This window comes from Equus quagga, chromosome 6 (genome assembly GCF_021613505.1).
Source record: "Equus quagga isolate Etosha38 chromosome 6, UCLA_HA_Equagga_1.0, whole genome shotgun sequence".
In the NCBI taxonomy this organism is placed as follows: domain Eukaryota; kingdom Metazoa; phylum Chordata; class Mammalia; order Perissodactyla; family Equidae; genus Equus; species Equus quagga.
In genome coordinates, this window is record NC_060272.1 from 107,600,986 (window position 1) to 107,654,519 (window position 53,534).

Consider the following 53,534-nt stretch of genomic DNA (forward strand, 5'->3'; position numbering starts at 1 on the left):
ACCATAGAAACTTGATTTACTTGTAATTTTAGTTCCTGTAATTTTAGCCTCAAGTTATTTCATTTAAATATGAATTTGAAACATTCACAATGCTTAGATCCTGCGATGTCATAACTGCATTTCTACTATTAGAATACTATTTTACTCTTACAAAATGATTTCCAAGAAGGGTTGTTGTGCTGCAGAGAATTTCTGGGCCCATATTTATTTCCTTCCAACCACAACTTAACCTCCACATAACCTAAGAGAGTCTTTGCATTGTTTTGGTTGGGCCAGCAGTGTCTTGGGAGAGATGGACAGCCACTTGGAGTGTGGATGAGGTTCCCCCCCTACATTGTTTCTAATCACTGACAAACACACTGAGTGAGGTTACCACTATTTTAATCTCTAAATCTTTGTTCATAATCAGACTTAGTTTCTTATCCTTTTCTTAATACACTTTCTTACAATGATTTCCTTGTTCTTCTTGTTATATCACAAAAATCTGTGGTTATAAGCCAACTGAACAAACACCATGTCAGGTCCAGTATTTGGAAATGTCAGATGTCTCGTTGGTAATCAGGGCTTAATAATAATAAATATAATAATAATTAATGCAAGTATTAATTAACGCAAATGGCCAAGAACTAGCTCAAAAAGTGTCAGAGCAGAAATGTTTGTCCTTTCAATTATAAGGTACTGTAATAATAAATAAAAGGAAAAGCTTTGGATAATCAGTAATACCAAAGAGAATTGGGATATATTTTAATACAGTTGAGTTGCAAAGCCATTATTTAAGAGCTCTGCTTTGATTTTTTGCCTCAGAATTGGGTACAAACAAAAATGTGAGCGTGTGTGTGTTTAGCAGAGGCTCTATTGAGTAACAATTATTAATGAACTCAGAGCCAACGCCAGGCCGAGAAGCCAATACAGCTGAATGGCCTGGTGATCCAGAGGGACCTCAGAGCCTGCTATGTTGCATAGCAAGACACATCCCACATAAGGTCTTTAGCCAGTCAACTCTTGCAGGGGGCTCAAACCCATTCTTGGTAAGCTCTGGCTAGACTATGTCAGGAAGGTTTGGACAGCCTGATTGAATTTAAGGGGAAAGAAAGACTTAGAATTCCAGTTTCTGGATGGTCTATGAGTCAGTGCTAGATCTTAGGCATCCACTAGACCCCAGTGTGCTTCCCAATCACTTCTTTCCCATGTTTTGCAAGGACTCCAGAAAATCCATGCGGATTACATGAAGGGAAATCACCTTCTCCTCCCTCCATTAACCTCAAACTGGTTTCCCAGTCTTGCTCTTCTTTCTTTTCATTTTCCTGAATCCATCCCCAAGGCCAGAGCCTTAGTTCAGGCCCTGATCAATACTCAGGTGGACCCCTGCAGTTCTTCATTGACTGGGGTCTGGGATCTTCGCCCTCTAAGGGAGTAATCCCTGTAAAATCCCAGTGCAGATTGTTTCACACTCATCACCCTCAGGATAGAATGCAAACTCCTTGGTGTTACACCCACTGCCCTCCAGGAGTAGAGCTGTCCCTCCAGGATAATTTCTTAACAAGTCTCCCAGGAGAGGAACTCCTTGCCCCAGGCAAACTGAATGACCAGCAGCAAATCCCCTGGACTGGGCACGCATGGTCTGGCATTTAATCAATCTCCTTCTTCTGCTCAGGATGCCTTTCCTCTTCACCTCCTCGTCTTCATGGAGAACTTCAGTGCATCCTTCAAGACGTGGCCCAAGTTTCTCTACAACTATAATTGTATCAAAACCATTTGTTGATATGTCCTCAGCTACTTGAGGGTAGCAGCCAAGGTATACATGTTTATTTCCCCTCTTCAGATTTCATCTCCTAATCCTCTATCTGGTCTTCTTTCTGTTCTCCAGCTATGTGAAGTCTCCGAGCTTTTCCTCTGGCTACTCCCTTTGCCTGGAAATCCCTTCCCTGTCCCCATACTTACTGTTCTCAGAAGTGGCTCATTCATCATTCAGGTCTCAGCTCAAATGTCACCTCTGCAGAGAGGCAGTCTCTACTGTCCCAGATCTAAAGTAGTCCCCCTCCCAACAACCTTCCAAACATTCTCTTATTATCCTGTTTCATTTCTACTGAAGTATTTGTCACCATCAGAAATGATCTTGTTTATCTCTGTGTTTATTTGTTCCTCTCCCCTGTTCTCTCATTCCTCACTAGAACATATTCCTCTGCCCGGCATGCAGTGTCCTTGTCTACATTCATTCATGTAGTCCTAGTGCTTACAACAGTTCTTGACACGTAGTAGGTATCAATCAATGTCTTTGGGATTAGTGTATTATATGTAGGATTTGTAATTCTAAGAATGGGTATAAATAGGATTATTTTATGAGTATAGGTCTCCTGACGAGTGGAGATAAAAAGGTGAGCATGCTAATCAACCTCCCCCTCCTTCCCATCTCTTTAGCAACTATGCCCTGAGTCATTATTTGAATATTTTTACGTTTTGTCTTTCACAGCTGTCTTTATTTGTCAAGAATGTGTTAAGGCCTAACTTTCTCAAGGCCTTTTAGACCATAGACACTGGAGCCAAACTATCTAGGTTCAAGTCCCAGTTCTGTCCATATGTGACCTTAGGCAAGTAATTCAACCTCTCTGTGCCTCAGTTTCCACATTCCTAAATTGGTGCCTGCCTCATGGGATTGTTGGGATGATTACAAGAATATATGCAAAACACTCAGAACAGTGCCTGGCCAAAGTAAGTGCAATATATATGTTAGTCATTAATATTAGTTGTTTTCTATCATGTGGAGACAGGACACAATCGACAAAGCAAAAATAGAAGGAGTAACTGTGGAAGATGAATGTAATGGGGAAAGCATGTTTGACAGAGAAATGAGAGCAGCAGGACATTTGCTTCCAGGAATTCAAAACAATACAGTTTATTAATTTTACATTTAGATATTTGTAACACACACATGTAGGATATCTGAGAGTTATTTAGAGTACCTCCATGATTTTGTGTTGAATCTTATAAATTTTATTTTAAAATAGTTTAACAAAACTCATCTTGCATTTTAATTTTTTAAAATAAAACCCATTATATCAAAGTCTTGAGCATTTAAAAAATTGTAAAAGCCATGATTCAAGTCAACAATTCTTTGTTTTGATATTTCGTGGGTAAACATGATTTCATTTGTCTATGAAGAATTTACTCTGTTCTCTTCTGGCTTTTTCAAGGCTTTCAAAAGTGATCATTCCTTTTGGCAGCTGCAACTTACTCTTTTCTGTTTCCAGTATGTTCTCAGCTTCACCTTAAATAAAGTACAGAAATATGCAAGGTGAAAAAGGGGTCTTTGGTGTTTTGTGAGAAGGCCTAATTACAGGGATAGGCTGTAACACTGTGTGGAGGCATGTCCCTAAATCTCACAGTAAAATATTTCACTCCTTGTCCTCAAGGTCATTCTTTCCTTTGCGAGGAAAGGAATTCTGAATATTCAAAGAGGGATACATCAGATGCCATAGATTTTATTTGAAGAAGACAGCATTTTAAAATGTAGAAGAGAAAGAATACCAAGTAATACTTTTTTCCCTGAAGGAAAGTCAGGATGATAAATATTAGTTGTGTTTGGAGGGGTTTGGTGTGGAGAAACCACATATAGTCCTTCCTATTGCCCCTTAATATGTCACAAATGACACGAGAGAAAATAAAGTTTATAAAAATTCTAATTTTTCAGGAAAGCGAATCTTTGACCTGAAACCACTTATAAATACCCAAAATAATATTAAATGTTCTTTAGTCTGTATACATACACATACATACATATACACATTTTTATAAACAATTCCTCTTTCAATTCAGTTAGTAATTTTATGGCCCAGTGACATTTGCCAACTTTTATTGTTAAAGACTGATTAATAGACTTTTTAAAAATTATAATACACATTGTTAACATTCCATAAGACTTCCTTGGGAATGAAGGCAAAAGTTTTCCTTAAGTACTGCTCTTTTGGCACATAATTAATTTGTACTCCAAACGCAACAGGACAGGCTACAATTTTCAAATTATAAGAACATTTCAACCATCTGCAAATGTCTTTTTTTGGCCTCAGTCTTAAATAGTAATAAAAATCATTATAAATTGTATATAATTAGGCAGGCCTTTGATGACAGACCACATGTTTCAATGTGAGGATGCCTCGCACATGGCAAATTCTCTGTATGTGTTTACAGAATGCCTCATGATAAATTCAGTCAAACAAGGATTGTATTTTGGGGTTATCACTAGTTAACAGGGCTCAGTGTTATAACCTAAACTTTCTAATATGGCAAGTTTCCTGGTGTATTCTAAAGTTGTATTTTTTTTAACAGGAAATTCCCACAAGGTGCTTGAAAGTTTAAAATTTTATATTCTGTAAACTCTGATGGACCTGTAATAAAACTACTTCAGAAATATACAATCAAAATGCTCCTAGAAAATAAATTTGCTCTCCATTAGTAATATGTTCAAGTGAATGCTATATAATAGAGTTGAAATTTCTTAATACTACATATTAACTTCCATGGGGCGCACTGAATTCTAATGTCCAGATAAACAACGAGACATAGGTGAGCTAAGATTAATGAGTTCTTAAGCAGATGAGTAATGTGAAACTGAGCAGGTTATTGAAATGAGTTTTAACATTAGTAAATCAGTTGTGTACAGTTAGTTTACAGCTTAAAGTGAGATTGTACTCCAACAGTTAACTTGTAGAACAGGGTTTTTGAATTTAGAATGCACTTTCCCATAGTAATAATGCTATACATCAGTTTCTAGGCCATCAACAAAAAACTGTTTAGCCTGCAGTATAGCTGAACTATGATATCAATAATGCCTGACTCCAAAGGACATTTTAGCATAGTTTCTATGTGGAAAGTGTGTTTCCATTTTCAAACGAGAACTTTTAAGAATATATAACCCTTCATCTCCCTAGGCCTGGGAATGAGATGTTCTACTTCCTACTTCCCAATACCTGCAGAGGAGACTGCACCTCCTCCTTTCCCATAACAAACAGAGCTTTAGGGATAGTGATGGGCCCACTGCCCAGGAGAGATCAGGATGGCAAAAAAAAAAAAAGGCTTGGGAAAGTCCTGTTTGCAATATGCTCTGGGTTGAAGGCTTGAGAAGTAGGGACACAGGGATCCTCATGAGAGTGTAGCTCCCAGAGAAGTGGTGGGAATTTGGAGGACATGGGTATCCTAGACTAATGGAAAAATTTATCTTCCTGGGACAGGAATAGCTTGAGTGGCAGCTGTGCTATTTTCTAGGGCAATAAGAGCCAGAGTTCTATGAGAGCAGCATGGTGCTGATAAATATTTAACAACTAGCTCTTCGGAAACAAAAAAGTACGTAAGTTTATTATAAATTTTACTTATATAAAATATATGTACACACAATTTATAAATATACTTTATCATAAATTCCATATAGCAAATTGATTCTCACAGAATGTTTTCATTGATTTTTGCTGAACTCTTGTCCAGAGCCAATCTATAGCGGCAGCTGATGAGAGAATAGAATTCCAACATGAATGATGGTTGGTGTTTTCATTTACATTAGTGAGTAGGACAAAAGTGAAACAATGACATATGTTGGAACTTTAACTTGTTTGAGAATGGTGTGAATAACTTTGCTGAATCAGATAATTTTTAAATGTTGGAAGAATATTTCCTCATTTTTTTATGTTATTCACAATGTAATGGCTACAGACACAACAAACTTTTAAGCATAATTTGCATTATTAACATTTTCTTTAGCACGTCCTTAAGTCTAGACTATGCGTTGGCAAATTTTCTTAAAGGGCCAGACAGTAAATATTTTAAGCTTGTGGGGTCTTATGTCTCTGTTGCAATGACTTGGCTCTGTCATGGTAATGGGAAAATAGACAATTCATAAATGAATGGGCATGTCTGTGTTCCAATAAAAATTTATTTCCAAAAACATATGGCCAATCCACAGGGCTTAGTTTGCCAAACCATGGTCTAGACAATGAACAAAATAGTAAGTCAAGCCTTGATTTGGCATTTGGGGATTCCACAGGTGTAAATACTCCCACCATGACCAACATCAAGCTACCAATGGGATGTGACTGAAGTCAAAGTTGTATCTGTATTTTATTGTGTCTGTATATTATACCCACATTTCTACCCTACAAATACAATAGATATACTTAAGAATATAAAGATAGATAACTTAAGCATATAGATAATAGTAAAATAATTAGAAACTAATAAGTTCTGAGTATTTATTACAAGTTTTTTAAAATATAATTTAATGTTATTTATTTTTTGTAATTTATTTAATTGTAAGTTTATATAATTTAATTTTTAACAAGGACTGCATTTAACAGCCAGCTTACAAAATTCCTGAAAATTTGACAATCAGTTGTTGTGAGCTGGTATGAGCTGGCTCAAACATACCACTGTGTGAGAGGGAGCAGAAATGTCGGTCATTGGAGGCTCAGGGAGAAGGTCTTGTCAGAATCTTCATAAGTCAAGGGGTCATACGGAAGGGATCCTTAAACCAGAAAATGAATCAGAAATAGAGACTCTGGTTTATCAAAGATTTACCTTTCATTCTTTGTAGAAGAGTTCCATAGCCCAAATCATACTGGTAGGTAAGGACAAAGCCTAATGGAACAATAGGGAAGAGAAAGGCTGGCTTCTTCCTTTTTAGTGCTCTGGTTCAAGAACAAAAAAGAATGAATATCAAGAATAACCTATAAATACAAATCTCCACACTTGATGAAAAAAAATTTACTTCCTTTTTGGAAGAATGTCCTCCATTTCAGAAGTTACATAATTCATTTGAGTTTTATCTGGAAATAGAATCTCCTTAGCCATAACCCCTCACCAGATTCTGCAATTTTCAAGGGCATGATCTTTGACTTGCTCATGTTTATTTGATGTTGAGGCTCAGATTACTCATTTTAAAAATGGTTAAGTATTGATATCTACCCCTTAGGGATTGTGGAGATAAATTTGTAGAGGCTTCCTTCTATCTTGTCAAGTCAGTCCTCTCAACTTATAAAAATGGAGAAAAGGACAGAAGAAATCTAAGAAACTAAAGGCAGAATTAACCATATGATTTCACTTATATGTGGTGGGTAAAAAATAAAACGAACAAACAAAATAAAACAGAAACAGACTCATAGATACAGAGAACAATCTGGTGTTTGCCAGAGGGGAGGGGTGTAGGGGGTGAGCTAAATAGGTGAAGGGGATTAAGAGGTACAAAATGCCAGTTATAAAATAAATAAGTCACAGAGATGTAATGTACAGCATAGAGAATATAGTAACAATATTGTAATAACTTTGTGTGGTGACAGATAGTAACCAGACATATCATGATGGTCATCTTTAACGTATAAACATACCGAATCACTGTACACCTGAAACAAATATAATACTGCATGTCAATTATACTTCAGTTTTTTAAAGATGGAGAGCAAATATCAAAACAGGAAAAAAAGGGCAGAATTAACTACTACTACCTTGGTTCTACGGAGTTACCTCCAAGGACTAAGCTATGAGGTTACTTTGTTTACATATACTCTAGTTGGATGAAGTCCTATCTTGATCAACTTAATGTGATAATGGCAAAGACAGAAAGAAATAAATTATTTGAGAAAATTTCAAAGTAAATAGCAAACATACCCAGCTGTTAAAGAGATGGCTGCAATGCCAAAAAATGTTCCAAAATATTTGAGAAATTCCCGGGACCAAGCAATCTGCATGGCCATTTGTCTTTCCCTCATTTCATTCTGCATTGTTAGCTGCCTTTCCAGCTGAGGACAAAACAAATGAAAAGTGTGGTTACTCACCTGTGCATCTGAGCACAGCTGATATTCTGCTTTTCCAGTGGATTTTCATCTTCAATCACTTTGATTCATCTTTTTTTTTTTTTTTTAATTTCAACAGACTTTGACTAAAGTCTCTCTGGACAGCTATCCCCAACTGCCACTTTGGCGGTGAAATTTTCCTAGAATATGTACAGAATACATGCAATATTCTTTTTCTGCATCCTGAGTTCTTGAATGCACCTGGTTTGGAGCTTTTATCCAAACCTAAATTATATGTCCAGTCTATTATATCATATATGACGCAAGACCTATGTGCCTTTAAATGCAGGTACATGTTATTGGCCTTTTTCACAACTTGTATTCTAATCATTTTTCCCTCCAAATCCATTCAACTCCAAGTTGAAATTAATTTGGAGTATCAGGTCCATATCATACCATGATATGATGGTAGAGGGGTATTATTTTGAAACATTAATAGAGATTTTTTTTTTCCCTACAATTTTCTTGTTGGCTCAAGTCCTTCACCACTTTAGTTAGTGCCTTTCACTGCTTTGGAGCAGAAAGCAGATACAGCCCAGAACAAAGAAGGAGACTGGATGTTTGAATGGATTTTTAGAAAACACACAACAGAAGCAATAGTCTGAAAGCCCAAGCCCATTATTTTGAGAAAGTCAGATTCTTGAGAAAGAAAAGTTGTTGTTTTTTAAATTCTAAAATCTTGGCACTGTGTATCATTAGCAAAGCATAGAGGATAGCAAGTATAGAATGAATGATGCAAACCATAGGATGTGGAAGAATGAGTAAAAGTGTGACTCAGTTTTCTCTACATGCCTTCTTTCTGCTGTGGGAAGGAACTGGGAGAGGAATGTGAGATTTTAGATATAAATATGGGGTTTGGCTCCTTGGTCCCTCTTGGGGGTTGAAGCCCCAGGGGATGTGGTGGTCTTGGGATTTAGAGATCCCCAGACAGAAAGCACTTCTAGGAGAGGCAGCTAAAGTAGAGCACAAATGGTTGCAGGGCAGATCCAGGCTTAGAGCAGGCTTGAGAGAGGCCAACCCAGTCTCTCTCAGCTGCCAAGGGGTGTGGAGAAAGTCTGCAAGGTTCCCATGTCAACCTGGAGAGGGGCAAAGAAGGTAGCTGAGAATTTAAAGCAGGTGGCTTACCAGAGAGTCACCAAAGCCTAGGGCCTGGTGTCCTCATAACAGACACTTGGGTAGAGACTATCAGCCAAGGGCTGGGTGAGGAAGGTGGCTAGATCTCAGAGGATCAGCAGCACCCCAGAGCACAGAAGTAATGGTCAAGCCAGCCTGAAACATTGTCAAAGGCCCTCAGAGCAAATCACCTGACATTATCCAGGGTGATGAAACAGAAAACAATGGCAGAAAAACCTCCTCCAACCAGATACTCCTCGATGCCTATGCCATCTGAGATCACCTGGACCCAAACCTAGACTGGTCCAGGAAAAAATGGACAGAGAAAGGGAGGAAGTCAAGCTGAATTTAACTCTATCCACAAAGAAGTAAGTTTTAAACTAGAAGTAATTGAGTCACTTTGACTTGTCAAAATTAAATTTGCCCTCAGCAGTAGCAATTAAAATTCATTTTGAGTTCAGTTAGAGAATAAAAAATAGTGTTTTTGCATACATGATCATTTAGCATATGAAATTCATCCTTGCCATATTACTTACTCAAAAAACTTACATGACAGTTCATAGTATCCCCCCAAAGTAATGTAGATGCATCAATTAATTATGTGTGTTGTTATCAAAAGCCATCTAATCCAATCATGACACAGATGAACCCAAGATCAGTAGTTCTGAAACTTAGCAGAACATTATGAGCATCTGGGGAGTTTTTCAAAGTCCCAATGCCCAGGCCTATACCTTAGACTAATTGAACCAGGAGGAATGATGGAACCAAGATCTGGAGGTGGGACCAGTCATCAGTATTTTTTAAAGGTTGCCAGGTAATTCTGGTGTGCGGCTAGGATTGAGAACCACTGCCTGAGATGAAAGAACTCACCACCTAGGTTCTTTCCCAACAAGGACCAAGCTGAAATATAAGTCTGAAAATTGATCTTCTGGGAACTCTCAAAAGATTGTGAACAGGAGGTTTTTTAAGGGTGGTAGAACTAATCTGTTGGTACTATCGTGGTGGGTACATGACATTCTGCATTTGTATAAACCTTTAAAACTTTACAGCACAAAAAGTGAACCTTACTGTACGCAAATTTTACAAATCAGCCAGAAGGTCAGGGGATCCATAGGATGGAATGTGGACTGTGACAAAATAATCTATAAATGTATGACATAACTTCACTGAAGGAAGTGGAGGAAAAGGAACTGATCTAACTTTGGAAAATGATATTTTGACTGGAAACTATAAAACTAAAGACAAAAGGATTGGTAAAGTTATTTCTAACGGGGTACACGTTAACAATTCTGAAACTGATTTACATGTAAACTGGAGATGAACAAACAAATAAATAGATGGCAGATGGTTGGAGTCAGGCTTCTTACTATTAGAGAGGGAGATTACAAAAAAGCAAGGGGAAAAGACTAGAATGAACCATGTTATATTGGATTAGAGTCAGTGACATCAGTATGGAATTGTGTTTAGCTTATTACAGATACAGGTGGACAAAGATAAAATTATAGATATGGATGTATACATGGGTTAGTGTAAGTACCTATATTTCCTAGCTCTGTCCACTGAGAGGGCATAGAGGTGATGACACCCTTGTAGCAATGAGCACACTCAACACCCAGATTTTGGTTTCTACTTCTACTCTCCAATGAAAGGATTCAGAGTCCTTGGAGAAATGGCTGACCTAAGACTGAGACAGGAAATGAGCTAGAATATCTTGTAGTGCCAGAAAGAAATGCTCAAAAAAAAAAAAAAAATGATGGAGTATGTCAAAGGGACACAGGAGCCAACCCAAAAGAGCTCCCAATGGCCAAATTTGGGACAATTTGAGCAGCAAAATATACAATACAGTATTGGATTGCAACCCAAAGTGTAAAATAAATATCCATGAGTCCATAGTGATATAAATGGAGGAGACAAATATCCTGTAAAGAATTCAAAATCATTTGTGTAGATACTCCCCTGCCACCTTCAAGGAGGTAGGGTTTAATTCTCACCCCTTAATGGTGGGCTTTGCTTAGTTACTTGCTTCCAAGGAGTAGAGTATGAGAGGGTAAGGGGAGGGAGGGGGAAGGAACATTACAGTGGAGAAACCTGGCAAACACTACCTTGACTAAGTGAGCAAGGTTAACATCATTAGTGATGAGACATGTTGATAGCATGTACCCTTGATATAATGTGATGAGAAGGGAACTTCGCTGCTGTGTTCTTCCACCCCAAAACCCATAAACCCAATCTAACCAGGAGACAAACCCAAACTGAGGGACAATTTACAAAATACCTGACCAGTATTCCTCAAAACTCTCAAGGTCATCAAAAACATGGAACTTCTGAGAAACTGTCACATTCCATAGCAAGCAAAGGAGACAAGAAGACTAAATGTAATGTGGCATCCTAGATGGAATTCTGGGACAGAATAATTAGGGGAAAACTAATGAAATTTGAATATGAATTTTATTTAATAGTAATATACCAATGTTTGTTTCTTAGTTGTGGCAACTGTACTATGGTAATGTAAGATATTAACTGCAGAGTACGCTAAGCGTAGGGTATTCAGGAACTCTGTACTTGTTTTCCATAAATCTAAAACTATTCTAAAATTTAAGTTTATTTTAAGAAATGATTATGAACAAATCTTATATTCTGGCTCTCTACTCTCCTATTGATTAGAATAGAGGCAATCATCTCCATATATCACAGATAAATTGTAAAAATCAGCCAGATTGAGTATCTGCAATAAACTCTGAGTCTAGAGTTAAAAAAAAAAGATCTCTGCAGACTGTCTCGATGGCCAAAAACTCCTGACGAAGGACAGCATTGTGCTGTAATGTTAATTATCAATTAAAATTATTAATTACCCCATACTTCATAAAATTGTGTTTAAAGTCAGAGGTCTAGAGCCAAATACATTTTAAAGTTCAAATTAATTAATAAATTTTATTACCAAACTTTTTCAATAGCCATGAAGTGATAATTATATGAATATAATTATTAATTTGCCAATAATGGGCATTATTTAACTAAATGTACATTCAGTTTTACACTTCTTTCCCAAATATTGACACTAATAACAAATAAGAGCACAAGAGAACATGTACAGTTTCCTTAACAGTCTTTAACCCAAATCATAAATATAAAATTTTGTCCTATTTTAAAAGAACTTTAGACCTTTTTACAATAATAATTTTCCTATCTCTGTTACTTTTGATATTGCTTTACAGAACAATTTGAAATTAAAACGTTCCTGATTATGAGTTCAGACTCTGATGATCTTATAGGCGTATCTGATACTAGCTTAACAATTACAGAACCACAATTTATTTTGGAGAATATAATAAAAGGAAGCCAGCTTACTAAAAATAATTGTACATAGTAGGAGAAATCACATTCATAAAGCTGTTACATCTGCCCTTTCCTGTGTATTTTAATTCTTCAATTTCCTTGTTTAAAAAATATTAAGGGTAGCCACAAAATTACTGATCTCAGTAATTTGTCAATCTCTTGAGTTTCAGGGAGCACAATTTTGTAAAGGCCCACAGACCACTTAATACAAGTTTCCCCTTAATACAATAATAAAATGATTAAATTTCACTTGAACATATAAAATATTTTCAGAGAACAAAGAAGGCAATGTTTTTATTTGGAGACTTTCCTATTTTTGAGAAATAATTAGGCCAACTTTGAGAAAAAACCAGTTTACTTCTGTGTTTTTGGTTTCCAACAGTCTTTTAATTTATTCATAATATATTCACATGCAATAGAAAAGTTATCTTTTCATTTGCTTAATTGTGCAATGCCAAAAAGTTATTCTATGTGTCCTGCCACAAAAGAGTTTTGTTTTTATCAGAAATGAGAATATTTTATATTTGTCTATGGCTTTGTTAAATTAACAGAGATATTATTGATACCTTAAACTAAACACAAAATCAGAATTTCAGGTAAACAAAACATAAACTGAGATCGTTAAAATAAAGCAACCATAATGAAAGCCGTGACAAGTGGCATCTAACTTTAACTTGCTCTATAGGTATTTTAAGTGCTCAACATCCGTTAAGTAGTTTGGGAAGAATCTAGAAGGAGAAATGAGTAGTAAATTGAAGCTGGAAAAAAAGCCCATTTTTTTTAAATCAGTGACATGAAAATAATTTAATGTAAACAAAATTATAGTATTATTCAGAAGATTAAAAGCTTTGGTTATAGCATCTTTTTACATATCTTCCAATAAAGATTATAACACAATTAAATCCATTCTTACTCTCAGATGTATGTAAACAATAAGATCACGCTAAGGAAACAATAAGAATTCTGGTTTGGCAAAAACCCTTTATATTAAGTTATGGATTCCAAAATATATGGACTTTCCCCAAGAAGAGCAGAAGATGCCAACAAGATGAACAGAGCCTGGGAAAGAACAAAAGACCAATGACCTTCTCAACTATTATCTAAAATTCCTTAAAGACACAGCTTCTAACAGTGTCTGGTATATTATAAGCACTATTAACTGAAGTTGAAGACAATTTCAGAACTTTAATAGAAACAATAAGGGTATTTTCTTTTATCCTGGATTTCCTCATTTTAAAGAGTACTTATTTCTTAGTTTGATAGTTATATTCTACTATGTCAGTCTTAACTGTGCACAAAGCTAAGGCCGCTATTCTACAACACTTACACCCGAGAATCTTAGAACCAAGATATGCTTCAAAAAATAAAATCAGAAAATTCTTAAGAAATTGCAAGATGCTTGTTTCTCACTTTATTGTGGCAGCTGACACACTAATAATAGTAATAATGTGGCCCACCATGTTCTAAGTGCAGTACTATTTTACACATGTTGGCTTTCTCCCCAAATCCTATGAGGTTGGTCTATGAGTTGAAGACAATGGAAGCCACTCTGACTAGTAGTTTAAAGATTTTATTTTTCCTTTTTCTCCCCACCCCGCTGGTACGAAGCCCCCTGGTGTATATTTTTAGTTGTGGGTCCTTCTAGTTGTGGCCTGTGGCATGCCACCTCAGCGTGGCTTGATGAGCAGTGCCATGTCCACGCCCAGGATCCGAACTGGTGAAACCCAGGGCCACTGAAGCTGAGCACGCGAACTTAACCCCTTGGTCACGGGGCCGGCCCCCCAACTAAGTAGTTTAAACAGAAAAAGAATTATTGCAGGGTATTTGGCAGCTTAAGATTTTCTGGGAGAGCCATGAAAGTTAATTTGAATTCTACCCTATCAGGAGCAACATAGCTAAGAGAAATGCCCAGCCAGAACATGGGACTCTTTTAGGTGTACCCCACAGCCACTGCCTTCTACCACGGATGCTCAGGACCAAATACTGAAACTCCACCTCCACCACTCCTAAAATACCAGTCACTTTCACTACAGTGGTTACAAGAAGACCCAATGTCTTCTTGAAGCTTTACACTGCTCATGTTTACCTCTCAAGTCTCCTTCAAACATGCCTGGTTGGCAGAAGTAGGTCAGATGTGAAACCCAGCTGCAAGGGAATCTGGGAAATTTGCCTTTGGCTTTCCAGCCTCTGTTTACAGGCAAGCACACTATAAGGGATTGGAATGGAAGTTGAGCAATCCAGTAATAATACCTGCCACAGAAGGTTTTATCTCAGTTTACAGTTAAGTAAACTAAGGATCAGAATTTGAGCGATTTTTCCCTGTGGTCACAGTTATTAAATGGCAGATCTGGGATTCAGACCCAGGGTTGCCTGTTCCAAAACCCAAACTTGCAGTCTAAGAACACTTGCAGTAATCAAGTCAACATGGAAAGTAGGGATGAAGTGGACAGGGTATGTGATTACCATCTGAAAAGTCTTTACCTTTCTGTATAATTAATGCAAGAATCTTAGAATGACACTGCATAATGAACTCTAAATTGACCTGGGGTACAGACTGACCTGAATTATTCTGTTTAAATCTCTTTGAAAGAGCCTCTACACTCACTGTCTCCAATTTCTCACCAGCATTTCATGCCCCCATCCCTATAGCGATTTCAGTGACCACTGCTCTCTGATTGTGAGCTTCCCAAGGCCCCTGTGGCCTCTTCCTCATTGCCATATCTAATTCCTCAGAGAACTGGGAACAACCACCACATCCAAACAATGACCATGGCCTTCAGACAACTTTCTAAACATTTCTTGAGATGTGGACTCCCCTACCCTCTTGCACAAATGTGGGTTTGGGGCTCTAGGCCAATGGCCCTGGGAGAAAAGAGAGCTAGCCTATGGCTCTATAAGGAAACTAATATCTGTTCTCAAGGTGGGAGCAGAACAGAAAGCTAAGCAAGTTCTGAAAGGTCAAGACCTGCTCCCCTTCCACAATGAGAAACAAAGGGAAAAGGCAACTCCTAAGAACAGAAGAGCACTAGAGCCTGTTCCAGAGAAGGTCCTTCAAGTCCTATCTTTGTTTACTTTTCCCAGAATTTCCTTTTAAGCTATCTCCTCTTGGTCTTAGATCCTGGTGATATCATCACTTTCCAGGCTTCAACTACAACCTCTTGCTGATGACATCAGAGCTCTAAAGTTCCATCCTGGAGCTCTACTCAGTGGTAGATCATATTTCCAGCTGTATTCTAGGCATCTCCACTGGAAGAAGGATCGCCAAGTCTTACCAAAATATCCCTGCATATCTGTTGAATCCACTCTCCTTCCTGCTGTCCCTGCTCCAGCTCCAGCTCAGATCATCACTATCCATCAACAAAGGCACTGCATTACTGCCAATCTGTGTTCTCTCTTCCTAGTTTCTTCTCCTTCAATCCGTTTTTTACACTGCTCTCTTTATACTTAGATTCCTGTCTCAAAAGTGACCTCATGGTACTTTCCTGCTTAAAAACTTTCTTTGGTTCTTTAACTCCTAGACATGACATGGCCTTTAAAAATCCTATTCCAATTCACCTCTTAGGGTTCACGTCCTGCCAGTCTTCCCCTAGACCCCAGCCACCCCAGTCCTCAACCAGGCCAGGCATGTTCACCTTTCCACATCTTTTGGCTTTATGGAAAGAGACAGAGTTTGGAGTCACATAGGCTGGGTTCAAATTCCAATTCTGTCACTTACTTGCTATGTGATTGTGGGCAAATCCTCTAAATCTCTTGACTTCAATTTCTCTATCTCTAGGAGCAACATAGCTAGCCTACAGGGTTGTTCTGCTAAATAAGATGGCATATTTGCAAGGGACTGATGTACTGCAGGCATTGGTATGTATTATCCCCTTTGTCTTGCTTTTCCTTCTTGTCTCCTATCCCCAGTGGTTACCTAGACTTAGAGCCTTTTTCCTTCACTTTCTTCCCTCTCTCTTTCTTGGAGAGTTCACCTGTTTTCCTGACTTCAAAATTTCTCCTTGCTGAAGATCTCCACCTCTCTATCTAAAGCCCCATCTACTCACTGGAGCAATGCCAGCTGCAGAGAGCTGACTTGCATTCCTGGCACTACCCTGAATTCAACACGCCCTACACTGCGATCATTTCCTCTAACCAGCGCCCCGCCTATTCCTTGTATTCCTCAGAGGCTCCATGATTCTCCCAGAGGAATGAAAACTTTGGTTTCATCTTCAACTTACTCCTCTTCTTAATCCTCCAAGTACCTAGTTAGTTCAGAAATTCCACCAACTTTTCTTTCGAAATACACCCTTTTCTCTATTCTTGCTGCCTCCCCTGAAATCCAAGTCCTTATCACCTCAGACCTTGGCTACTGCAATAGTCCAATGCTAGCCTTATATATCTAGCCTGTGATATATGTCTATTAACAAAAGCATTATGGCCCAGAAGTTAATACTGTAGACACTGGGGCCAGACTGTCTGCATTTGAAGCCTGGTTCCACCACTCACAAGCTGTGTGGCTTTTGGCGAATTCTTGTATCTCTCTGTGCCTCAGTTTTCTTAGCAGTAAAATGAGGCAAATGACGGTACTCACCTTAAAGGATTTTTGTAAGGATTAAATGAACAAATACATGCAAAGGTCTTAGGGCAGAGCTTTAATAAAGGTTCAAAAAAAGTTAGTTACTATTATTTGCCTGGAAAATAGACATAAAACTGTAAGATTGGTTATTTTAAAATGTCAATCCTGCTCCTATTGCTCCCCTGCTCGAAAACATCCAATGCTTCTGTTTTCTGCCACACCAAGTATAAACGCTCTGCTCAGCTTTCCAGGCCCTCCGTATCAGCTCCATGCCCCAGGACAACCTCATTTTCTGTTGTGGCCCTTCCCAGCTTTGGTCAGCCTGGCCTCCTGCTGTTTTCCAGATGTGGCTCCATCTGTCTCTTCCCAGCCCTGTGACCTCAGACAAGTTACAGCATGTCTTATGTTTCCATTTTCCCATCTGTAAAATGGGGATAAGAACAGTACCTACATCATGGGTTTATATTTTTTACGAGACTAAAAAGAACTTATGTATATAGAGCATCTTCCTAACATGCCTGTGGTTGTTGGGGGAGAAGATGCTTATATGGGAAGAGTAGCAGCAGTTCTACATAGTGTCAATCAGAAATACATTTCTATAAATCTTGAAGCCTATAAAGGTAAAAATATGTTTCAAGAGAAAAAGACAAGATTTCTACAGACATTAATATAGTATTCCTAAAAGCTACCCTTACTGGTTATTGAGTCATTCGCTTCTTATAACAGTCTGTTTGGCAGGTATTACCTAATATCCCCATTTTTCCAGATGAGGAAACTGGTGGTAAGAATGGTTAGGTAACTTGCCACTGCCTGTAGTTCTAGTATGTACTGGGTATTTCCTTTACCTCTTAGATGAAGAAACTGTAGCCCAAAAAGGTTATGAGGTACATGCAAGTTTGTAGAATGAGTTGTTGGCAGGACTAGAACTGAATTTCCTTCTCTGGACTGCTAATCCAATGTTCTCTCAATAAAACCAATCTTCCTTAATATTTATTTTCAGATAAAAAGTCATGTTGTTTATTTAGTGATAGAAAAATATGTTTTATACAACATGTTTAGTTTATTACAAATGTAACTTATTCCAACAATAGTCAATAACTTCCTCACAGAATGTACTTTAAATGTTATAATACCTGGTTACAAATAGAGCTACAATCTACCAAAAATTAGTCTAGCACTTTAATTTTTGTCAGTTGATGAGAATAGGCCAAAAAATAAAAACAACAACTAAAAACCAGAAACACTACATTTTCAGCAATATTGAGGAATCAGCTGTTCATATTTAAGTGCATTTTCCAGAGAACTGAAATATACTCCTTTAAGCAAGAAAACTTACAAAAGAATTCTACTATTTTAATAGACACTTGTCTAAAAGCTATAATATACTGCTGCCTTCATAATTGAATATAGCAAATCGATATTGCTTGATTGCTTATTTATTTATGAATTTAGTTTGTTGTTATATATCCTTCTTTGGAGGAAACTTCTTTTCACAAAGACATAGAGTCATCATTAGCTCTCCTGTGCTGTAATGCAGCAGTGCTGTCAGAGTTCACCAGGTGGTCCCAGGCCTCTGTCCACTTTCTGTCTCCTCCTCTATCAAGCTGTTATGTTTCACTTTTAGCAGTAAATCCTCTTCTAAGCAACAAACTCCCCTGACTTCCCTTTCTTCTCACTCTCCCTCTCATTCTCTCTCGATGATCTAGTGCTTTTAATTGTCTAGTGGCAGTAAGAGAACAAAGTTTGTTAGAACCTTGTATAAAATAAAAACACATAAGTTCCTAATGAGGACCTGAAAGTCAGGGGCTTCCTATGAGTATGTTGCATGACTTTCAGAACACGGCCTTGTCATAATTACTTGATTCTTTTGTCTTTAAGTATTTCTTCTTGCTTCCTCATCATGTTCCAGATAAGAGGTTGTCATATATATCACTTTGGTCCAAAGAGCTGTCATTATAGTCAAAATAAAATATTGTTTATACCTCTTATAATAATAGCCAGAAAATGTGTAAAGTACTTATTTTCAGAATACAAGCTAAGGCAAAAGAGAAGTAAAACAAAAGAAAACAAAAAGACAAAACTAAACCCCACTGAATACAACTATGATCATGTAGAATGTTCTTTGATTAGTTTCCCTTCTGTCTTCTCAATGAGTTGTGCTTCTGATCCTACATTTCAATATCTTCATGGAATCCTGAAAAATAAACGTTTTTATCCAAAAAAGTACTTTTGTACTTTCATGTGGTTTTATTACATTCAGAAATGTTCTAAATATAAAATAATTCTCCAAAAATGCTTCAGAAGATAAAGGAATCAAGTAAGAGGGTTTAAAAGGCTATGTTGAGCAAAGGCCCTCCCACCTGGTTGAAGGAAATTTTTTAAAACTTTGCTTGACAAGCTGATTCTAAAATTTCCTTTGAGGAGAAAATATGCTTCAACATGGATGCACGTCAAAAATATTATGCTAAGTGAAAGAAGCTAGACACAAAAGACCACATATTGTATGATTCCATTTATGTAAAATGTCAAGAAAAGGCAAATCTATGGAGACAGAAAGTACATTAGTGATTTCCTGAGTATGAGGTGGGGATCAAAGATTTACTGTAAATGAGCACAAAGGAATTTTTGAGGATGATGGAAATGTTCTAAAACTGGATTATGGTGATGGTTGTATAACCCTATAAATGTACCAAAAATCATTGACTTGTACCCTTAAAATGGGTGGAATTTTATACTATGTAAATTGTACCTCAAGAAAGGTGTTTAGAAAAATAGAAGTGGAACAGGGTACCCTTTTGGCATCCTTAATGATAGGTAAGTAACAGCATGTGTTTATTTTAAATCATTATAAAAAGTAAGGAAGATTTGTGGTGACATATTTGTCTGGCCACACAGTTATTCCTGGGTCTTAACAAAGTCTTTGATGTTCCACTCTTAATAGTTGTTCAAAAACATCCAGACCACTTGCTAAGGAATAATTCTATTCAGACTTTATAAATAATTTTATAATAAAACATTCCATCTTTATATTGATCGAAGAGGGAAGGAAAGACTGTTTAGCATTACTGTATGTATTCCTTTTTATAAATAATTACTTTTAAGCTTCATAGTCCATACTTTTTCGATTCTCATACTAAAACACACCACCAAAATTTTTCTTGCAGGGGTAGGAGATGGGGAAGATATTGGATTTTTTTTCTGTAAATGTTTCTATTCTTCTCTTCAAGCTTTCTTATCCCTGATACTAATATCACTCTCCCTAGGTATTAGAGCTTACTTTCTCTAAAGAGATGAAATCTATACCACAGTGAATTTTTGGTCAAGAGAGTGGTTAAACTGATCTGTCTTCCTTTAAAACATTGCTCAAATGTCAGCCCATCACCAGTTTTTGCAAAGTATTTTGGGAGCTCAGGTTTGATGGTTGTTAATCTGGAGATTTTTTTATTTAGAAGAAAATACATTTCTACAGTAGCTAAAATCAGAATCGAGTCAAGACTATAAAGTTAATCTAGTCATATGATAATTGCTAATAGGAAGAATTCATGGGGTGGGTCATCTAATTCTAATTAATTTTAGGCAGGACTTTAAATTAGAAATTTCTTATTTAAAACTGATTTCAATATAAAAACAAAAGTAGATTCTGGAAAGAATTCATTATTTAGTTATCCATTTCTGGGAAATAATACTTCTGATATTCATGTTCACATGTAATTTCAAAAATAAAATATCATTTCACTATTATAAGAAAATAACCATTAATTCCTAAAAAGGACAAAAAATAGTTATTTTTACATTCTGTCCTGTTCTGATTTTTATGAGTCTAAGAGTGCTACAGAAAGGTGAGCCTGACCCAGCCATAACCAATAAATCTTAGATTTACTGCTGTTTAATCCCTGTAGGGACAACTCATTCCTTCTTCAATACAATAATGCTCAATAAAAACCCAAACTAGGCACAGAAAGGGATAGGTCAAAATAAGAAACATAAACATAAGTGCAATTAGAGTTTTATGTCATAAAATTTCCTTTTATAATCCTCCTGAATGTTTTTTCTTAGTAAGAAAGAGGTACATTTTTTTATTAAGGGCTGTTTATTTACACTGATTTTTTTTTTCCTTTTGCTGAAAACTAAAGCCTAATTTGATAGTACCGACAAGAAAGCCAAGATATGAAGCATTAAAAACAATAGTGGCTCAGTATTGACCTCGTGGGTGGTGGTGGGGAGCACAGAAAATATAGCATGGTGGAAAGGGAAAGACATGCTCTTTCATGAATGATACTGGCATCATTGACTCTCAGTCTGGAAGAAGACAGTTAGCATTCCCTACCTCAAATCAAACAGAAAATGAATTCCAGGTGAACCAAAGCTCTAAATATACCAAATGAAACGATAAATATATTATAAGTAAAATTTGGAGATGCCTTGTGTAACCTTAGGGAGGCAAAGATCTTTTCAAGGAAAACAGGAAACATGAAGGAAAAGATGAACAGATTTTATACATTAAAAATGAAAAATTTAGGGCCAGCCCGGTGCCACAGCAGTTAAGTTTATGCACTCCACTTCAGCAGCCTAGCATTCACCACTTTGGATCCCAGGTGGAGAGCTACCACCACTCATCAAGCCATGCTGTGGCAGCATCCCACATATAAAGTAGAGGAAGATGGGCATGGATGTTAGCTCAGGGTTAATCTTCCTTAAAAATAAATAAATAAATAAAACAGACTCAGGGGAGGATCTCTCTGCCTATAAGGATGCTGGAGAAGCTCTAAGCTTGGGGAAATAATTAAATAACTACCTCTGTAATTATAGTGGTACCCCTCCCCTCCAACACACAGAGAGAGGTGGCAGTGTTTGTCCCTAGTCAAATTTTCTCCCAAGAGGAAAATCTCTTGGAGGAAACTCCTTTGCTAGGGGATAGAATCAGAGAGAAGAGGTAATACTGAGGCAATTCTGGACTTCAATAACAGACAGACAAGGAGGAAAGAAAAAAGAGAAGGTAGGTTTACTTAGGTCTGAATATGACACCATGATTCACCCCAAAGTAAATCTGTGTCCTTTGGCAGTCTTAAGCCTGCTTCTTGCTCATCCACCCTAAAGCGAAGCTTTTCTGTTGGCACGTTGCCCATTCCAGAAAGCCCACAGACTGCAGAGGAAATCTATGCCAACTACTTAGATTAATCAACGTACTTCTTCATCACATGTATGAACAGGCACCCAAGGGCTACCAGACATTTGAGGACAATCAACAGAGAAGGATCAAGGTGCATAAAGAGAACACCTGGATGGGAGATAAAAGAGATAATATGGGACAGAAGAAAACAAAGTAGTCCACATGATTAGAACTCCTTTCTCTATTCATGGATGTGTCTCTGAAGAGAAACTGCCTCCATGGTTTCTCTAGCTGGCTTACTGTTTTAGATTCCATTGGGGTAGCTCTCAGAGAGGGTGATGACATTGCATACAACACCAATCAATCTCACAATTATAGTGTTGAGCAAAAGGAGCCAGATACAGAAGAGTACAAACCATAGGAGTCCAGTGATGTTAAGATCAAAATCAAACACAAAACTATTCTGCGCTGTTGGGAGTCAGGATAGTGACTATCCTCAAATGGGGGGAAGTGACAGCAAGGGGTTGGAATGTGGCTTAAGAGGTATGGTCAGTCTGTGAAAATTAATTGAGCTGTACACTTTAACATTGATAAAAGCTATATACAATGAATCAAGAAGCCATAACAGTTAAGAACCTTTTATACATTAGACAATATATCATTAGAATGTATAAACAAAAATATTGCAAAAACAAGAAAAATTTTACAAATTGTAAATAATAATGGTAGGATTTAACCACTTCTTTCAGAAATTGATAGCTCTAACAGGAGAAAATGTAGGAATATTGAAGATTTGAGCAATTAAATTAACAAGCTTAATTATGTGTATATGTATATACCCAATAAACATAGAAAAATATTATTTATATAAATATTCAGGGAACATTGTATTATACTACAATAAAATATCTCAATAAATTCCCCTAGGCAGAAATCACATAGACTATATATTTTTTTACTACGGTGCAGTAAAAGTAGAAATTAAAACATATGGATAATGATTGTCTATCTATAAGAATTCAGGAAAATAAATTGAAAAACTGCTAGAATCGACAAGATAATTTAGCAGGATGGCCAAATATAAGATCATATAAGATCAATATACAAAAATTTAAAATTTTCTATATGTCAGAAACCATTAAAAATTATTCACAGTATTATAAATACTATACAATACCTAGGAATAAATCCCAATCAGAATCCTATCAGGAATTACTTTAGTGAACTTGACAAATGCATTGTAAAATTTACTTAGAGGAAGCATATGCCAGAAAAGACAATTTTGAAAACTGTCTTACCTGCCAGACATCCAAAGTTACTACAGAGGTGTACTGTACATTATGATAGACTCTAGCAATATGTGCATATTTAAGTTGAAGTTAATTAAAATTAAATAAAATTAAAAATTCAGTGTCTCAGATGCACTAGTCACATTTTACGTGCTCAATACCCACATGTGGAGATATATATATCTGTGTGTGTATATGTATATAAATACCTACAAACACTTTCTCTCAGCCTATCACATACATATATATATATAAAGTCAGGAGAAGAAACTGCTGACCAGGTCCTGGCTACACAGCCTCTCAGTTGTGAGCATGTCTCGGATGTCTAAGGAACAGCAAAATGACTGGTGTGGCCAGAGTGGCATGAGGAGTGAGCAAGGGAGAAGGGGGTAGAAGACGAGGTCAGAGAGGTGATGGTGAAGGGACAGATCGCCAAGGACAGTGCTTCTCAAACTTTAATGTGCATGGGAATCACCTGGGGGATTTGTTAAAAGCAGGTTTTGATTCAATAGGACTGGGAGGACACATGATCCTGTATTTCAAAGAGCTCCAATGTCAGTGTTTTCAGAAAATGGACCACATTTGAGCACAAGAGTATAGGGTCTTGTAGGCCCTTGCTGGAACTTTAGCTTTTACTCTAAGGAAGATGGGAAACTGCTGGAGGATTTTGAGCAAGAGATTGTGTGATTTGACATTTCAACGAATCAGTCTGACTTTTAAGAATATCATGTACTCAAGAGAGATGAGCAATTTGTTTACCACTCATAGCAGTGTTATTCGTAATAGTCCCAAACTGGAACTAACCCAAATATCCACCAACACTAGAATGGATAAACAAATTATGGTATATTCATATAGAGTAATACAAAAAACCATGGAAAAAGAATGCTACAAGTAACAAAATACATAAATCTCACAGACATAATATTGAATGAAAAAAAAGACACAAAAGAGTACATGCTCATGATCCTTTATACATGAAGCCTTAAAATGGGCAAAACTAACTTACAAGGATATAAGTCTGGATGGTGGTTGCCTTTAGCAGTGGGAGAGGCAGGAGCAAGACTCCTGGGGACTGGAAACATTCTATATACTGATCTGGGTTGTAGTTATACAGGGAAAACATACATAGAAATTCAGAGAGCTATACATGGAAGATTTGTGCACCTCACTATGTCCATGATATACTTCAACATAAGAAGAAAAGAAAAAGTGTAGGGAGCAAGGGTGAAAACAGGGGGAGCAGTTAGGAGATTGTAGCACTAATCCAGGCAGAATATGGCAGTTTGGAGCAGAGTAATAGCAGTGGAAGTGGTAAGAAGTGGTTGGATTCTGAATATGTCTGGAATTTAGAGCTGAAAATGATTTTCTGATGGACTGTATAAAGGGGTAAGAGAAAAAGAAAAGAGTAAGAGGTGATCTCAGGTTTGTAGCCTGAGCACAACATGGTGGTGCCATTTACAGAGTTGGGGAAATCTGCAGGATGAGCAGATTTGATGGATGAGAATGGGATCAGATGGGATGAGAATGAGAAATGGTGATTTGGACATGTTAGTTTGAGATGTTTATGGACATCCAGGTGAATATGTTAAGTAGGCAGTTTGATATATCAGTCTATAGTTATGACTGTAGTCTGGGCTAGAAATATAAATTTGAAGTCATCAGTTATACAGGTGGTATTTGAAATTATGAGACTGGACAAGATCCTCTAGGATGGGTATGGATGGAGAAGAGAAGACAACTGTGATCTGAGCTAGGGCCACTCCAGGAATATGTAGGAGTCAGGGAGAAGAGGAGGCAAAGGAGACTGAGATGGTGTGGTCAGGCAAGTAGGAGGAGAACAAAGAAGTGTGGTTTCCCAGAAAGCAACTAAGGATTGTATTTCAAGAAGGGAGTGATCAGTGATCAACTAAGTTGAGAGTTGTTGAGAAGTTGAGTGAGATGAAGACCTTGATATTGATTAGACATTGATTAGTAAATATCTGAAACTGTGCCCGTCACAAAGTAAGCACTCAAATATCATAGGCTATATGAAGAATATCATGGAGAATATACATTAAAACCTATAGTAAATTCATTGTTCTTGGCAAGAGATCATATCTTTGCAGTGAAGCAAATAAAAGTTCTTCAGAAAGTAGCTCACTCTTCCACTCTTTCCCCCGACTTTTGAGGTTTGGGATTAAAATAAGCAGGTATAGAGAATCTTCTCCACATTTGGACAGCCCTAGGCAACTAGCCTAGCTTTCAGTCACTCCTGGCCCTAAAGATCAGAGAAATGAAGTGTTTTCTTGGCCTGTTCTATAGTTTATAAAGACTGCCCAAACTTGCGATGAACTGTTTCTTTCTGGGGAAATAGGACCGCCACTTATTCAACCTCCCTGTGCTTCAATTTCCTCATCTACAAAATGGGAATGATAATAGTGCCAATCCCATAGTATGTAATGAGGATTAAGCTGTTAATATATACAAAGAGCTTAGGATGGTACTTGGCACATGGTAAGTGCTAAATAAGCATAAGATGTTTGTTATTTTATCGTAGTGATATGAATGTGCTCCATCTAAAGACCACCAGGAGCACACCTATCATCAAAAAAGTAGGGTTTATTAATGTAGTGCAGCGAAGAAGACACACACCATGGGGAACCGTGGGGCATCTCAGTAATGGTATTAGAAACGACTTACAAGGTATGGACTTGTGCTAGGTGATTTAGGGGAAGATTTAAAGACCATCTGGACTCAGTGCTGTCAGGAAGTGGGAGTAATTCCATGATTGGATCTTTTAAGTCTTCTTATCTAGAAGGTAGAAGGAACCAAGCAGGTGTAAGTGGTATATAGTAAAGATGCTGCAGCACTCATAATTAGTCAGCATGTGGGGAGACTTGGTCACTTCTGTAGTTTGAACAATGTTCACGTCTTTGTCTGTTTTCTGACATGATTACAGAGTGGTCTTGTCTCATGGTGGTGATCTGTGAAATTGCTTATGTTCCACAGGAGAACACCGTGGCCCAGCTGATAGTGCCAGGTCCTAGCTTTCAGGGGTGCGTTGTTATTTCTCAGTCTGTATAAAATGCCATGTACTTTAAGGGGGTGATTAAAAGACTCTGGGGAGACTTTCACAGTTTCCTCTGACAACATCTGAGTAATGAATCATCAAGGAGGACCTGGGGAGGTGGGCAGAGAGGGTAAACTGATCTAGGAAAAGTCTGATTGCTTAGTCCTAGGTATGCCCATCATCTCTTCTTTGCAGATGATCCACTCTCTGGAAGCTGTCAGAAAGGGATAGAAATTTAGTGGATTTCCAGAGAGGAAATAGGAAGTGACAAGAGTTTGCTTCTGGTTCTTGGAGGGTAGAGATCTTGGCATGGACTCCAGGATAAAATGTCATTCTCCTTGGTGACCTAAAGCCATTACGAAGCTGAAGTGGAGAAACTTCACAGTAGGTGAAATTGACCTTCCCTGAAGGACAAGGCCCATGGGAGCTCCCAGCCAGAATGTACATTAGGAAAACTGAACTGCCAAAGAGAACTACCAAGGAGGTGTGAGGAGCACTCCTAGGGGCTGAAATGTAAAACACCCAGGAATGTTGGTGTAGTGTGGCCAGAAGCACTAGGAAGGTATCTTTTGGGTCAGATATTCACTGAGGAACTCAGTGGAATCAGAGGGAACCAATGCAGGCTCTCTAGAAGGTTCTGAAACCCTGGTGCCAGCCCTTGTCTGCCTCAGGGCTAGGAAGACGAGTTTTTTTTGTTTGGAATTCTAGCAATTGCCCACTCTGTACCTAGTTAAGTCCTTGTTTATATTTTGTTTGCCTTGGTCCCTATTTTGTAAAATTTTTTGTAATTTTGTTTTACAAAATTATTTACAAAATTGACAAAAAAAAATTTTAAATTGTAAAAATATTTTGTAAAATTATCCAGCAAAACCATGAGACTGCTGAGGGGAGATCTGGATGTGTTGACAGAATTGATCAAGGCAGCCTGATGCTGGACCAATTTCAGAATCCGAAAGATCACAGGAGAGGCCAAACAGCAGCCTTAAGCAGAGAGGGTCAAAGAGGCAAGCTGTGGGGCCTGGAGACTCTCCCTCCTAGGCTCTGTCGCCACAGCGTCCAAGGGCAGAATGCAAATACTCTTACATCATTCTCATCTTTCCTCTACAATGTTTATTCTTTGTGGCATTCCATAACTCACCAAATTAAGTTGGGGTTTGTGGCTTTGGAGTCAGAGAGATCCAGACTTTCAACTCAGTCTCCTGTGGGTATTAGCTGTCTGATCTCAAACACGGAACTCTACACTGCAGTTTCCTCAACGTATAAAATGCAGCCAGTAACACCTACCTTGCAAAGCTATTGTGAGACTTAGAGATGATATTTGTAAAAAGGCAAGCCCAGGATGTAGAAAACAAAGGATGGTGATGGACAGTCAAACCTACATCTATGCTGCCTTCCACATTTCACATCATGTGGGAACATTTGGGGGAAAAATTTTTTAAATGTCTTTGGAATTAAAAAAATGACTAAATCTCAAAAAAAAAAAAAAAAAGCTCTGTTGACTAACAATGTTCAACTGTCAGAAAATTGTAACAAAGAAGACTTTGTTCTTTTGCACTGCTAGCGTCTCCTCATCCTAAATATCAAAGTAGCAGGACTTTCAAAGGACAAAAATTGAAGGATATGCAGCTCACCCCAATAGCCAGAAAAATACTTTGCTGAATTGATATTAGCCACAAAAGGTCTTAAAATTTGGCTCCAATGCTTAAATGTTTGTGTGTGCTTAAATCATCAAGTTTATCTAAAATCATTGATTTGAGGCAACTTTGAATGATGCAACGTAGTTTTGTTTTGTGCTAGATCAAAATAAGATTACTTATCTTTGAAACGATCGCAGTTTATGACATTTGGTCACTCAAGGTGGAATAGAAAACAGCCAAGATGCTCAGAAACATTGCCTGGGAGAAAACGGCTAAGATAACATAAATCGTAACTGACTGCATTACCAATTTTATCTAGATTGTTGCAATGTTTTTTATGAGGGTAGCACACTTTAGCACACTTTTTCATGTTGGAAAATTCTACCAAAGTAGTTCGTCACATGTAATGAGCTGTGCTGTTGGGTCCAAAGATAATGCCACACTGGCCATTCCTTAGGGTCTTTGGTCAGAAGGAGTGATAAACTGGTACTGATTCAGCTCCGTCTTTTTTGCATCACCTTGTGATCAGTGGCAGACATTTCTAAGATTGTCCTCCAGAGTCAAAGGCAGGATCTGTGGCCTTGAAGCAAGGGTAAGGTTGGCCCTTAACTGTGTTAAATCACAAAACAAAGCAAGCAGGCCCACAGGTGTCCTGGAATGTTTACTTGTTTTCGTGCTTTTCCAGCTCAGTTGTCCTCAAGCTTTTATTAAGTCAAGACACACTGAAGCTGGTGACTTATTAGGTTCAGTATAGAATTGGGGAAGGAAAGTTGGTTGGAAAAGCCTTATAGGTAATTTGGATGCACCTGCCCCTTTCCCACTGCTACCATGATGTAGGGGGGTGGGGGCATGTTCCCCTCAACTGGACAATCCCAGACCAATCTCCTCAGCTGCAAGGATGCACATGCACAGATATGAGAAATTGGCCTGGCCTGGGCAGCACTGAACTCACCTCCTAAAACTCTGACATTTGTACTATGGGATCCAGAGGGGAAAAGGCAGCAAATCTCTTGAACAGCCATGCTGGGGAACTAGGGTTTAATAAAACGAGATGTAGGCTGACCACTTTGGAACAAATCTCTTGATTGTTCTATGCCTGTGGTTTTTCTCAGTTTATATTCTAGACATCATAATAACAGTTATATAATCTGCTTTCCTTAGGACTACTCCAGGAAGGGGCTCTCAGGATAAATTAAGTGATACTTGTCAATTGTTATAGATGCTGACAATAAAGACGCTATCATAATTCTGATTAATCTCTTAGGGTTTATATACTCATATAAATTAATTGCCACTGACAATAAGTCCCAAGGATGTATTTCTTATTTCCACAACTTATCCTAAGTTTTATCTTAAAACTCCTACTCACATTTCCTATTCACTGTATCATTACTGTGAGATTATTACATATATATTCATAAGCCAAGCTGTTTAAGATTAACTCACCTTCTCATATTAGTTAATGCCCTGGCTTTTGTATATATTTTATGAATAAACATTTTAAGCAGAAAGAGAAAAGTATTATGTAAAAGTGAAAATTCTGTAGTCAGACTCCCTGGTTTGAATCTTGGCTCTACTACATACTAGCTGTGTGACTTTAGGCAAGCTATTTAACTTTTCTGGGCTTCAGTTTCCTCATCTATGAAATGGGAATAATAGGATCTCCTTATTAGGTTATCATAAAATAAGAGACTACATAAAATGCTCAGAATAGTGGCTGGCATTTAAAAAGCACTTAGTAAAAATTAGCTATTATTATTAGTGATGTTTCTTTATTAAAATAAATTATGAATTTAAAAAACTATCTGCAACATTATATTAAAGAGACCTCACTCTGCCATTTTCATTTTTCCTCTTGGTGGGGTTAGGGGAGTACAATATCCTTTATTTTTCTCCTACCATCTATCCAATAACAAGAAATAGCTGGTTTGAACAATGAACATCTCATAATAATATGAAATAAATTAAAAAAAGACTTCTGTGTATTTTTTATACCTCCTGTTGATTTTTAGTATAGTTACTGTGAAGGGTGTGAGTTTAAAAAAAAAATAGCTCTAACACTTAAGTAATGTTGCTGTAAAATTTCAACAAGGCAAGTATAAATAATTCTAACCACTTTTTCATAACCCTACTCCACAAGACAGTTTCTTCTATAATTTAATATGGTCCCTCAAAATTAATCTGACTTTTTACTTAGAAACAGATATGTGCTAAAAATATTAATTTCAAGCCATATTTGTTTTGAGGCAAGTTTGAACATGAGGACTTTAAAGCTTAAGTCATATGGGTGATTTTCCTTTCTTGAAAAATTTTTCTGTAAAGTGCAAACAAATAAACAAAAAGTAGAATGAGAGTTGCAGCTGTAGACCTCATCCCTTAACATTAGCATCTGCTAATCTATCCACAGGCTTTTGGTAAAAGTGTTTTTTGGCATGTATTATAATAAAAATCAATTCCACCATAAGAGCTGAGTTTAATATTTTCAATTTTTGTACCAAGGTGGGCACAGAGGAACACATCTCTGTCCTCTGGGTCAGGTTGCAGGAACTTTTCAGAATGACTTAGGTTCTGCCATGGCTCTAGAGGGGACACTTGCAAATGTCTCTCAGTGTGTCATGCCCAGTGGAATTGGGAGTGCCTATGAGAGGCAGCGTGGCTGACTGGCTCCATTACCAGGGTTGATTATTTAAAGTGCTAAACACCCTGCAAGTCAGCGGGGAAAGAAAAGCACATGGCTGGCCACAGAATTGAAGCTATAGAGACGAGGAAAGATAAAAAATGACAGAATGAAAAATGAATAATGAAATTAGAGATGTAAGAAAAGAATGAAGTTGTGACTATGAGCAAATAAGAGAGAGGAAAGTAGATAAACGGGAAAGAAGGGAACATTTATTGAGCATCTTATCTGCCATAAAAGCTAGTACTTGGGTATCCTCCCCATCTTAGTGATGAAGCTGAGGCTCAGAGAGCCTATGTCATTTATCCAAGGTCATACAACTGGTAAGTGATGAAGCCAGGGTTGGCCCCAGGTATGTCTCACTCCAATGCCTGTGAACTTCCCATTGCACAAAGAAGAGTAAATCCACAGTCCTTAGTTGTCAGATCCTGGCCTTAAATACAGAAGGCAGCATTCTGGGGCCCAGTTTTCCTTTCTAGATTTCCCATGTGCCACCCCAACCTGCCTGGAAGTTGTGTCATTCTCTCTCTTACTACTCTTCAGTCTCACACATTTCAGAGTAAGAATGTCCCTCCATCAAATGCACTGCCAACATTGTCCCTTGCCAAATAGGCAAGGAATTCAACTGCAAGAATTTTCTTTTCTTCTTTTTCTCCCCAAATCCCCCCAGTACATAGTTGTACATTTTAGTTGTGGGTTCTTCTAGTTATGGCACGTGGGACGCCGCCTCAACGTGGCCTGACGAGCAGTGCCATGTCTGCGCCCAGGATCCGAACCAGTGAAACCCTGGGCTGCCGCAGCGCAGTGCGCAAACTTAAACACTCAGCCACAGGGCCAGCCCCTGCAAGAATATTTTTATAATCATTTACAGGAAAATTTTTAATATAACTGAAATATTTCCTTTTTTCACAAAAAAATCTTTAGTCTATAATTCATTTATAAACTCCCAGAAGACATAAAAATAGACTCAAAGAAATGGAAAAATATCCCCTGTTCTTGGCTAGGATGACTCAACAGTTCTTCCTAAACAAATGTATAAATACATGCAATCACAGTTAAAAAAGTCAACAAACTATTTCATAGATTTGGACAAGTTGATACTAAAGTTTCTATGAAAAAGCAAACATGTAACAAATATTGAAAAGATAAACTACAAGGTGTACTGGCTTAACTAGGTACTAAAACATACTATAAAGCAGCCACAACGACAATAGTGTGGTACTGGCACACGAATAGACAAATTGGCCAGCGGAACAGCGTATCTAGAGACAGACACAAGTCATATAGAAGCTTAGTAAAGGCGACATCTTAAATCACTGGGGATAAAGATGGACTTTTTAATAAATGTTGTAGGTACTACTAAGTAGTCATTTGGGAACAGATAAAATTGGATCTATATCTCACACCATATGTGAGAGCAAACTCCAAACAGATTAGGGATCTAAATATAAATAAATGAAGCTATTCAAGTACCACAGGGAAACAAGGGTGACTAACTCTTTAACCGTGGGAAAGGCTTTCTAAATAGAGATTCAAAATGCAGAGGCAATAAAATAATGGATTGTTGAGGCCAGCCCCATGGCCAAGTGGTTAGAGTTCCGCACACTCCGCTTCAGCTTAGGATCCTGGGTGCGGACCTACTTCACTCATCAGCCATGCTGTGGAGGTATTCCACATACAAAAAATGGAAGAAGATTGGCACAGATGTTAGCTCAGGGCAAATCTTCCTCACCAAAAAAAAAAAAAAAAAAAAAAAAATTAAAAAATAATAAGGATTGTTAATTTAAGTTAATAAAATTAAAAACATTTTTTTCATGGCAAAAACCCCTCCCTAAACAAAGTCAAAGACAAATGACAATCTCAGAGAAGATATTTGCAATGTATTCCACAGACAAGAGGTCAATATCCCTAAAGGATAAAGAACCCTTAGAAACTGAGGGACAGAGGACAAAAACCCAATGAACAGACAATTCACAAAATCAAGATATATGATTTCTCTCAAACATGTGATAAAATGTTCAAGTTCACTCATAATTAAAGAAATGCAAATTAAAACAAGACTGAGATATCATTTCTTATCTATCAGACTGGCAAAAATTAAAAAGCAAAAACTTTTTTAAAAATTAAAAAAAAACATTTTAAAAGTCTTTTTTGGTGGGACTTTGGGAAAACAGGCACTCTCAAATTGGTACAACCCTTCTGAAAGGAAATATGGCAATACCCAACAAAACTACATAGGCACCTGCCTTTGACCCAACAATCCCACTTCTAGAAATCTATCCTGCAGATATACCTCCAACAGTAAAAAATGTGAAAGCACAGAGTTATTTATTGCAGCACTGTTTGTAATAACAAAATATTGGAAATAACCTAAGTACCTGTGGTAAGCAGAATAATGGCCCCCCAAAGAAGTCCAAGTCCTAATCCCCAGGACCTGAGAATATGTTACCTTACATGGCAAAAAAGGAACTTTGCAGATGTGACTATATTAAGGGTTTTGTGATGAGGATATTATCCTGAATTATCCAGGTGGCCCCAATGTAATAAGTGAGGGATGGAGGCAAGAGAGTCAGAGTTAGAGAGAGATGAAGATGCTACACCGCTGGCTTAAAGAAGGAAGAAGGGGACATGAGCCAAGGAATTCAGGTGGCCTCTAGAAACTGGAAAAGGCAAGGACAGGGATTCTTCCCTAGACTCTCCAGAAGGAAATGCAGCCCTGCTGACACCTCGGTTTTCATCCAGTGAGACTCATTTCAAACTTCTGGCCTCCAAAACTGTAGGATAATTAATTTGTGTTGTTTTAAGTCACTAAGTTTGTGATAATTTGTCACAGCAATAGGAAACTAGTATAGTGCCCTAGTAAACATAATTTGAATAAATTACTATATATCCACACAATGGAGTACTATGCAACTGTCAACAAAATGAGGAATATCTCTGTGAACTGATTTGGAGTGAATATATTGTAGAAAATGACAGCCGGGTTTCTCATTGTCTGAGAAAAAACTTACAAATAAAGAAAGGGGAAAGCCTAGAATGAAACATCATACTGGATTGGAATCAGAGGTATCAGCATGAATTCATAGTTTAGAATATATATACTTACAGGTAGACATGGAAATAGTATAAGTGTGTGTATATGCATGGTTTGTATATGTGCACGTCTTTGCTGAGAAGATCTAAGAACAATGGTCATAGCAATAAGCATAGCTAGAGCCAAGATCTTTACTTCTAAATACCATTCTCTAATAAAAGGAACTAGGACTTCTTGAATAAGTGATTAGTTCCAGGCCTGTGGCAGGGGCAATCTATATGGAATATCTTATCATCACAGAAAATAAGCAAGTAGTCAAAAAAGGATGGAATATGCCAAAAGGACATAGGAGCCAACTGGAAGGAGTTCCCAATAGCCAAAGCTGGAACAAACTTAAGGCACAAAATAAATAAGGATGGTACTAGATGATAACCTATATGATAAAATGTCCATAAGAACACATTGATATAAATAATTGAGTAAATAAATACATGGAGAAGGGGACAGCTTTTCCAATGAACATATATAGAAGGAATGAAGGAGACACAAATCATCATTAGGCAAACACCACAGTAATAACTGTTGCATGTAAGATCCCACCAATGAATATTAGGGTGTGGACATCTTTAGCAGGCCAGTGTTCTACCTACCACATACATACACACAAACATCTGGTTATTTGCACCATACATCACCATCTACCCACCAAATTAGATGAGAACTTCCTTGAATATAGAGCCTTATACTTTACACATTTCTGAATCCTGCCTAGCATTTAGCACATTATTTTATATATATTAATACTATATTTTTAAATTTATAACTATATGTCATTTGCTTAACACCAAACTCTAACAATATACATATAGGTCAAAGGCTGACTCTCGTATTATGTTTTGTTTTTTTAACCTTTAGTTTGTTGCCTGCACACAGTAAAGAACAAAGAAACTGATTGACTAATCTTTATATGGACCATAAGTGCCTTGCCCACATAGTATGATAGCACAGCAAGGACCTATGGAATCTTTTCTTCCCTCATTCTTTCTGCTTTCTGCTTCCAGTTTCCACCCTATTGTATAACATCAAAATGCTTTTCCAGCCACTCAGGTGATATAAAATTAGTTTAGGTGTGCCATCTAGTGGCATTTTAGCGAAGTACTCATTTTCGCCTCAGTGATACTTTGCTGAGCGTAGACACCCATCCACCAGCCTCAGTAACAGAGGCCGGACAAAGCAGTGGGAAACTGAAGGTTGCTGATGATCTGAAAACATCATTATAACTAGTAGTGTGAATCCCCTCCAGCTCAACTTGAACCAAAATTGTTAATAAAAAAAAAGGAAACTTTTTTATTTGAAGCCTTTTATAAATTTCTATTAACCAGACTCCAGTGATTGATTTAAGTTCATGATGAACTTACCTAAATTGAAAACTTATTTGGTTCCATCTCCAATATACAGTATATTTAATCACTGGTGGTCATCCCTTACACTTATGTAACATCATTGAAAAGGAAAGAGCAAAGGTTTTCAACCCAGGCTGTGCATTACAGTCCATCCGAGAGCTTAAATCAACATCTGCCAGCCACGAAGAGATCCGATTGATCTGGGTGGGACCTAAACATCCGAAAGCCCCTGGGTGAATCGAATGTACAGCCAGAGTTGAGAACCTTGTCACTGGTATAAGATGTAGCTGAATCTCTAATTCTGGTCCTTTCCTCCGAAAGAAACAAACAATAATATGGAATTATTGAGTTACGATTTATCTCTTTTTTTTCACCAAAAAAAAAAAAAAAAGTAGAACTAACAAAAACCTACTGGGAAAAGGACTCTAGTTAATAGGCTTTTCTTTAATAAAAGTTTTGCTTTATTTCTCCTATTTACTCTTTTTATCAAGATGCCATTAAATAAGAAAAAAACCAAAAGATATGCCATCACAGGCTAAAGATATTAGCGGGCGTGGTGTTTCAATCAGGATTTTTAAAACTTTCCCCTTTGAGGGGCCAGCCCCGTGGCCGAGTGGTTTAAGTTCGCGTGCTCCACTTCGGTGGCCCAGAGTTTCTCCAGTTCGGATCCTGGGTGCAGACATGGCACCGCTCATCAGGCCATGCTGAGGCGGCATCCCAGATGCCACAACTAGAAGGATGCACAATTAAAAATATACAACTATGTACCGGGGGTGCTTGGGGAGAAAAGGGAAGAACAAAATCTTTAAAAAAAAAAAAAATTTCCCTTTGAAAAACTTTCAAAGACATGTCCTCTTCTACCCCAGTGTCCCATTGCTTCCATTTACAGTCCTGCTCAGTCCTAGGGGCTCTAGGACAGAAGGTCAATTCCAGTCCATTGCAGGACAGAGCAATGGCTCCAGCTGAGGCTGAAAGAATGATGCCCCTGAACCCCAGTGCTCTCCAGATGCCAGGGGTGCACAGGGGAGGAAGCAGTACCAATTGTGGGTTGAGGAGGTGAAGGGCAAAAAGTGGTCCTTGCTCCTTTGTGCTCTCCAGTCTCTCCCAGCTGAGAGAGAGCATAATCTCCTGAAACTATTAAGATAACCTCTGAAGTACCTATGTTAAATTCTTTGGTCTGTGTTCCCACAGGGAAAAAAAGCACTGGAATTCAACTGACAGAATTTGAGCAAAGTTTGCAGTGAGGAAGGAAGGAAAATTAAAGCAAGCTTTGAGCTGATTCAAGATAGCCCAGTTGTGTCCCCCACATATAAATGTATAATGAAATCGATATGTTACTTGCTTATATTGTAAATATTCATAGTGATGAAAGGACATTCTGCCATTCAGGGATTCCCTGACCCTGATTCCAGATGGCCTAACAGAAGCAACATAGAATCCCAGGGGGAAAAAGAAAAAAACCACAGCCCATCTCCAGGAAGGCCATTTCCCAGTATAGCAGCGCCACCTGCCGAACACTCGCACCAAATACATCTGTATTAGTTTCTTGGTGCTGCCATCAGGAAGTACTGCAAAGTGGGTGGCTTATGCAACAGAAACTTATTGTTTCAGTTCTGGAGGCTGGAAGTCCGAAATTAACGTGTCAGTAGGGCTGGTTTCTTAACAGGGCTGTGAGGGAAGGATCTGTTCCAGGCTTCTCTCCTTGGCTTGTAAACGGCCAACATCATATTCACATGGCACTCTCCCAGTATGCATGTCTCTGGGACCAAATTTCCCCTTTTTATAAGGACATCAATCATATTGGATTAGGGCCCACCCTAGTGACCTCATTTTAACTTGATTAACTCTGTGAAGACTCTGTCCCCAAGTAAGGTCACATTCTGAGGTAGTGGGAGTTAGGGCTTTAACATATGAATTTAGGGTAGACAAAATTCACCCCATAACATCCCCTTTCAAAAAGGGGAGGCAGCTGTTGGCCTACTACCGAGCTTTTGTTAAGGATGAACACCTGACCCAAGGGGGCCTTATGACTCTCAGGCCTGACATCCCGATTTTGGAGTGGGTCAACAAGCACCCGACAACCACAAGGAAAGGGCCCATTTGCTGGTAAAATGAAAATATACTTGAGGGTATGGCTGGCTTGGCCCTATTGTCATCTCAGTTTTGTATAGAGGAGTAATAGCTACCCCTTTGGGAAAAACTTTATTCCCCACTCTGCCGCCTGAAGCAACGCTACTGGCTCAGTAGGGCCCTTGGATTCACAGAGATTCTCCTAAATGCCCAGGCCTCGTTCATCTTTGGTTCAACTAAGCTGAAAACTTATGGTGCCAACAGTGTTTCTGCCAGTTTGACCTCAGCGCCAGTTATAGTGGTCGATGGGATCAGTGGACAGAAGTCAAGGCTGTTCTCAAAGCTCTGGTAGGTCGGGCTGAGGGGCAGGTAGTTGAGAGCGGCAATAAGCCATGAGCCCTGAATGTCCCAGCACATTCTTGCTGGGTAGGCCAAGAATGCAAGGCTCAGACTGCTCTTTGTTCAGGCTGTTTCTCTGGGCTGTGTTTGCAGTGAACAACCTTGAGGAATGAGGTAACCCCTTCCACCAACTCCACCAGCTCCCCACTCACTATAAAAGCAGCAGATTCCCCAAACCCAGGGTTCCTCAAATGTGCCACAAACCCACTGAGTGCACTACACCTACTTAGGCCCAAGTTTATCACCTCTGTGAGGCTTGAGGGGCATGGGGGATTGACACCAACCTCATGCTCATGCTGCTTGCTGTGCTATGAGTAATAAAGTCCCCTCTCTCTGACGTAGGTGTCTCCTGTGTTCTGCAGCATCCATGAGATAGTATCAGGCTAATGTGTCAGCTTGCAAGTAGGGTAAAATCCCAAACCCTTCACACACCCTGACTTCATGAGGACTGACATAAGAGTAAAAGCCCTATAGCTTCCGGAGGGCTTGGACAAGGACTCTCTGAGCATGTGACATATTTAACTGGTTCAGACACCTAACGTTTGGTCTCCCTTAGGTGACTTTGCTCTGTAACAATAATTCAGTTGCCCATTCTTTCAATTATTCCATTCCTCAAAAAGAAGTTTTTACACTGCACAAGACACTCTGATCACTTTTTTTTTAAAGATTGGCACTTGAGTTAACATCTGTTGCCAATCTTTTTTTTTTTTCTTCTTCTCTCCAAAGCCCCCAGTACGTAGTTGTATATTCTAGTTGTAAGTGCTTCTGGTTGTGCTATGTGGGAGGCTGCTTCAGTGTGGCTTGATGAACAGTGCTAGGTCCACATCCAGGATCTGAACCAATGAACCCCTGGGCCACCGAAGCGGAGCATGTGAACTTAACCACTGGGCCATGGGGCCCATCCCTGATCACTTTTTATTAGCAATAACAACAACAGCAACAACTAATACTTATAGAGTGAGAGTCGTTGTCCTAAAGACTTGAGCCTTTGTTCTGTATACTCTCTGTAAACTATCATCTTTACTCCTGAAAACAACACTTGAAGAGGATACTGTCACCTCCAGTTTACAGATTAGGAGACACAAGTCATAGTTGGTCAGGGGCAGAGGTGGGATTCAAACCCAGGCAGTCTGGCTTTAGTCCTCACTTTGAACCACTCACTATGGTCTCACAGTAGGACCGTCTCCTCCCAGGGCCAGAATGAACCACAGAGGCCTAGAGATCTTTGTCTGAAATCTTAGGAAAACAATTCTGGTCAAACTTTTAATACTTCATTTTGACATATGACATTTTAAAATACTTTTTGACAACTTATATTAGGCAATTAGACAGTCTTCTACTTTGCTCTGATCTTTTCTATCCAGCCTATGTATAAACCCAGTGTCAAGTTTTCACACTCTGTATTAATTTCCTATTGCTGCTATAACAAATTATCAAACTTAGTGGCTTAAAACAATAGGACAAATTTATCATCTCATAGTTCTGGAGGTCGAAGTTCCAAATGGGCTGGTGGGACTGTGTTCCCTCTGGAGACTCTAGGGGGAGAATCCATATCCTTGCATTTCCAGCTTCTAGAGGCTGCCTGAATTCCTTGGCTCATGGCCTTTTACTCCATCTTCAAAGCCAGCAGCGTAGCATCTTCAAATCTCTCTCTCTGATGTTTACCCTCTTGCCTCCCTCTTTCCCTTATAAGGATCCCTGTGATTACACTGGGCCTATCCAGATAATCCAGGATCTTCCCCATCTCAAACTCCTCAACTTAATCACATTGCAAAGTCTCTTTTACCATGGTAACATATTCAGAGGGGATCAGGATGGAGATATCTTTGGGGAGGGGCCACAATTCTGCCGACCCTGGACTCTAAGCAGTTATTTCTTTCCGCAGTATAGACATTTTTACACAAATACCTGGATTGGAGATTTAAACAAGCCCATTCACCAGATAAATAACAATCCATTTCATCTTGGCTGTGAGGACAGAGCTCCCAGAGCATTAACCTTTTGGGTCAAAGAGAACATACTGCTGGAACACATGTGGCAGAAACTTGAACCACTGTAACAACATAAAAGCTTAATCATTTGAAAATGTACCTGAAGTCGAGCATTCATAAGCATGAACTCCTGTTGGTTTTTCATGTTTTCATTCATAGATTTTGAAAATATAAACCCCATCTTGACCTAAAATGTAAAAAAGCAAAGACGCTTAAAACAATATATTCTACATGCATCCTCATATGCTCTGCTTTGAGCTACCATGAGCATATAACAACACACACACAAAATTTCTGACCTGGGAAAACCGTGTGGATTCTAGTCTTTGCTCCTAACTAGCTCTCTGGCCTTAGGCAAACTTAACCAGCCTGGCCATCATTTATTTACCTAAGACCAGCTGATTGAACTAGATGATTCTAAAATCTTCTCCTGCTCTAAAGTATATGGCTCCATGTTTCCTGATTTTGCTTCCTACTGTAAATCTTGAAGAACTGAATAGTTTAAAACAAACCAACCCAAAAAAACCCTCTCTTTTTGTGAGGGACAGGGTGGATACCATCCATCCTTTTACTTCTATGCAGTCTCATGAGAGAACTTTTGCTTCCGAGGAGCGGTGAGTCAGAAGATGCTTTGTGCCCCTCGGGGGCGGGTTTCTCTGTGCTCCTTGCATTTGTGTTTCAGGAAGTTTTGGGTGTCTCAAGGTCACTGGACCAATACTCTTCCCGTAATCCCTGCCCCTATCCTACACACTCCCTATTTCCATGCACCCATTGCTGACATCCCTTGGCCATCCTCCTCTAGCTTCACCTTTGTTCTCTTTAAGCTATTACTGAAGTTCTCAAAAGGGGAAAAACAGGAGACTTAAATGTCGTGGGAAACCCAATTTTTAAAAGAATACTTAGTATTGTCTATCTTATTTATTTACTTAAGAAGTTAAGTAGGCTGTCACTTCTAGGTGAACCAGAACTCAAATTTTTTGTTCTTAATCCACTTGGGTAAGTACAGAAGACCTTCAGTTAGTTGTTGATTTTACTTTCAGAAGACTGCAAAACTCAGGGAAGTTACAACTGTTCTACCTTCCTCAACAATGTTGCTGATTCTCTTTGATAGGCTGTAGAGCAGGCTTGTGAACCTCAGGTCAGAGTGGCAAGTCATAATGCTTTCTATCCAGGATTCACAGAATTCTGCAGGAAGTCCAGAAGAGCTCCTATTTTCCATATCCTTATCAGGAAACCCTGGGTTCTGACTAACTGGGGAGAAGACAGGGGAGAGGGAGGGCATTTCATGCCACGTGGAATGGGTTATCCCTGCTAATGGGGCTCCAGGTGAGTGGGAACCGCAAGCCAGACTTCAGTGGCTTCCCTGTATTCTGGCCAAAGATGCACCCTGTAATTACAGGGACCTCTGAGCCAGAGTCAGCTTCAATGCTGGGCACAGGCAACCACTCACCAGAGAGAAGGGGTGCAGCCCTGAACAGGCCTGGGAGGTCATGAGGTTTCTCTCCCTCTCTGCCACTGCCCCACTGCATCCTATGACCAGAGTTAGAGGCTACCAAGGGTGGGAAGATCTAGCAGAAGTTCTCTCCTTTTCTCCAAACTCTGACAGGCACATGTCAATTGTCTCCTACAGCAGAGCTTGCTTGAAGGCAGGAGCAATATATTACCCATCTTGGCAGTCTCCATGGTGTCTCTTTCCCATAAATGTTTGCAGAAAGCATGAGTGATACAAGAGAAAGCATGGCTCAGGCCATTTGCCATTTCTATTTGTCCTCTGCACATGGAAGTAGATGATTGAGTTTTTACATATCCTGCAAACATTTATAAAGAGAACAACTGTCCTTTAATCCCGTTCCTACACACACCCTGCATGTCACAGAGCTGTGTCTCTGACAGTGCCCCTATTTATAGAGGGTAGGATCCCCCCTGAAATGCAGGGACAGTCCTCATGTCAGCCATCTAAGGAAGAGAAACTACTTGGAAAGTTAGGACCTAGGCTTACCTCTTTCTGGGCTTTGCTTTCTTGTAGTCTGGATGTTTTATGTTAATGACACTCCTCAGAGTTAAAGCTGGAAGCCAAGCAGGTAGAAGAGCTTACCCGCGTCCTCTGCGGAGACCAAACCTGTAAATGATTGCACCACACCTTGTCAACTATGCCCTGGAGTTCAGTATTTTCAACCTTCCTCTCCTTCCCCACCCTATCAAAGCCATTTTCCAAAGTACGGAGGTTCCTCAGAATACTCCCAGCTTTCACTCTCCCAGATACACAAAATATGAATCAGAAATGATGACTACAGTTAACGCTACTGTATGATACATAGGAAAGTTGTTCAGAGAGTAAATTCTAAGACTTCTCATCACAAGGGGAAATTTTTTTTTTTTTATTGTATACACATAAGATGATGGGTGTTAGCTGAACCTATTGCAGTAATCATATGGCAATTATGTAAATCAAACCATCATGCTGTACGCCTTAAACTTATACAGTGATGTATGTCAATTATTTCTCAATAAAACTGGGGGGAAAAAAGAAGCAAGAGTGACCTTGCAATAGAAATAACTTTGAATTCAGTCAATTGCATAAGTCTTTCCAAAATTCCAAGACTTTATCATTGGTGACAAATGTCTTGCTACTTACAGCTTAGACACCAGTGTGTCTCAGAGGGCTGAGAATGCTGATTTGGTTCCCTTTTGCCTTCATTTTGCCTTTGATTACTCCTTAGACCTTAGAAAGGGCTCCTTCATGCCCCAGCCCTGCCTCAGCAGTGCTGTAGATTACAATGGAAGGGGTATTTCTGAGGACTGTTGGGACTGCAAGTTCCAGGCAGCCTTCTTCCAGTCACCCCTGGGGACCCGGATTTGATTTTACTTACTAAAAAAAAAAGGCTAATTCCATGACCCATCGTGACCTCTGTCATTCAAATTTCCGCACTGACTCATTTCCTGATCAAATGACACATTATCTACATTTATGACTGGTTGCATAATTACAATCATTTTCAACAAGTCTTTATGTTCCATTCAAACTAGACCTCTTCGCCTGCAAATTCCAGCACCGAACCCACAGCTTCCAGGAGGTTTCCCCTAATTTAACTCCACCCGCGCTCCCTGGACCCAATTACTGTCACTTGGGAACTTCCTGCAGTGGTGTGCTGATTTCCGTGATAATGCTCTGCTTTCTTTCCCCAGCTCGATTACATTACAGGAAAGGCCAGAAGTCCTCGCGACGGCAAGAGACTCTTCTGAGCAGGGGGTGGCTCTAGCGGTCAGCACTAGGGGCTGGAGGAGAGCCAAGGGCGGGCGCTAAGGGGGTTGGGGGCGCCCAGCCCGGCTGGGCAAGCCCGGGGCCCCGGAGCTCAGCGCTGCAGACGCGGCCGCACGGACCCACCCTCCCACCCACCTGCGGCCGGCCGGTCCCGCACGGCCGGCGCTCACTCACTGGACAGCGGGCGGCGGAGGCGCGGGGACACCGGGATAGCAGCAGAGGCCTACCAGCCCGGGGTCCCCTATACCTCAGCAGTGACCCGGCCTCGCCCAGAAGAGCCTCGGGATTGGCTGGCATGATAGTAGATTCCGAGCCTCAGCCAATCAGCGCAGCCCTTGGCTTCCTTAAAGGGCCCGCATGCCTGACCACAGGCCTCGCTTTCTGGCCAGGCCCCTAGACGGGCAGGTCAAGGAGGCAAATTCAAAGCTGCAGCCACTCAGCTGTCAGATTTTGAGGGGAGGCAGAGGAAACAGAATGGAAATCTCAAAGGCCTCAGTGCGGTTTTCAGTTACCCGCGTATATGAGGAATCCATGCTCCAGCGCTGAGCTAAGCTTCAATAGCCCTGGATAATGAGCTATCTCCCTGTTATTCTCCAGAAATAGCGCCAACGACCACTGTTGAGTCAGTTTCTGAGAAGAGAATGTGTCTCATGAAGGGTTGTCCCTTATATCCACAGTTATAAACATTTTTAAGGGCTTTTCTATTTGCAGAATAGGTTTAATGTTGAGGGTGGACTTTTTTCTCTCTCCATTTGAATCTCAACACAGCTTATTTAATCTATTAGAGCCTCAGTCTCCTCATCTGTTAAATTGCCTCTATTAAAATGGCAAAAAGGTTAAGACAGGAAATGAAAAGGAGCAGACTTGACCAAAGTTACTAATTCTTTATTTTTGGACAGAGCCATCTGTCTCCCCTGCTGTTCTGAGAGATGTCCATTTCTTCTCACCCCCACCAGCAATTTCTATCTTGAGTAAGCCAAGCCTCTCTCCCAGCCTCTTTGAGAGAGTATTTGAGGAACTGTTGGCACTCTGTTCTTTGCTGCTAGATGGCTTGGAAGAATAGCAGGGACTTCACCAGGCTCTGGCCTTGATGAAGGTCCATGAGGAAGGTCTCTGCTCTTAGCCCTGGCTGATCACCACGTCAGTGGAGGCGACTAACCTTCCCCAGGCTCAGCCTGTGGGTGAACACCACACCGACCTCCTAGGCTTGCCTTGATGCTCTCAGCACCGGCCCTCAGTACTCTAGAGCTTGGGTCCCACATTCCAGACACTATTTGTTGAATGGCTGGGTGGGGACATCTCACTAGCATCTCTGTTTCCAGTTTTTGGAGTGGATATGTTCCCAAGGAGCAAAGCCGTGTGGAGTTTTGACTCTTTAAGGGAGGATAACAACTGATAAAAGAAGTGGGGAATAGCATTTGGGTACACAGACTCTAAAAGTACCACAAGTAGATTCAATGTACAGCTCTGTCACTGTCACTCTTTATCCTCTCCAAAACTTAGTTTTATCGTCTCTACCATAGACTCAAGCCATCTAACTTATGAGATTGTGAAGACTAAATGAGAAAATATATTTAGGCACTTAGCACAGTGTCTGGCACATAGTTAGCATTCACTAAACGGTAGTAACCAGCAACCATAGGGAGCTGTTACTAACTCTAGGTCAGAAGGGATGAAGGGGAGGGAGCAGTTACTAAAACCAGGCAAGAGCCATACTGTGGCTGTAGGAGAGGGCAACCCAATGGGAGCTATGTTGTTCAGTAGCAGAAAGCAGTCAATGCTGATCTTTGGCCCAGTAGGATGAGATCCTATGGTTGTAGCCACTGCTAGGACCTCAGCTCAAAGTGGGGACAAAATGGAGAAGAAAGACCCATCTCTCTGTACCCCATGCTCTGGTATCCTGCTGAGGAATTATATTGGCTGGATCTACAGGACACCAGAAGATGAGGGAGTCAGGTTGATGCAGTCTATAGAGGTCAGCCTCTTATACATAAAGACTGGAGGGACAAATGGAAAATATATAGCACACCATTTCTACAACATTGGGTTTATCGTGGTTAGAAGTCCTAGTTCAAAATGAAGAAATGCCCTCACTAGAGGACCCAACCATGGTTCTGTTGAATTGGAAGCTGAAACTGCGCCTTGATCATTGTGGTTCCTCATAGTGATGGAATTGGGTAACTGATCCCAGTTACCAAGGGGAAATTGGGTTGCAGCTCTACAGTGAGGGCGAGGAGAACTGTGCATGATGCCTAGAAATTCACTGGGCACGTCTTAATACTCCACGTGCAAGAAAAATGATCAGATAACTGCAGTAACCTGATAAAGTCAGACCACTTCAATTTCAGACCATGAGGAAAGTAAAGTGTTGCATCACCACACCGAGTAAAAAATCCTGATCTCCAAGATACTGCATAGGACAAGGGAAATATAAATGAATGAAGTAGGAAGCTATGATTATCAATTTTAGCCTTACAACAAGCTGTAGAGGCAAGGACTGTTGTGGCTCTGCATATAAAGTGTTAATCCTTTTTTTCCCTGCCCCTCTTTTCTTGTTACCTTATATGAAGAGTACTGGTGGAGACAAATATTACAATTTAGTTTCTAGGTCAGAGTATACCTGGATTGATATCACCTCAAAGCAATATGGTGGTTGGTGGGATTCTGTGATTCTTACATGTAGGAGATGAGCTTCTCTTCATCTGAGCAAAGGGCAAGAATAAATGCTGAGTGGCAAAACAGATAGACTATATGGGTTTTATGCTTACCTTCCCTCATATCCATTCTCCTCCCTTCCCTGCCCTGTCCTATCCCCCAGAAGCTGACCTGTTTGGAAAGTTTCACCTGAGCTCTCCTCAGCTAGTTTCCATTTGGGTTTGCACAGTGGGGGTCATCCACAGGAGACCAGAGGCAGGAGGAAAGAGAGGTAGGGTATGTTTTCTCCATTCTTTCTCTGTTTGAGGGTGAGGATCTGATGGTGGTTATGTCCTTCCACAACTGCAGGTCTCGAACAGTGGCCTCTCCTCCGTGGCTCCAGCTCATGGAGCTCTGAAAACACTTTCTTCCCTTGCTTGTTAGCTGAGAGGTGGTATGGGCTTCCCACTATTGCTAGACTCTCAAGTCGATGGTCTTCTTACCCCATTGACACTCCTTTAAACAGTGTCTTCATTGATATCTCTTTAGTGGAATCAACTGAGTAGAATTCCGATTCCTGATGGAAACCCAATGGCAACACTTTAAACCGTACACATACATTATAAATACTCCTGTATGTATGATATTGCTCACAATTTTAAAATGTAAGTGAAAAAAATGACCATGGGAATATATACCCTGGGAATTGAGAGAAATTTGGTATCGATATTGAATACATTTTATAGAATGTGAGGTAAGAGGATTGAAGGAAATTTATTTCGATATCAAATAACATATAACTTTAACTGGTATGTGCGTTATGTCTAATTGTATGAATTTGTAAATGTATGTGTATATGTTTTCACACAAACATATAAATAGGTGCTTGTTATCATTTTTCATTATAGCATAAGGATTTCATGTTGTTACATAGCATTCACATATACCATTTTTTATTTTTTTTTTAAAGATTTTATTTTTTCCTTTTTCTCCCCAAAGCCCCCCGGTACATAGTTGTATATTCTTCGTTGTGGGTCCTTCTAGTTGTGTCATGTGGGATGCTGCCTCAGCGTGGCTTGATGAGCAGTGCCATGTCCGCGCCCAGGATTCGAACCAACGAAACACTGGGCCGCCTGCAGCAGAGCGCACGAACTTAACCACTCGGCCACGGGGCCAGCCCCCTCACATATACCATTTTTAATAGGTATATGATTTTCCACAAGTTTGTGTACAATTTTTTTGCCACTGTCAATAACATCCTGAAGACCAACTTCATATATATAGTTTTTTAATATGTTGATTGGAAATACTGGGTTAAATAGTATAAATATTTTAGAGAGAATTGGTGTAAAACCCTCAACTCACTGAAAGTCCCCTATCCCGGGACAGTAAAATTCCTCAATATTTCCCCATACACTTTAAAGTAATTTGTTTTTTCTTAAAGATTGGCACATGAGCTAACATCTGTTGCCAATCTTCCTTTTTTTTCTTCTTCTTCTTCTCCCCAAAGCCCCCTAGTACATAGTTGTATATTCTAGTTGCAAGTCCTTCTGGCTGTGCTATGTGGGACGCTGCCTCAGCGTGGCCTGATGAGCGGTGCCATGTCCATGCCCAGAATCGAACCTGTGAAACCCTGGGCCACCGAAGCAGAGAACACAAACTTAACCATCTGGCCACGGGGCCAGCCCCTAAAGTAGTTTCTCAAAAACAAAGTTTTTGAAAGCTCAAGATGTATTTAATAGTATTTCCTTTTAACAGAAATACTTTCACAAGATGTGTGAATTTCTCTGTTAATCTGGGAACCCGGTTTAGCCAAGAACCTCTGTCTGTGAAAGGGAGCAAGTAGTTGTACCGTCTGGGGCTGAGGCTAGAATTTCTTCAGTATTAAGCTGTTCTGGAATGGTATTGCCCATGCTCTGAGGAACACGTTCTGAATTTTAACCTTACACCTCAATCATGGAGCACGCCTGTAGCCTGGGCACAATCTGAACCAGAGCATCTCTGAGCTTTGTACAAACCTTGTTTGGACTTTGTCCATTCCTCAACAGTGACACCATGTGGCAGTGTAATATAATGGCAGTGGTAGACTCACGCAGTTCTCTCCCTACCTAGAGATTTTTAAATTGAGATATACTTCACATACCATAAAATCCACTGCTTTAAAGTATGCGATTTGGTGGCTTTTAGGATATTCAGAGAGTTGTGCAACCATCACCACTATCTAATTCTCTAATATTTTCATCACCCCAAAAAGAAACCACATATGCAATAGCCATCACTCTCCATTTACTCCCTTCCCTCAGCCCCCAGCAACCCCAATCTGCTTTTTGTCTCAATAGATTTGCCTATTCTAGACATTCCGTATAAGTGGAGTCATACAATATACGGTCTTTTGTATCTGGCTTCTTTCAGTTAGCATAAGCTTTTCAGGGTTCATCCAAGTTGTAGCATGTATCAGTACTTCATTCCTTTTTATGGCTGAAAAATATCCCCATGCTTGGGTATACTACATTTTGTTTATCCATTCAAAATTAATGGACATTTATATTATTCCCACCTTTTTGCTGTAATGAGTAATGCTGCTATGAATGTTCATGTACACGTTTTCGTATATATGTTTTCAGTTTTCTTGGGTATATATGTAGGAATGGAATTACTGGGTCATATGGTAACTCCATATTTAACATTTTTTTTTTTTTTTAAGATTGGCACCTGAGCTAACATCTATTGCCAATCTTCCTTTTTTTTTCTTCTCCTCCCCAAAGCCCCCCAGTACATAGTTGCATATTCCAGTTGCGAGTGCCTCTGGTTCTGCTATGTGGGGTGCCACCTCAGCATGGCTTGATGAGTGGTCCATGTCCAGGCCCAGGATCCCAATCAGCGAAACCTGGGCCACTGATGTGGAGTGTGCAAACTTAATGACTTAGCCATTGGGCTGGGCCCTCATGTTTAACTTTGTGAGGCTGAACAAATTCACAATGCCACCAGCAGTGAATAAGGATACTAATTTCATTGCACACTTTTATGGTAGTTAGGAGCATAGACACTGGAACCAGAATGCCTGGTTTCAAATCTTGGCTGTGCTACTTCCTAACTGCATAAGCTTAGACAAGTTACTTAAGCTCTCGACAACTCTGAAATAGGGGCAATAATACTACCTTCCACGAGGCCAGCCCCATGGCCTAGTGGCTGCTCCACTTCAGCAGCCCAGTTTTGCAGGTTTGGATCCTCGGCACAGATGTACACCACTTGTCAGTGGGCATGCTGTGGTGGCGAACCATATACAAAGTAGAGGAAGACTGGCACAGATGTTAGCTTAGGGTGAATCTGCCTCAGCAAAAAAACCCATATATATATATATATATATATATATATACACATACATATATATATAATACATTCCTCATAGGATTGTTGCAAAATTTAAATGAGCTAATATATGTAAATCACCAAGACAGTGTCTGACATATAAAAAATGCGATATGTTTTACTATTTCTGCAATTTTTGATCTTTATTATAATTATTGCATTTTGTTTTGTTAATTTGGTAGTTGAAAAAAGTGATGATATAGTTGGTTGAGGTTTGCCATTGAAATGGAGTAATCAGAGATGACAATAATTTAAAGGGGCAGCAAAGTCAAGGAAAGCTTTTCTGAGCAGGAAGTGATTATATTTCAGAGTTTAACCTGAGGAAAACAGGCTTCACATGGTTCAGGCCAAGCATGTAATAGCATTCTAAGAAAACATAAACTGACTGCTGAAGCCTGAAGAAAAATACTGAAACTTTTTAAAGCAGTCCCTGCAAATGCTCTGCGCAGCATATTGAACAGCCTCCTAATCGCTTCTCTAGATATTTCTCTTTCCAAATTTTTTCTGCTTACAGTAGGTGCTTATATTTCTCCTCCTTCTTGACCACGAGGTTTCCATATCACTAAACCAAACCCCTATTAACTTCCTCCTCCTACAGCCCATGCAACTCACATGACCCTGTTCTCAACCCGGGGCTCTCAGGCTCCTGTACCCCTGAGAAATTCAGCCTGGTCTCCTACCCTGAATGCTGTTTTTTGTTTTTTAGTTGAAAACAGTCTCTGGACTCTGATGAATAAAATGATCTACTTTATCATATATTCCCTCTCCTTTGGAGCTCTTCGCAAGAAGGACACAACGTCTGTTTGTGACCCAGGGACACCACGAGACTATACTTATCCCTCAGTCTTCATTCTTCTTCTCCTTCTCCGGCAAGCATCCCTGGAAGTGCTGCACAGCCTGGCCTGGCAGCGTCCGTCACATTTCTTCCACGCAAACCTGGGAACAAGCATGTTAATGTTAGAATTTATTCTTCCATATGCCAACTTCCCATCTTCCTCTTGCCCTCCAAGAACACAAGAAAAATGATGAGTCAACTGGGTTAAATTTTTTGTTGCTGTGGCAGGCATTAATTATCCCCTTTACCAAGCAAATGAGGGTTATTTCCATGTCTATTGGAGTCTGTGAAATACAGGGTGATAAATACTGAATGATTTTGCTTGAGACCAGCCCTACTATATCAGAAGCCAACTAATACTATGTTTTCCAACGCAAACTTAGGCCAGCCCTCACTGGAGTTGGGGAAACTGCTTATCTCTACCCTCTGGGCCCTTGCCTTGAGAGAGTTGAACTTCACTCAGTAGAAGCATGCCTATGTTGCTTCTGACTTCCCAAGTCTACCTCAATGTTTGAAGCCAGAGTCTCACTATCTTATCTTACTCATAAAATGCTGCTGTGGTCTCTTTTACTTTGTCAGCTCTGATTGGCACAAAATCAGCAAGAATTTCTGGGTCAGAGACCTTCGCTTGAGGTTGTAAAATGTCTATAACTCTAGTCTGTAATTCACACGTTTCTACTTGGCTTGTTCATACACGGGAATGATTGAAACCTATGCTTTCTACTTACCCCCCACTCTGCCATCCATATTCTGTAAGGGGTAAAACCCTTCATCCCTGAACAGAGTTCACACATGCATACCCTTTAATGCTGATGCCTTAGCTGATGGCATTTCTTAGCCTCTGAGGCTTTCCCTCCGCCAACCCTATCAGAGGAATGCTCTAGCCATAATCAGAGCCTTTTTCTGTCATCCCTTGCATTGTCCTCCCTGTGAATTTCTTCAGCTTCTGATAGAAAGTGACCTGGACCAGTCATTTCACAGCCTGATTAATAGCAAGTCCCTGGAGTAGGACCGAGGCTTTGGGCCACTCCCAGCATACTGCTGCCAACTTTCCATTTCCAGAAAAGATAGTAATTTCTTCTCAATACTCTGGAACAGCATATTAAAACATATATATTATCCTTGATTCCCTCTTCTCCCTTACTACTCATATTCATCAGCAAGCTCCATTAGTTCTACTTCCAAATTATACTTTGAATGTGGTCTACAGCAACAGCTCCTAAAGTCTCCCAGCTTCCATGCTGGTCCCTCTACACTCCATTCTTCAGACCACAGCTAGAGTGATATTTTTAAAACATCCATCAGGTTACTCCCCTGCTTAAATCATCCAGTGCCTTTCCACTGCAATTAGAAGCTAATCTTCTTCTCTTAGTCCTCAAGACCCTTCATGATATGATCTGATACCACTCCTCCCTTCCCGCCACACTCCAGCCACAATGACCTTCTTTCCGTCCTAGATCTTGCCAAATTTGTTCTCTCCTTATGATCTTTGTACCTATTGACCCCTCTGCCAGGAATGCTTGTCCTACAGGTCTTTTCATAGTTGTCTTCATAGTTCATTTCTGAACTGTTACCTCTTAGAGAAGCTTTCCCTGTCCACCATAACTAAGGAGCCTCACTTCCAGGCATTCTACCATATTGTCCAATCTTCTTTTCTTTCTTTTTCTTTTTTTTTAAAGATTTTATTTTTCCTTTTTCTTCCCAAGATCCCCTGGCATATAGTTGTATATTTTTAGTTGTGGGTCCTTCTAGTTGTGGCATGTGGGATGCCGCCTCAGCATGGCTTGATGAGCAGTGCCATGTGCACGCCCAGGATCCGAACTGGGGAAACCCTGGGCTGCCGAAGCAGAGCATGAGAACTTAACCACTCGGCCACAGGGCTGGCCCTCCATTGTATTTTCTTTCTTTCCTTTTTTTTTAAATAGGACTTTCCAGTATCTGATTTCTGTTTATTAGTTTATGTTTGGAAGCTCTCTCTTGGAAGAGAAAGGCCTTGCTGTCCTTTCAGGAAAAGGTAAGGGAAAAGAGAAAACTACTTTTCATTCTTTTATGATGAATCTACAATCATGAATGGCAGATTAGATTCTCGATCCACTAACCTGGATGTGACTATAATTGGTCTTTGAATAACCACTTACTCATACCAGGAAACAAAAATCAGTTGTTCCCTTCAAAGTAGGGGTTTTGAAGACTTTTAGAACTCACACTGTTGTTGGCTTAAAACCAAGTGTGAGTATAAACTAATACTTCTGAAGGCAGTTCCACAAGAGACATTTGAACTAAACCATGTGCTTAAACCAAGAGAAATGACTTACAAGGAGATTGTTTCAGTTATACAACATGCACTTAGGTTATTTAGTTCTTGGATATTAAATCAATAAAATATTTCCCAGTATCCCCTGAAAGGGTATCTCCCAATTGTAAACTCTATTTTTAGTGGCCTTCAGTTCATTTATTGAGATTCCTTGGAATTACGTTATTTGCCATAAAGTGTTTCCAAATTCCTACAGCGTTTCTCCAAGTCATAATTATTTATGTCTGGGTTTGTGAATTCCTGAGGAAAGGGGACATTGTAGGAGACCTCTCCTTTGGTTTAAAGTACCCACAGAGTGGGAGCTGCCCTTTGAAGGCAAGAGCTCTTTACTTGGCCAGGTCTTCCCCAGCTCAGGACAGGAAGGAAAGAGATAAATACTCTGTAAGTGAGAGAAGCACCTGAGCATAGATGTCAAGTGATGACAGCTGCTACTCCCTGGCCATCCGCATATATTAATTATTCCTGTATTTTAAACAGTTGTATAACCAGGACAAAGTCATCTGCTCCATGAAGTCTGTTTGGCACCAATCGATGGGGTACAAATAGATGGCAAATGTGGAGGCAACAGAAAGCGGGAGATGGTGGATGGACAGAGTGAGAGAAACATAGGGCAGTGGTTTACAACCCTCCACAATCACAAATAGAAAATGGGGACAAATCTGGATATTGTCTTTATAAATAATAATAAAATGCATTTTCAAATATTCAATGCAAAGAAAGCAGTTTGTCAATAGTTTTTTTTTAAGTATCTACATTATATCCTGGTTTTGTTTTTTTTTTGAAGAAGATTATCCCTGAGCTAACTACTGCCAATCGTCCTCTTTTTGCTGAGGAAGACTGGCCCTGAGCTAACATCCATGCCCATCTTCCTCTACTTTATATGTTATATGTGGGACTCCTACCACAGCGTGGCTTGCCAATCATTGCCCTGTCCACACCTGCCATCTGAACCAGCGAACCCCAGGCCGCCGAGAAGCAGAACGTGTGAACTTAACTGCTGCACCACCGGGCCGGCCCCATATCCTGTTTTTGATGATCAAGAAAGTTTACTGGAAATTGCTCCTTCACCAGGAAATTGCTAGCATCACTTCACGCCCAGGTGTAAGACCCTGGAATCTATCCTCCTTCAAAGATCAGGACAATCAAGGATCATCTCTCTTATTTTAGGAGTAGAAGTGGAAGTGGAATGGGCAGAGGTAGAGCAAAGAGTGGTATCGATACCAATAAACCAAATTAAATGGAGGAGGGGGAGTTATAACTGCACTTGCAAAGAATCCTTGGTTCAATTTTTTCCTTAAACATTATACCATCAGTTTTCCAAACTTCAGAGTGCACATGAATCACCTGGGGATGATATTGAAATGCAGGCTCCTAGGAAGACCTCCCAGAGAACCAGATTTAACTGTGATGCAAGTGACCCTCAGAATCACTCTGAGAAACAGCACATTGGCCATGATGAGTTTGTAGCTTCTAAAAATGAACAGAGTAAGAGGGGCATGAATGGGAAACGGCAATCCTAGAGAGGATAAGAGTGTCTGGTTCTTCAGCTCTGGCTTCCCACTGCTCTTCTCCTATCTTAGCACTTCTCTGTCCACTTTCCCCAAATCACAAAACCAACACAA

General features: G+C 39.6%; 1 protein-coding gene across 2 annotated transcripts; it reads right to left on the reverse strand.

Moving 5' to 3' along the window:
- Positions 1-2,874: 2,874 nt before the first annotated feature.
- PLGRKT (plasminogen receptor with a C-terminal lysine) lies at positions 2,875-43,024 on the reverse strand. 2 transcript variants are annotated; one of them, XM_046664692.1, is made up of 6 exons: positions 42,935-43,024; positions 41,498-41,617; positions 39,599-39,685; positions 7,648-7,778; positions 6,562-6,671; positions 2,875-3,265 (listed from the first exon to the last, which is right to left on the reverse strand). In XM_046664692.1, the coding sequence occupies exons 3-6, from the start codon at positions 39,677-39,679 to the stop codon at positions 3,144-3,146; spliced, it is 444 nt and encodes a 147-aa protein (XP_046520648.1). In that variant the 5' UTR covers positions 39,680-39,685; positions 41,498-41,617; positions 42,935-43,024; the 3' UTR covers positions 2,875-3,143. The 2 variants fall into 2 exon arrangements, with proteins under 2 accessions (XP_046520648.1, XP_046520647.1); XM_046664691.1 differs by having other exon boundaries at positions 42,896-43,019.
- Between the last annotated feature and the right edge of the window lie 10,510 nt (positions 43,025-53,534).

What these genes read in the sequence shown, in the direction of transcription:
- PLGRKT (XM_046664692.1), bottom strand. Translation starts at nt 39,679, where the DNA reads ATGGGGTTTATATTTTCAAAATCTATGAATGAAAACATGAAAAACCAA. An exon ending in GCCATCTCTTTAACAGCTGG is followed by an intron (nt 6,672 to 7,647) that starts GTATGTTTGCTA and finishes TTCTTGAACCAG; the next exon opens with AGCACTAAAAAGGAAGAAGC. An exon ending in TCTTCTACAAAGAATGAAAG is followed by an intron (nt 3,266 to 6,561) that starts GTAAATCTTTGA and finishes ACTTTATTTAAG; the next exon opens with GTGAAGCTGAGAACATACTG.